This window comes from Crassostrea angulata, chromosome 1 (genome assembly GCF_025612915.1).
Source record: "Crassostrea angulata isolate pt1a10 chromosome 1, ASM2561291v2, whole genome shotgun sequence".
In the NCBI taxonomy this organism is placed as follows: domain Eukaryota; kingdom Metazoa; phylum Mollusca; class Bivalvia; order Ostreida; family Ostreidae; genus Magallana; species Magallana angulata.
Window position 1 is genome coordinate 47,475,160 of NC_069111.1, and position 64,649 is coordinate 47,539,808.

General features: G+C 32.1%; 2 protein-coding genes, 1 long non-coding RNA gene and 1 pseudogene across 3 annotated transcripts in view; 3 read left to right on the forward strand and 1 right to left on the reverse strand.

The window, feature by feature from the left end:
• Nucleotides 1–3,630: 3,630 nt before the first annotated feature.
• On the reverse strand, nt 3,631–5,173 carry LOC128158175 (uncharacterized; annotated as a pseudogene).
• Nucleotides 5,174–5,279: 106 nt separating this feature from the next.
• LOC128192815 (uncharacterized) lies at nt 5,280–30,336 on the forward strand. The gene is made up of 6 exons (XM_052865804.1): nt 5,280–5,329; nt 23,212–23,258; nt 25,641–25,986; nt 26,788–26,836; nt 29,821–29,866; nt 30,308–30,336. The coding sequence occupies exons 2-6, from the start codon at nt 23,234–23,236 to the stop codon at nt 30,334–30,336; spliced, it is 495 nt and encodes a 164-aa protein (XP_052721764.1). The 5' UTR covers nt 5,280–5,329; nt 23,212–23,233.
• On the forward strand, nt 27,047–29,262 carry LOC128158269 (uncharacterized). The gene is made up of 5 exons (XR_008239951.1): nt 27,047–27,501; nt 28,218–28,284; nt 28,447–28,584; nt 28,783–28,861; nt 29,119–29,262. It is a non-coding gene; the product is annotated as an uncharacterized LOC128158269 (long non-coding RNA).
• Nucleotides 30,337–54,598: 24,262 nt separating the features above from the next.
• The window catches only part of LOC128158026 (uncharacterized), a 15,810-nt gene continuing 5,759 nt past the window's right edge, over nt 54,599–64,649 (forward strand). The window contains 3 exon segments of the mRNA XM_052820733.1: nt 54,599–55,101; nt 56,384–62,946; nt 62,949–64,649. The exon segment at nt 62,949–64,649 is cut by the window's right edge and continues 3,296 nt beyond it. Of these exon segments, the coding sequence (XP_052676693.1) occupies nt 54,638–55,101; nt 56,384–62,946; nt 62,949–64,649 (8,728 nt within the window). The 5' untranslated portion in view covers nt 54,599–54,637.

Sequence of the window (64,649 nt, forward strand, 5' to 3'; positions counted from 1 at the left end):
TTGCATTTAAAACCAAAAATATCATAATTTTTGTACACATTGTACATAAATTTTAACTTTGCATGCAAGTTCAGTTTTGAGAATAAACGTCCAATGTGGTTAATTTAAACTATGTGTAATTTCTAATTTCTTGGAATGTATACGGAAAACCCAGTCACGTCAATAAAGGTTTTCTGATACCATAAGTCAGCTGATTGACCTTAAACATATGCCCCAGACTTCAGATCGTGTGGACCAGGACCCAATGTGGCAACGCACTTTGAAAAAAATACGCACTTTGAAAAAATATTTCAAAGTGCGTCAAATTTGGGACCAAATCAACGCACTTTGAAAAAAAATTTCAAAGTGCGTTAAATTCTGGACCAAGTTAACCCACTTTGAAATTTTTTTTCAAAGTGGGTTAGGATGGTACATCAAAAATTTTTAGTATCGACACTCGATCTTAACGCAGTTTGAAAAAAATGTTTAAATCACAAGTTCTGGAGTTGAATTTCTAGTTTGTTGATAGTATGATGATTTGTTAACACTGGTGAATCTTTGATTTACCGTATTTGAGAACGGGGTGGGGTTGGATTGGGGTGGGGTGGGGGTGGGGGTTATCCAAAGATACCGGTCAATCACCAGTGCATCATGCATTTACTTGATTACAGGAAGAAGGACCCCTACCCCTCATTTTTCCTTCCAAAACATATCATTTTCAGCAACTACAACGCTTTAAAGCGGAAAAAGAAATATGCTCTGTTGTAAATTAAGTACATGGAGTGATATTGAACAAACGAGCTGGCCAAACAATAATTTCTCCATTGGTATGTTAAAGAATCTAATATACGAGTTTTAACATTCTGATTTTGTTTTCTTATCAAATAAATCACTTCAAAATAAAAAGAAATTACATTAACAAACATTAAACTATTATAAACTTAAAATAAGCATTAGGATATGGGTTTTTTTTTCTCGCACTGATCTTCTAAAAGATCATATTGTTTTTGATAAACATAACTAATGTATCCTTTTATCATATTATGTTTGTTTACAAGCACATGCAGTAAGCCAGTTTAAATACGTTGTACATTGATCTCCATTTTCAATATATCAATATATACAAATCACATTCGTTCTTGTAAGCTCAGTATACCAAATAAGAAGTAAATTTGCTGCATACTCAAAATAGAAAAATGCAGTCGCTAAGCGATGAAGTTTATGTCATATTTGGATAGGCTAATTCAAATCTCCCGAATTGTTCTTTGTGTGTAAATTGTGGATATTGTCTTATGAGAAAAAAAATTCTCATCTACAAACTGTTTATCAAGTTAGCTGAGAATGCAACGGGTTCTTTTTCAAATTAAACTAAACAAGGTTAAAACAATCATTTATTGTATATAAAAGTATTAATTATTCTGACTAAACCCTGAACTATTTCTTTTTCAAAGTGCGTTGTAACAACCCAATCTATCTATTGACTGATATGATACTCAAGGGGCAATGTCTATCAAGAGTCCAACACTTTATGTTTGATCATAAACTGTTATCAAAAGCAACAATGTAATTGTATAGTTGTACCAATAAATCTACTGATAATTGGCGTAATACATGTATAGCTCTTGTTGCTGCAATTAATGACGTTATGTATTGCAATCTCAATTAACAAATTTATTGAATAAAACAGTTGACAACCTTATCTATTCATATGATTATATCAAAGTACTCTACGTATAACTGATTGAAATAGTCAATTTTCAATAAAAAGGAGTTTGCAAAAACATTATCTCGATGATAAAAATATTTTGTTCCATTTTCGAATTTATTCATAAACATTTGAAGGGATTAAATCAAATGAAACCAATAGACCACACAGCAATTATAGCCTCAGTGTATATGGTAAATGGGTTATTTATATATTTTACACTGATAGATGTTTCATGATATTTCATAAATTATATATATATATAAAAATTTATTTTTTGGTCCTGAAGAAGGGACTGGTTGTCCCGAAAATTTGACAATTTCTATTGTTCGTGTCGTTAGCCATTATTAGTGCTTTATATATATATATATATATATATATATATATATATATATATATATATATATATATATATATATATATATATATATATATATATATATATATATTCAGAGTGGTTTAGCACATTCTACTATTTTAACTTCATTGCGTCGTCAAAGTAAGACAACATTAAAAAAGGAACTGTTACTCGTCAAATTCTTTCAAAATTTGCGTTAAAAAATTATGTTTTGCGTACAAATGACATTAATTTGGATATATTATATAGTTTGTGTACAACTTGTACATAAATACTTATTTTTCAACGCTATTTCAGCTTTGAAAGTCTTCTTATCACTCCTCTTAATGATTTTGTCTTACAATATCCATAAATGTTGGACAGTGGACATTTGTTGTTAATTAGTAATCTAATTTTGAATCTGTTTAAGTTTTTGGTACTTTCGGTATGTTTTCTTGGTCTGTCTAGGGAAAACCCAGTGAGGTCAATATAGGTTTTCTGATATCATAAGTCAGCTGATTGACCTTTAACATATACCCCCAAACTTCAACTCCTGAGGACAAGGACCCAAATTATCTATCGACTGATATGATACACACAGGGCAATGTCTATTAAGTGTCCAACACTTTATATTTAACCATAAACTGTTATCAAAAGCAACAACGTAATTTTTAGTTGTATCAATAACTCTACTGATACTTGGTGGGATACATGTATAGCTCTTGTTGCTGCAATTAATGACGTTATGTATTGCATTATCCATTAATGAAGTTATTGAATAAAATAGTGGACAATCTCACTTTGAGTACGCCACATGCATTAAAGTGGCTGCAACATTCAAGAAATTATAATCTGTTCTTGTGGCAAACTCTATAGTATTCTTGATGATGAATAATTAGTAATATAATGTTTGAGTTGGTCGAATATTTACGTGCATACATAATTGCTACAATCATTCAAGAAATTAAAGGACTTGTGACGTAGCTATTAACTTGATGCGTCGTTCAAAATCAATAATCAACTATATATATGAGTATATTATACTGAATGACTATTACTGTATTTTCCGAAATTATGACAAAATTAGCTATTTATTCAATTCATATCCAGAACGCATTGAACCAAGACTTGAGATCTGCTATAAAAACTAAGAAACACATATGAGTGTTATTTTAGAATAGTAACATGCATTACAATTTGCTTCTTATATTAAGGAAATTAAAGAAATTGTTTCCTACCTAAACTAATGTGTCATTTATAATGTACCATAAAACGACACAAAGAAGACTATTTTTAGTTTAATTATTTTTATGCGCAAAGAGTATCAACATTTTTCACTCCTAAAGATGACTGTACAGTGTACTATCGTTTCGTTTTCTGGATGCTAAGGAAAAAAAACTTACATGACATTATTTTCAGAAACTCAACAACGTTTGCTGCTTATGCAGATAATAAGCGAACTAAGACACATTTACGAATCCAAAATTTGAATTAGTAACATGCATTTGAAATAGTTTCTTACATTCAAGATTTTGTCTCATAGCCAAACTAATGTGCCCTTCATAATGTACTGCAAAAAAACCAACAAGAAAAAATACTTTTTTTATTTATTAATTTACTTTAACTCACTAAAGCACAAAAAGTATTAACATATTATCTTTCTATTTCTGAAAATCGAGATAGCACACATAATTCTCATATGAAATCTTATATATCATCAATGTCCAAGTTTTGTGTTCTTTTTTATCAGAATTCATTTGCAGATTAAAAGCCTTCTTGGATAAGCCTTTGGACTGTTTGCTTAATTGGATCATAATTTTTTGCATTTCCATTTGATGTTTGTCCATTTTCGTATACAACCCACCCATTTCTTGAACGTGAAAGAGAACACATGACCACAGCAGAATATTCAGAGGCATGTGTGAACGTTGTACTGCACAAGTTGGCCTCTGGTGTTGACTTCTCATAAAAACTTAGACTTGGATTTGGATACCTGGAAATGGTTGCATTCCATGCACTAAGAAAAAAGAATAAGTTGGTGACTTAATTCTTTAGGAATGTCTTCAATCAACACATCAATGAGGTGATGCCCAATTCTTTTCCTGTCATCCATGCGATCACCCGAATGCTTCACTCCCCATTCTTTTTGCTTTATGCCTTTATGTTTATTTAACATGGCCAACATCAAAGGGTTCTTTTGAACAAAGTCAATCGTTCTTACACATGTTTCTCCTTCAAATATTAAGCATGAGGCATCAAGATAATCTCTTTTTTCAGTTTCCTCCAATTCTGGATCCAGATCCAGATCTGTATCATTCGGATATTGCCAATTCAAATCAAAAACTACTTTATCAATGGCCTGTGGAATTGCATAAAGCAGTTTAACAAGCTGTACTTTTGAATTTGGTTTTACAGAGAAGTCTTTTAAAGTAGCTGGCTTTGAATCAGGAAGTTTTGTCTAAAATATATGAAATAAAATATTTAATGTTTCGATTATTCAACAAATATTTATATTATAATGATGCATAGATTCCTAATAAATACATAAATGACTTAATATGCAACCTACTGTAAGTTCCTTTCCTGAATATAGAAGCCTTTGCTCATTGATTTCGAACTTTCTGCTGTATCTCCATTCAAAACTGTTATATGCAAAACATTTTGCTCACCAGGTTTAGTTTCAAAAACAGATACAACTGTTGACTTGTATTCTGCATACTGTTTGTCTCAGATAGCTTGAAACCATTCTTTTCTGCCTATTTGAATTAACTGTTCACAACTCAATGAAGGGCAATGACCATCTGATGAAGACAGAATGCACTGAAATGTATAACAGAAAATGCAGTATTTAGTGACATGCATAGGGAGCAAATGTATAATTGTTTTATATATTGCTGAGTTATTCTGTTAATTCTAGATCTCCCGTGCATTGCTGTATCGATAAAGTGGGACAATTTCAGCATGTATGTGTGTTGGTTGCAATATAAAATTTAACGAAAGGCTAAAGTAACTTTAACAGTGCTTAACCTATAACTTACCCGCAAACAAACAAGAGGTGGGTGTTGGCATTTTTCGCTCACTGTAACTGGTGGAAACTCTTTAGAGAGTTTATCACTGTTACACATTCGGCATCTCATGACTGCTTAATCTTTATTAGTCTGCCCTCTGTGATGTAAATAAACTTCTTAAAATACGAAGAAACGAAAGAGAAACAAACTTTTATGTCACGTGATACAGTCAGGACTAATCAGTTAGCAATATGACGAGGTCGAGGGAACATGGGTCCTGGCGAAGCTTTCTTTACCAGGTAAGGAACCTCCCGTCAACTAGAATATGTTTACATATCAGCTTTCCTACTTCGTCTACCTTTTTTGCGTAGTTATAAATGAATCAAACTTATTGGCAATTCTTAAATGTTTTAATATATTCAAATATTTGTATGTCAGCAATGCACATAGTCATATGATTTATAGAACGGCCTGTATTGTAGAAAAACTGATTTTGATTACCATGTATTGGTACTATTTTATTGTCTTCGACACAGTAAAACAGTGGGGCGTTTAAACGCGTACACGTCCAGCTCTACAACCGATCTATAACGAGATAATTAACTCGTAATGACGAGATCTTTTTCGTATTACGAGATAATTATCTAGTAATGACGAGATCTTTTCTTGTCATAACGATATAATAAGCTCGTAATAACGAGAGCTTTTCTCGTAATAACGAGATAATAAGCTCGTAATAACGAGATCTTTTCTCGTAATAACGAGATAGTTATCTTGTAATTACGATATCTTTTCTCGTAATAACGATATAACTAACTCGTAATAACAAGATTTTTTCTCTTTATTACGAGGTCTTTCCTCGTAATAACGAGATAATTAACTCGCTTTTACGAGATCTGTTCTCGTTATAACGAGATATTTATCTTGTATAACGAGATGTTTTCTCTTAATTACGAGATAAAAATATTTTTTATGTGGCTCTCTTCATCTTTCGTAGTTTTAAACAAACAACTAAAATAAAGCCAAAGAGATTCAATTTTATGAAATAAATACAATTAAAATATTTGGGAATTTTATGTAGAATCATCTTTATGTGTTGTATGCATCAGTTATTAAATAACAAGATCACCTTTTATAAATCCTTGCAATTGCACAACCCCACGGAAAATAGGTCGATCCAGCTAAAGTTGTTTCTGCAAAAACTGACTATATATTATAAGTATTAAGAGTTTATTTTATAACAACTTTGCTTCAATAATGCATTAAACATTTTCTTTTTTACAAATATTGACAACAATCTTTTGAAGCCTCTAACTCCCTAATAGTAGGGGCCAGCCCCTTTTTCTTTAGAACGAATGAAATGTGTCGGTAAGGCCCACAGCTTTTGAAATATATCTTATAACAAATTATTATCAGGTAGAGAACTAAGAATGAAAACACGTAAATTTTTTGCAATTCCAACTAATTTTCTAACTTTTGTTTCAACACCTTTACCACTCCTTTTATTGTCCCCCGACATAGAAATGCCGGGCGTCCGTCCGTTCGTCCGTGGGTCCGTGTGTCCGTCCGTAACACTTTTTTGTAAGCGCTCTCATGCCTACAAATTTTGACGGAGTTTCATTAAATTTATACCAAATGTTTATACTACTATTACCTTGGTCAAGTTCGAAAATCAGCATTGGTCAATACTTTTTGTTGGAGTTATGGGACATTGACCACAATAATGACTCTGTTTTATCCAAAAATTGACCTTGTACATGTAAGCGCTTTCATGCCTACAAATTTTGACGGATTTTCATTAAATTTTTACCAAATGTTTATATCACAAATACTTCGCGGTCAAGTTCGAAAATCAGCATTGGTCGATACTTTTTGTTGGAGTTATGGGACTTTGACCACGATAATGACTCTGTTTTATCAAAAAATTGACCTTGTAAGCGCTCTCATGCCTACAAATTTTGACGGAGTTTTATTAAATTTATACCAAATGTTTATACTACTAATACTTTGGTCACGTTCGAAATCAGCATTGGTCGATACTTTTTGTTGGAGTTATGGGACTTTGACCACAATAATGACTCCGTTTTATCCCAAAATTCACCTTGTAAGCGCTCTCATGCCTACAAATTTTGACGGATTTACATTAAAATGTATACCAAATGTTTATATCACTAATCCCTTGGTCAAGTTCCTAAATCAGCCTTGGTCGATACTAGTATACTGCTTGACCGGCGGGGGACCCAGGAATTCTATTCTTGTTTGCATTTCATTAACAAATGAAATGTGTCTTGCATCTTTTTCAATGTATCTGCTTCAAACCAGCCAATTTTTTACTCTGGGAGATAAAATGGCATATCGGTTACACAATGTTCAAAATTCTTATATTATTTTATTTCGTAATTTTCAAATTATTCCATTTATAAGGGTGATACTTAGAAGTTTTGTTGAGTGAATATTTACCGTTTTAAATCAAATTCACCTGCATTAACTGCTATTCATTTACATGAACTATTGGTTTTTTTTCAATTGAATACTATAGTAAACACGCGCTTTTAAGTGTAATACCATGGTTGATGAAAAAAAAACAAGATATATAAGTACAGGTTCACGTAAGAATCAGGCAAACAGTGATAAGTCATATATTTCATATTGAAATGATAAATGAGTGTTCTCAAAAAATGATAAAATTTTTAGTGAATCATGCATAATTGCGAAGCTGTGTTACTAAAAATAGATCCACTCTGTCACAGTCTTTAAACACAATGAAAACACTTTGGTATAAAATTTTAACAGGATTTTCAGAAATTCAATGTCAAATCATTTTATTCAAAATGTTGGTATGAAGTAAAGACAATGCCATCTTCTTTTTTCTCATGTTACAGAGGTAGTATCTCATTGGTTTCCATGGCAACCATGACCATAATTAGCCATACAGTCTTTAAAATTAGAGAAAAACGATCATTTCAGGTCTCTTTTTAAAAAAACAGCAAACATATCTGACGGTGTGTTATGAATAGATAAATAAAGGAGATTTAGAAATATTTTTTTACATTATAAAAAGTTTAGAAAAATTAACAGACAGTTTACATAATCTAAGCAATCATGTGGTATTCCTACACAAAATGTAAAAAAAAAACTTTATCATTTTTACATGTATTTAAGAGATATGATATAATTATATTTCATATTCTTAGTTCCATTTAAAAACAAGGATTAGACTTTGATTTCATTAATGTGAAAATGTTATTGTTTTAACCCATTACCTGTGTGATAATGTGATCTTACATCGTTATTGATCGGGATCGGAATACCAAATATTGTGTATCACATTTATTCCGAATTTTCTCGGAGTTCTAAAAGATACGTTCATAAAGTTATCAAAAGTTTAGTTTTCAACAACATCTAATGATGTAATACAAATCTTAAAACAACATATAAATATGTCTATCAAAAAGTAATAGAAGTAGCCTAGGTTAGCAAGTACGAAAGCCGAGAAGGATCATTCGAGATTCGAGATTCGAAATACGAGATTCGAAATACGAGATTCGAGATTCGATATTCGAGATTCAATATCTAAATTAACCAATCAAATCAAGGATCTGAAAATAAGTATCCTAGCGACATAAAACTGTTCTAAATGAAAATCATACGTACATGCTCTTATATACAAATAAATGCTATTTTCACTTCTCCCTACCTAACTAAATAATTATTTGTATTTACTTTTACACAGAATATCTAGGTAGACTAGTTATGATGCAGTGTGCTTCGCGGATCTAAGTGATTTTGTTTGCCCTGGTGCATTTTCACCTGATGCGTTTGAACCCTAAGGTATTTCATCACCAGTAATAGTTTAAAAACCCGGGTTTATTCACCCCTTTTGTGTAAAAATGCGGTTATGGTAGAGAACTTCATAAGCGTAGCTAATTTTTTCTGTAGGGGGTCCTAGGCCAATTTTAAAATTTTTTTCTAAGCTCCAATTTTCCCGAGGAGGGGGTCCAGATCCCCTGACCCCCTCCTTTCTAGATCCCTGCATGAAGATTAGTACATGTATCTAAATAATCTAAATATAAATAATCTGTCCTGTTTCACTAATAAATATAAGCATATCTTATCGTTTTTATGTATGCATACAGTGATACACGAGTACGTTGATTATAAACAAATCATTGAGGTATTATCAAATCATACGGAATTATTAATAAATTCATTTTTTTCCTTTTCCTCAGTAAGCAACTTATTATGAGTCTTACTTTTGGAATTGTTTTCAATATAGAAGGATACCTACTCTCTACAATTAAAGGTAGGGATGATAGGGTGCCAATTTGTTCACATTGCCGATTTCTTGTGCAGAGAACAGTAAAACCCTTTATTTGATTGTGCATGAATATTTCAAAATTAATTGTTGTACATATATTTTGTTATAATTCATTCATTGATATATCAACAAGAAAGAATAAAAGCATATGTTTCACAGCCAAGTTAAGTTTCTCTGTAGTTTCCTACCCCCCTACCCCCCACCGCACCAAAATTGACAATAATTACATATAAGTCATACAAATGTTTACTTTTTTTGTAAGTAAATCTCTAAAGATGTAAATAAGCACTGCAAACAAAGATGTGTGTATTTAATATACTACTGCATTACACTTAGCCAGATAAAATGTAATCAGGATGAAGCTACAAGGGGTGAGTGGTGCAATTTGTCGCCATACACACAGAACACCAAATAAAGAAACTGTGAGTGGTGTGTGGAATGCATAAAAGATGGCGGCAAATTATCTCAAATAATCAGTGCAAAAACCCACAAATAGGCTGTTATTTGTTACATATCCTGCAAAAACATTGATAAAAAATGTTATCGTCCCATAACATAGCCGATTAAGTTAATGTGTAAATATGGTCAACGTACATGTAATTCTAATATACAAGAAGGCGGACGTATCTGGCGGGGATCCAGAAAATTAAATTTCAAAAATGATCGGTTGAATTACATTAAATGCTTTGAAAATTGTTTTAAACTATCGCACGGGTCAAAATGCGTGATAGAAGCTATGTACAGTGTAATTGGAAACTTTCATTTTATATCAATATGTAGTATTACCTATTATAACAAATGAGAGTATAGCACAACTGCCACAAGCAATACATGTCCTTTACCGGCACCACCTCCCTCCCCATAAAAAAATGAAACAATTGTCGTTTTATTTGCTAAAATGTGTGTGGTTCAAGATTTTTCTAAAGGACATACCCGATTAGAATTGAAAAAAAGAAGAGTCGTACGTTTAAAACTAATTTTGTCAAAACTTTTAGATTCATTTGGTTATATTTTGGTCCATTTGGGTAAATATATGATCAGCGCAGCTCTAATTTATATATAATCAGGCCATAAATTCAAAATATTTTCAAAAATTAATAGCTTAAAATCCAGTGGATGAAAGAAAAGGAAAGCAAGTCGAACTCGATGAGTGCTAATACCTGTGTTGAATGAATGGTACAGTAGGATATGCGCAAAAAAGTCCCTTCTACTCTTTCCTGCCCTATAATTATTGGAATACTAGTATTAAATCCAATTATAAGAGTCAAATTAAAAATCAAGTACGGATATGTACCTGTTTATCAAAAGTAAAACTACTCATGATTTATCTACAGTGCATCGTTATGGAGCTACACAGAAAGTTTTATATTAAATTGCCAAGCCAAATAAAACAAACCTGGAAAACGAAGAGAAAACAAAGTGGGGACAGAATAACTGACAAATTAATTAGGACTATATAGCCCCCCCCCCCCTCTTGAAATGTATATACTGAAAACAGATTATTGGCGTATAACATCCGCACACAATTTAAAGAAAATTTCATGTTTTTTTTATCATTTTAGCTAGCTAATGTAAGACATCACAAATACCCCAAGCCCCCTCACGGAAAAGGAAATGCTAGGTGATGAGAGAGAGAGAGAGAGAGAGAGAGAGAGAGAGAGAGAGAGAGAGAGAGAGAGAGTCGATGTAAATCACAGGTGCACTAACACCGTTAGAATTAAAGCTTGCTAGTTGGTCTGCCCTACCCTAGCTACCTCCTCTCTTTTCTCGTTTTAGAGGCTTAATTATTGTCTATATATGCTTCTAACAAATCAAATAAATTTCAAATTCTAAATCAAACTGAATTTGACACTACAAAACTCTGTCTGTCTGTCTGTCTGTCTGTCTGTCTGTCTCTCTCTCTCTCTCTCTCTCTCTCTCTCTCTCTCTCTCTCTCTCTCTCTCTCTCTCTCTCTCTCTCTCATATCGACAATGGCATTGCCATACCCTACAATACACTATTCTACTCTGGATTTTTGTCTTTGAGGTTGTAAATCATTATATCTTCTATGGTTTAAAACTTTATCATAACCTATATTTTGACATGTCGATTATTTTTTTGAGTTTTGTTTCATAGCTAAAACATTTAGATTAAACAGATCTTTCTTCGCGAGCCGATTTTTACACAGTTGGGGCGAATACACTTCGGGTTAAAATTGTTCGGGGGGAAATACATACAGGGCAAACAAAACCACTTAGATTCGCAAAGCCAACAGTGTTATTTCTAATTTAATTGTTTATACTGTGTGGGGTTAATTCATCAATGTTAATTTAACCATTTTATAACCACTATATAAGAGCTATTAAGACATTTATTTGTAGGAAAGAGCATGTACGAATGATCTTTATTTAGAACAGTTTGATGTTGCTAGGATACAGGTTTCAGATCCATGATTTGATTGGTTAATTTAGATATTGAATCTCGAATTTCGAATCTCGAATCTCGTATTTCGAATCTCGTATTTCGAATCTCGAATCTCGAATGATCCTTCTCGGCTTTCGTAAGCAAGACTTACATTAACAAACAGGGAAAAGGAACAACTGACCTACCTTCTGTTTATCATGTTTATAGTGAGTAATGTGTATCACTATTAAAAACTTATATACAAAAATGTTTTTGTCTCGGTGGTCAATAACACCTGAATATGTACTTTTGAAGAATTCATATTATTTTTACGTTATTTGAAATGAGGTCAACTTGTAGAGGGTTGTTGACTTAAAAAAAATAACACAATTCTTTTTTTAACAAAGATGTCTGCAGATTTGTTAACCATGCACACCATATTAAACAATTAAATTGAATTTTTCATATTAGGAGCATAATTATGTTAAAAGTACTTTCATGTGGACCCGGCCTTAGCCCATCCTTTTAAAAAACATAATTGGGTCAATATGGTTCTCTTTATTACAGAAGATAGCTACCAGTTCTTTTCGCCGTGTTTTCTACATTATTTGGAGTTGCACGTGGGCTCGTCAGCGAATGTCTAAATATATGTGGTGTGATATCTAATACATGAAATGTTTGTCCAATCTCATCTGTATTAATCCTTAAATATCTTTATCGCGCTTTTTCAGTCATTTTGTTCCAACTTCGTTTTTCAGACTTTTTAGGTCACCTGATTCATTCAAGTGAGCAATTGGTCTTCATCCGTCGTCGTGCGTCGTCCTTCAACAACTCTACATTTTTAAATTGTTTTTAAAATCTTGACGACCAATTAATACCAATTTTGAGAGCAGATTTTTATCAACTCTCCTATGCAGTTACTCTGACAAACTGGAACTGAAACAGTGTTTATACCTTTTAGTAAGCACAATTACTTACCACTGACAAGACTTAGTACAATTGTACGATCAATATAGATATTTTTTGGTAGCCGTATGTATTCTTATGCCTGAGTTTAATATAGTCTCATTCATCTAGACGCTCTGCTGTCTCCGTAAATGTCCGACAAGCAGAGAGTCTGCTTGTCTGAGATTTACGGAGAAAGCTGAGCGTCTGTTTGAACCAGACTAAATTTCAATACCGGTATTGCTTAGAGCCATACAATTTTCCAGTAATATTAGGATTACTGATACATAGTTTGATGTAATAAATTCTATCTTTATATATTACACAACATAATTCATATGGGTTTTCTCGGAATTCTTGTCGGAAAAGCGCGAAAATGCATATTAGAAAAAAATGTGCGTAATTGAAATAAAGTTAAAAAAAACTACTTGCCATGCGAAATTACGTATCGTTAATTATAATAACAAACGCATGTAGTAATCGATAAAATCAACTCCTAGCAGTACTTTATTACTTTGATTGGTTTGTAGTATCTCTAGGATATAATTAATCTAAATTATGAAGTTTATGACCTTACTACTCCTGGAGTATTATGGGCGGGTTTTTGCAAAAATAGCCAAATTGTCTTTTCTCTATTCCCACTAAAACTAAATGCGTGGTGTTGATATCCATGAAGCCCTCTACCAGAATTGTGAAATTCATGACCCCAGGGTTAGGGGTTCAGACCCCAGGGCGGGGCTAAATATAATATAGTGAAAATGTATAAAATTGTAGAAAATCTTCAATTCTAATTTCACAGTAGTGAAATATAAACTTATTGCATTATTGTGAATTCATTAATTTAAGCTTTATCTGCAATGTCGCCACCTTCATATCCAGCATGAATCGCCGAAGAAAGCATTTCATTGTTAAAATGTAACAATATAAATCTTTAAATCCTTATATTATGAAAATAATAGTTACAAAACTTTAAATTGAATATTTACAATAAGCTGTCATTGCACAGCTAACAAAGTAGTGCAAAGCGTAAGGTGTGCGCCAATAGTGATGTTTCTAACAACAAAAAGATGAGACGGCTTAGTATAGTGCCCTTTCCCCATAGCCATTTTTTTTTAAGTTTACTAACAACGAAAAGAGGAGACGGCTTAGTATAGTGCCCTTTCCCCATAGCCACCCCCCCCCCCCCGGTAAAATGGCTATATAGCAGACCCCCCCCCCCCCGGAAAAATGGCTCTATAGTAGAGTTTTCCCGACCTGGCTATGTAGTGGTATTTCCCCCTTTTAAGCCAAGTCACCCTCGCGGAAAGCTTCATTATATACGTACATGTAGTAGATTTCCCCCATTTCTTTTATTCCGGTTTTGTTGTTGGCTGTCCATTCGTGGCAATATTTTACAATATTTGAAATGACATTGTTACTCATAATTAAGGTTTAAAAATGCTTAGCTCTTCTAAAGACTACTTCGCAAATCTTGACTAAATTTGGTTTGTATATTCTGAAAAATAACAACTCGATGAGAAACTGCAGAAATTTTGGCTTTGAAAGATGGGATTTCAAGAGAAACAAATTCTATGATTATTAAGTAAATGGAATGGATTTTTACAACCAGAATTAAGATTGTTTCTTTGCTGGAAATACGAATGGTTATTCAAAGTTATGAGTAGAAAGATTTTAATAACATCCCTTACTTTACTTTATTCTGTGATTATTCACATTCAATTGCGCTAACTTACTATTTTTGAATGACATAAACTTGTTACTGTATGTCTTTTTCAAGTTAGAAAGAGGGGGAATCTTAGGTTCTATTATTTGATTAGATAAGAATATCATCTTTAATTTGTTATAAAGTTGGGCATCTTGTGATTTTTTTTTTGGGGGGGGGGGGGTGGAAACTTGTGCGCGAGTAATGCATGCATGCAATTTTCTCTTCTTCCTCTTGTATAGACTGAATTTATCCTATTTTTTTTCTGATGAAAAAAGAATCCTTTAAAGATGTCTTAAACCTGTAAAAATATACAAAAATCTGTACAACACTTATATTTAATATTAAAGGAAATAATACGTATCATACGTCTATTTGTACACTATACTGTACGTGTACTGTGTAAATGGAATGCCAGTTGTACGAACTTAGGAAACATACATGTAATTTGATCGAAAAAGAGAAAGTACTAGGCCTACTTGGTTATCGTAAACACAGAGAAAACATCTATGTACACAATCAAGTCATAAGCGAAACCGGTATTTTTGTGATACTTTCATTTAAATTCCAGAGCAGAAAAACGCCATGAATGAAACAAAAAAAAAACCGGACTGAAACACGGACGACAGATTAGTAAATCTTTTAGGTTTTTATACAAAACAGAAACCCATTCTTTTTTTTTTAAAGAATGGTATTGCACACCAAAAGCATCAGACATGACTGATTTTATTAAGCAACGCAATGTTTACAATTTCAACCACGTGTAGAGTGGTTGAACATGAACGATAACTCTATTCTAAATATCATCGTTTAATTTAAATAATCGCTAGCTGATGAAATAAGACATATATCTTAATAGTTTTTCATGCTTTATCATAAATTAAAGTAGGATATGATATGAAAAACGACCAGTACTTATGTATTTTGAGAATATAATCCGAACACTCATACTTCCGCTCGAAATTTCACAGGAACTGAAAAAATTTACCTATTTTGAGATATTTAGGAAGTCTCGTAAACTTTCATTCGAGCACCTCTGGATTTAATTGCATACATAGCCACGATGAAGAAAACATTCCGAACACATTCGCAGGGGGTATATTTATTGATTTTAAAGTTATCATTTTTTAACATCTCTCGTATTAAGATGGATTGCTACATCGTTACAACATGTCTGATATCCGTTTGAAATACAATTTTGTTCCGAATTGATAACATTCTGGCGTGGTACAAAATACCTATACACAGTGTAATTGAACTCAAATAACAAGAAATTTTGAGATAAGAATGAAATCAGCAAAACGCTTCGAAAATATATAAATTTTGTTCAAGTATCAAGCTTTCAACTAACTTTTATTATCAGCTGTTCTGTACGGAGAACGTGAAATTAGATGATATAATGTTTGAGCGTTTTCCCGCTATCGGCAATACATTTTTGTCATGTCATCTGCAGCACACGATCATACATATGTGGCGGATGATAAAGGTAAGCAGATATAATACTTCGCTACTACTACTCAAACTAGTTGACGAATATAAAACTATAGTTCGATCTCTTGAATTGATTCTAACTGTCCAACATGTAAAGCATTTGCAGTATTAGACTTGCATTGGAGATTAATCGAAAATTAAGGGATATGATTGTATGGCATTTAGGTGGTATGAGACACCTTCATGTTGTGAAGTATTATTTGTCGAAATAAACAATAAAATCAAGTATAATGTCATAAATATAGTCTTTCTTGTCATCTCACAGCGTGGCGCAGTGAGTTAGAGTGTTCACTACGGATGTGTAAGTTATGAGTTCGAATCTCGCAGGGGATTTTAAAATTCTTACTTTCCCCAAAATATTTAAAACGTATTTTTGCTTAAATTATGTAAAATTTAAAAATTCTTAACTGGTGAAAGTATTTTAATTATAATGTACTTTAATCCACATTAATATCGACAGATGTCCCATACCATCTTAGACCAATGTATTATAATTAAAAAAGTTATAGGTAGCAATAGCAGTGGTAGATTTGCAAGCCAAATGCGGGAACGAGAATTTTGAGGAAGAGCATGTTTATTATTAACATACGTGCATTTGTATCACTGAGGACAACTAACGTATGTATTAAGGTATCTCACTCCTCCGGTTTTAATTTCATTGCGCAGATGTTCATTACATTTTAAATTAATAAGATTTTATCAATTTAATCCTCACATAACGATCATCATTTTGTAATTATACAACGTTCATGATTAAAATCCATTTGATTTAAATAAACAAACAAGTTTTTTGGGGAACTATTTTCTCGTGCGAAAGGTTTTTTAGACGAAAATGACAGAAACAAGCAATTTTATGAAATTTCAATACACTTTTCTTTTTATTATATCTTATTCATTATACAAATTTTTTTTTTTACATTTAATAGGTTTTTAACATTTTCAATAGGTCCTGTATGACTTTTACAAAACTAAATATTGAGAGAATGATAGACGTTTATACGAAAGCCGAGAAGGATCATTCTACGAAAGCCGAGAAGGATCATTCGAGATTCGAGATTCAAAATACGAGATTCGAAATACGAGATTCAAGATTCGAAATTCGAGGTTCAATATCTAAATTAACCAATCAAATCATGGATCTGAAACCTGTATCCTAGCAACATCAAACCGTTCTAAATAAAGATCATCCGTACATGCTCTTTCCTACAAATAAATGCTATGTTCACTTCTCCCTACCTAACTAAATGATTATTTGTATTTTACTTTTACACAAAATATCTAAGTAGACTAGTAATAATGCAGTGTGCTTCGCGGATCTAAGTGATTTTGTTTGCCCTGGTGCATTTCCATCTGATGCGTTTGAACCCTGGGGTATATCACCACCAGTAATAGTTTATACTTTTGTGTAAAAATGCGGTTATGGTAGAGAACTTCATAAGCGTAGCTAATTTTTTCTGTTTTTTCTGCCAATTTTAAAAAATTTTACTATGTAAATTTAATAAGCTCCAATTTTCCCGAGGAGGGGGTCCAGATCCCCTGACCCCCTCCTTTCTAGATCCCCGCATGAAGATTAGTACATGTATCTAAATAATCTAAATATAAATAATCTGTCCTGTTTCACTAATAAATATAAGCATTACTTATCGTTTTTATGTATGCATACAGTGATACACTAGTACTATGATTATAAACAAATCATTGAGATATTATCACATCATACGGAATTATCAATAAATACAATTTTTTTCCTTTTCCTCAGTAAACAACTTATTATGAGTCTTACTTTTGGAATTGTTTTCAATATAGAAGGATACCTACTCTCTTCAATTAAAGGTAGGGATGATAGGGTGCCAATTTGTTCACATTGCCGATTTCTTGTGCAGAGAACAGTAAAACTTTTTAGAAATTTGATTGTGCATGAATATTTCAAAATTAATTGTTGTACATGTTTTTTGTTATAATTCATTCATTAATATATCAACAAGAAAGAATAAAAGCATATGTTTCACAGCCAAGTTAAGTTTCTCTGTAGTTTCCTACCCCCCCCCCCCCCCCCCCCCCGCACCAAAATTGACAATAATTACATATAAGTCATATAAATGTTTACTTTTTTTGTAAGTAAAGATCTAAAGATGTAAATAAGCACTGCAAACAAAGATGTGTGTATTTAATATACTACTACATTACACTTAGCCAGATAAAATGTAGTCAGGATGAAGCTACAAGGAGTGAGTGATGCAAATTTACCAATTTGTCGCCATACACACAGAACACCAAATAAAGAAACTGTGAGTGGTGTGTGGAATGCATAAAAGATGGCGGCAAATTATCTCAAATAATCAGTGCAAAAACCCACAAATAGGCTGTTATTTGTTACATATCCTTATCATTATCATTGATGAAAAATGTTATCGTCCCATAACATAGCCGATTAAGTTAATGTGTACATATTGTCAACGTACATGTAATTCTAATATACAAGAAGGCGGACGTATCAGGCGGGGATCCAGAAAATTAAATTTCAAAAATGATCGGTTGAATTACATTAAATGCGTTGAAAATTGTTTTAAACTATCGCACGGGTCAAAATGCATGATAGAAGCTATGTACAGTGTAATTGGAAACTTTCATTTTATATCAATATGTAGTATTACCTATTATAACAAATGAGAGTATAGCACAACTGCCACAAGCAATACATGTCCTTTACCGGCACCGCCTCCCTCCCCATAAAAAAATGAAACAATTGTCGTTTTATTTGCTAAAATGTGTGTGGTTCAAGATTTTTCTAAAGGACATACCCGATTAGAATTGAAAAAGAGTCGTACGTTTAAAACTACATGTGTAATTTTGTCAAATTTTTAGATTCATTTGGTTATATTTTGGTCCATTTGGGTAAATAGATGCACCAGCGCAGCTCTAATATATATATAATCAGGCCATAAATTCAAAATATTAATAGCTTTAAATCCAGTGGATGAAAAAAAGGAAAGCAAGTCGAACTCGATGAGTGCTAATACCTGTGTTGAATGAATGGTACAGTAGGATATGCGCAAAAAAGTCCCGTCTACTCTTTCCTACCCTATATTTATTGGAATATTAAATCCGATTATAAGAGTCAAAGTAAAAATCAAGTACGGATATGTACCTGTTTATCAAAAGTAAAACTACTCATGATTTATCTACAGTGCATCGTTATGGAGCTACACAAAAAGTTTTATATTAATTTGCCGAGCCAAATAAAACAACTCGGAAAACGAAGAGTAAACAAAGTGGGGACAGAATAACTGGCAAACTAATTAGGACTATATAGCCCCCCCCCCTCTTGAAATGTATAAACAGATTATTGGAGTACAACATCCGCACACAATTTAAAGAACATTTCATATTTTTTTTTATCATTTTCGCTAGCTAATGTAAGACATCACAAATACCCCAAACCCCCTCACGGAAAAGGAAATGCTATGTGATGAGAGAGAGAGAGAGAGAGAGAGAGAGAGAGAGAGAGAGAGAGAGAGAGAGAGTCGATGTAAAATTAAAGCTTGCTAGTTGGTCTGCCCTACCCTAGCTACCTCCTCTCTTTTCTCCTTTTAGAGGCTTAATTATTGTCTATATATGCTTGTAACAAATCAAATTAATTTCAAATTCTAAATCAAAACTGAATTTGACACTACAAAACTCTGTGTGTGTGTGTGTGTGTGTGTGTGTGTGTGTGTGTGTGTGTGTGTGTGTGTGTGTGTGTGTGTGTGTGTGTGTGTGTGTGTCTCTCTCTCTCTCTCTCTCTCTCATCGACAATGGCACTGATACCCTACAATACACTATTCCTATCTGGATTGTTGTCGTTGAGGTTGTAAATCAAGATATATATTATATGGTTTAAAACTTTATGATAACCTATAATTTGACATGTCGATTATTTCATTGAATTTCGTTTCATAGCTATAAAACCACACTCACTTTTTATTATTCAGATTAAACAGATCTTTCTTCGCGAGCCGATTTTTACACAGTTGGGGCGAATACACAACGGGTTAAAATGGTTCGGGGGGAGGATACATACAGGACAAACAAAATCACATAGATTTGCAAAGCCCACAGTGTTATCACTAATTTAATTGTTTATCCTGTGTGGGGTCAATTTATCAATGTTAATTTAACCATTTTATAACCACAATATAAGAGCTATTAAGACATTTATTTGTAGGAAAGAGCATGTACGAATGATCTTTATTTAGAACAGTTTGATGTTGCTAGGATACAGGTTTCAGATCCATGATTTGATTGGTTAATTTAGATATTGAATCTCGAATTTCGAATCTCGAATCTCGTATTTCGAATCTCGTATTTTGAATCTCGAATCTCGAATGATCCTTCTCGGCTTTCGTACGTTTAGCATAAATTCATGCAAATATGAAGAAAATGTCTGAATTTGTTTAAGCCAATTTTTTGCGAAAATTTTACCTTTGAAACCACATCTCTAAAATTTGACATCACTGACCCCAATGTTTTATTATGTCAAAATGATATTGAATACATACATGTATCTACGCAAACTGGATAAATCTTATAAAATTCTTGATATTTGAAATGTTCTTTTTTTCAGATCAAATTGTAACTATTACAAAAATTGTCGATTTTAAGTGCAAAAAGGTCACACAAAAATTTATGCATCTTCGTACAAATTTTTTTAATCCCTCTATTCAGTGTGAACATTGTGCATAATTAAAAAAAGACATTTCAAGGGAAATGTTCGCTTGATCAAAAATACTGACAACAAATCCTAATCAGGCCGAAATCAAATTTTAGGTGCAAAAAGGTCAAATGAAATTGGCCATAACTCAGAAGGATGAACACGGACCTCCAATTATCTTTGTATTTTTCAAGTATGTTTTTTCTACAGATTTCAATGATATACTTCTCAAGAAATTCTTGATACAAGAACATTTACGAGTGGGATACCTTGATATGCGTAGTGTTGTTGTTTATATTTGTTTTTAGAATAAAAAGTAAAAGGCAATTTGACTACTAAAATTTTGTTTTAAAGTGTTGAATATATATGATGCATTCATCAAAAATATAAATGACTGCCGTCATGAGAAAAGGGCCCTTATCTTTTGACGTCACAATGCTAAGAAAACGACGTCAAAGTAGCAGCATTGTAAACGCATTTTTTTAAATTTTCTGTTTGTATTTTTTTTCTGCGTCGTCGTTTTTTTTAATAACTAGAGCCTAACCTTGTTTTAATACCCCTTTAATATTTTTTTTAGTCAAATATTATATGTTGATTTAGAAAATTAACATTTAATAAATAAAATATACACATGCAACATCAATATCTACATATTTTGAACGCGTAATATTGCACACAAGTTGATGCAGAGATATCATAAAAATGCTGCTTTTGCATCCGCTATGAAACTTATACACTACATTTTCCATTCTGTTGTGTGGTGAAAATATGCTCTAATTTGGAAATCACTTCTTTTTTATGAATCATCAAACCAAAGGCCCGTCTCGCATACACTTACTCATTGCAAATAATTGAATGCGAGACTTGTTATGATGATGATGATTTATAAAGTATTCTGAGTAAAATCGTACAACTTTAGTTTGCATATGCAATACATGTATGATTTATTAAAGTAAAAAAACAAACAAACAAACAAAAAACTACACCGCTTACTCGTTGTTGATAAGAGGGGATAAAGGCCGAGACATACCGAATCGATGCAGAGCAGGGTTTTTTTTTCAAATCTAACAGTTATCTGCGCAGTAATTACTGTGAAACAATACAAGTCGAATATTTCAAATCATAAGTTTGGAAGTTCACCGCACGGGAGACGATTCCACACTTTTTAATTAGTTGGAAGGAACACGAGTGAAGCGGCTATTTCTCAATTATAGTGCTACTGCCGACATACAAAATAAATTCTTGCATATTCCATTCATAAAGAATTTGCGATCAAATTTTGAAATTATTTAACGAATTAGAACGCATGTAACTAACGGATTCGAAGAGTGTGAGAAATATTTTCGAAGCGTAAAAATCTACTCTGATATATCGATTTGATTTCGTGGAAAAAAGTGTAACTGGACTGTTTGCAGAACTTTAACTATATCTGGATAATCAAAAAGTTTTATTATCTTTTTAAAAATTGTAAGAAATCTAGAATTTCAGAAAATTATTAATTAATTCTACTTTAAACGATTAAAGACGATGAAAGGAAGTATAGAAGAAAAAAAAATTAATGCAAAACAAAATTTGACGTTCGTGACGTTTTCCACGAGCTACGTCAAAGTCGTGTTAACACCTCTTACTGAAATCGTCATAAAATGCTTAAAACACATATGATCTTGGATATCTTTATATATTTAGGTTCAGAAAGAGTTGGCTAATCGGAATTGTCAAAAAAGTGAGTTTGTGAACTTTTGACCTTAAGGGCCCTTTTCTCGTGACGGCAGTCAAATTGTCTGGTTCAAACATTAATATAAGACTACTTACCTCATACCTACATATTTAACATAGACGTACATGTAACTACGTGTATTCTTATTTAATCTTTCTTTGTGATTTTTATTAATAAAAAAATTGTTACCAAGATATTTGAGACCATGTAATATAAAGAAAGACACAGGATCTTTCATACCAAACTTTTTTGCAATAATTCAGTATATCTTTTGATTTTTCAACTTCATTCAATTTCTGTTTCTTCATCTCATTAACCCACGAATATTTTTTATATTTTCAGATTTTTGTGGAATTCTGACAAGCAGTTTGCCTTAAAACATTTTTTTTGTTTCATATTTATGTTGATTCCAGTAAAATCATACAAACTTCATTTATGTTTACTTTGTTTTTCTTTTCAAAACTTTTTAACAGTTAACTTTAATAAAAATTCTAAAGCAGAAATGTTTGAAAATTTAAAAAATAAGGGGTTATCTGGAACAAGACTGACATTTTTAAAATTGTTGAATACTGGGGCTACTATTAGAAACAAATGCATGCAAAAAAAGTCTCCTACACTTATTTTGTGTATAGATCCACCTTTTTAATTTAAGTAGTGCTACACTGGTGTATCTATTTAACCAAATGGACCCAAAATGAACCAAAATCAGACATTTTTTAAAAGACTCAGTTTTCATTAATAATCTGGTTTTGCCTATTCAAAAATACTTATTTTCTTTAGACATATTTAACATATAAAACAACAATTGCTTTAAAATTAGGTAAAGATGGGAAGGCATGTAATGCTAACACATGTACTGCTTATCAATACTCTCTGAATGCTTAAGCTTGGAAAAAAGAAATGCAGGATTTACAATGGATGTTTTTTTTTAATAGATGTTGTTGATGATTTGAGGTGATGATGACAGAATATACTACTTTTGGTAGGTAAAACATTTATAATTATTGAACAGTTGTGATTTGTTTAAATAAAATTTTGTTGTTCCAAATTTAGTTATTAATTTATCAGTCCTTTGCAAAAGTCTAGAATCACCTTGTCTGTTTTATTATACATGTATTGTTCATATATAAAAAATTTAGTATAATACAATTTACATTTGTCTTTATTTTTATACATGTATATGTTTTTATTTAATGTTGAGTCTGAATTTTTTTAACGGGGACCACACAACCAGTAGAGGGTTTTCAAAATTTATACTATATATGAATATAATGTATAACGAACACAATATTTAAACTATTGTTCCAGCAAACTACAATGCTTTAATTTATGAAGTAATAAGCGCTACTATGTACAAAGTTCAACATAATTTATAACGAAATAAGGATATGTTTTTAAGCTACTAATATGCAAATTAATAATCTGTTATTCGGTCACCTTTTTAATAATACGATTTGCGGCTTATAACCATAAAGTTGTAGAACAAATCGAAGTTTACCTAAAAGACTAAGTTATTGAATGTAATAAAAAGAATTTCTTATGCGAGACCAATGCTCATGGATAGAAACAAAGAACTCGTCGGATACGATCAATCATATACCATTGCAAACCATGAGATATCGTATTACATTTGTATAGATAACTTTTTCGTTTCCTGCAATTTTCTCTAGGTAAAAAGAGATGATATTATAACTCATTTTAATAATTCAATATAACGCGTCATCTGACTGATCTGTTGAAAGTCACGTGACAGGACGAAGAAGTGTTAAGTCTTTCTGAGAATAAATATCAGATCCCACCCCTGCGGAAATCTCGTGAAAATTTATGCCCAGAGTATTTAAAAACGAAGCTAAGCATACGATGCAATCAAAGCCATTATTTGAATCCCAGATTTAATCAAATTCTTTTTTTGTTAAAAAAAAATAAACTTTCTATAGGCCTACTCTGTCCCTAGTTTTTGCTTCCACCACTTTTTGCTCGATATTTCAATAATAGTGAATACATATGTACCTTTGTGCTCAAACTACATTCATCCACTAATATGAAAAATGTCCAGATTATCTGTTTTGAAACGCCCCCTCTACCGCTTCAGGTTTCAATACACATCCAAAAATTGAAAGTCTACGGATATTTTGCCTTGCATCCGCCATTAATAAGCCCGGATGATAATGTTAAAAAATTGCGCGATGTATTCCGAGTGTATTCCGAATGGAGAAAAGATGTAAACATTTCCCTTTACAAATCTCCGTAAGAAAATTGTTTTCGTTTCTGTGAAATTTTATGAGTGAAAAGGGATTATTGTTCAATGAAGATATCTTGGATATATTCCCTTTCATCGATTTCAATTGTATTTCTTTTACAGGTATGTGTATTTTTATAAAAAATTATCAAAAATTTATAGAAGCAATAACTTGGGACAGACTATATATATAATTCGAATGATTTTGAAATGAGAATTTACAAAAAAAAACCTAATATTAGAATTAAACGTTTGTAATATGTATTCATATGTTGTTTGGTAAAACGAACAATTTATCGCATGGATGTTTGTGAGATATGATCATAACATTCCAGCAGAAAAATCACATATCCACTGAGCGTAAACGCTCCAGTTTAATTTTCATCCTCACATGATGTTGCCTTTTCAGTCATAGACGCGAAAGAGTGATTATCATGATGGTACACGTAGATGTAGTGGGCGAGCGCTTTCACAGAAAGGGAAAGAAAATGAAAGCGACAATATAATGTTTATAAGTTGCTCCGATAGAGATAGTGTTGGCGTTGTACTATATACTTCATTTTCAATCCTAATTTCATTATCTTCACATCAATTTTTTACATGCTCCCAAAAAAGTGGGGGGGGGGGGCAACTCCATGATAATTCAATTTTTTATATGTAAATTTTAAAAAATTAGTTGCTGCGAGAAAAAGTTGGGGGGGGGGGGGGCGGCCCCCCTGCCCCCCCCCCCTAATGCTACGTGCCTGCGTTTGTCACAAGGTTTTCTTGCACGTAGTTTACAATTAAGTCATTCAGTAATCAAAACGTTACCTGTGTCACTACATAATTGCAGAAGTAAAACTTTACTAACATATGAAGTAAGATGTATTCAATATACTATGAAAATCTTTGAGCTATACATGATTTGGTGACGTTACCAACCAACCTCCATATTACAGTGAATTTTTTATGCCTGGTATTTATTTCTTGAAAGTTTGTCAAACAATAAATTTTCTTTGAATGATTCTTATTATGATTCATTCTTATGACTGAGATAGATACACACAACCATGGAATTTAAAATTATTTATTTTTAATTATCATTGAACATAAATATGAAAAGACTATTTTTTTTCACCTTGGCAGATTATGTCTGGAGAGTTGTATTGAAAGTTGACAGTAAAGACCAAAGAACACAAACTTGTCTTCAGTACACACTGACAGAAAACGACAAAACCCGTTTCCTTGGCGCATTGGTGGGCGAGAGTAATCCACGATGCCTTAAGCAATTTCTTTTGAAATCAAAAAACCCAGCAGCGGCCAACCTCAAATTACACAATGCAGAATTTATGCCAGATGGTCGTTTTATGCTCACCGTAGAGACAAAGACAAGAAATATTGCATTGTTACAGCAATATGATGTTGAGACGTGTGTTTACAAATGTCTTAAGGAGAACAATTGTTGGGATCTATTGTTGTGCACAGAGACAGGGTATGAATAACTATGATATCTATTTAAATATGATATAAAATGAAACATGTAAATGTCTTCATGTCATTTAAATATCAAAGTTTGATGGTTTAATGGTTAAACAAACCATTATGATAGATCATCTAATTTTTTCGAAAATATGATTGGATAGAATTTGGGATAAAATTTAGTACATATGTTTCAATTATTTGATCTCAAAGACGAGGAGTAATACAGTAAATCTATAAAAAAAACCCACACCTGCACAAGTTATGAATGATTTTACTCCTTAAAAAACTGAATATTATATGTTATCAGCTTGCACCTATCGATTAATATTAAGTATTTATTTCTGGACAAACATCAAACTTGGTAAATAGGTACATGTAGATAGTCTACATTGATTTTAAATTTATGAGGTCAAATAGCAAGAGTCAAACTATTCTTGAAATTGGTTAAGACTAGAATAAACATGGTGTCAGCAAATTTTACATAAAATAGTATATTTAAGAAAATGTCAATTTTAATTTGGGACGTAATGTAAAGGTAGAGTAGTTTTAATCTAAACTTTTGTTACAGTTACAGTTGAATTTACTAAATGCTTTACTGCCAATGAAGAGATTCTTACTTATTTTTTTAAAGTTCAAAATAACTATAATAACATTTTATTGTGTACATAAATGTATTGCATCTTTTAAACTAGGAAGAATGTTCGTATTGTTTTAAATTGTATTAAATTATTAAATTGTTTTGATAAATGACCGAAGTCATTATCTATAAACTGCTATTGCTTTTATTAAATAATCTTTGGTTTATTTGCAGTGTAATATTATATCCAGAGGAATTGCTGAAAGAGTACAAAGAGTTGAAGGTATAGTTTAGCAGCATTTAATTTTTTGCATTTACGTCAACTAAATCTTAGATCTATAAATCTGACTGCACGACCCAATGAGTATTATTGTCAGGATATGAAACTGTCACCCCTAAAAATGTACAAAATGTTAGTATTAGAGGTTTCTTCTACTTTCTTATCAATTTACACAGGTAAAATTGCAACATATGTTTCGAGTAACATATGTTGAACATACGTTAAACATATGAATTTTTCACAGTATGTTGAACATATGTTTGAAATATATTGTTAACATATGTTTGAAAAATACGTTAAACATATTACAGACTCAAAACATATGTTGAACATATATTTGTGGTAATCATATGTTCAACGTATGTTTAACATATTTTGAACATATGTTTGTTTAAAACATATGATCAGCATATGTTTTCAATTTGCGTTATGTTGATTAAACATGTTTGTTGGCTTAAATTTTTACATATGTACTAATGAATACGTGTATAAACAAATTATATAATCAACATTAGCCATGCAATTTTTTCATATGAAGTGTTTCGTTAACAAATCCGGATTTAAGCCTGAATCGGTTTTAAATTTAGTGTTCAGAAACACACGTCATATTTTACGTCACGGAGGCAGAAGATCAATCTGCAGGATGGATTTTAACTTGTACTTATAAGGTAAAAATGCGTTTTCATTTACCTATTTAAAAATTATATAGTGGCAATGAGTCAATCTACGGGCTGTAGTTGTGTTCTTCTAGAAAATTCGGATTGAAAAACCATACTGTATAAAATAATGTAATGTCAACAACCGACGGTCATCATTGTTGTTAAACTTTTTAAAAACCAGCTCTATAATTGAACCTCTAAGGCTGTTGAAATTGTTTTAAAAATACAGTGAATAAATCATACAGTAATTACCATGTTTACGAATGAGAGAATGTAGAACATCTCAGAAAAGTTTAGGTCTGTAAATTTCTTCACACAAAGCTACAACTCAACAGCTTACTGTCTATAGTTTATTAAGACCTTACAAGTTTAATAGTAAACAAGCATAAAAATGTAGATTTGAAAAATATATTAAGATCAGACGCATGATTTAAAATCTTGGAAAGTGAAAGTAGCCCCCCGAACTAGAGCAAAGCTCATTGCAAAGCAACGAGTATGTCATATTGCTGTTTTAAATCAGTTATTAATGAAAAAAGTCTTTACAATCCCACAGGGAAATTCCTAATGAATTATTTTGTGTCAACACAAATTGTACAATTATATATATATCTTTTCATTGAAATATTTATATCAATTCAATTCATTTTTCTTTTTAAAAAATCTTTATCAATATTTATAGTGTAATTTTTATTACATGCTAATTGCAAAAAGTGTTTTTATTTAAGGAATGCAGTGACTAGTGGACACATCACAGATGTCATCAAATAACACAGTGTCAGAAATTATGAAGAAGTAAGTACATAATTATAAAAATGTCTTACATTTCTTCAAAACTGCAGCATGATGTATATTTTTTTAAACTTGTAATATTATTGTAGTAAAGTTAATTAGGTTCAATGAATATCAAATACTAGTAATGAGTAACACTGTTTGACATAGTATTATAATTTGTAGCAAATGGATGTAGTAGTGCAGAGGTTTTTAAGATTTCTTGGATGCAGTCTGAAGACGATGAAGTGATGAAAGATCCAGGATCCAGATATTCGTCCTGAGCTCAAAGATATCTGCACAACATTTGCTATACAAGTTATGGTAATTAAATTTAAACATGGCTCTGACTGTATGATTGATTCTAATTATAAAATGTTCTTAGTTCTAATGATTTTTTGCAAGATTTTAAAATCTCACTTTGTAAAAATAACACAAATATATTAATGGTTTTCCACTTCTTAATTTGAAAATTTTTCAAAGGTCTGATGGTGGTTACTTGCATTTGTATTAATATTTTAGACAGAAGTTTAGACTTGACTTGTGAAATGATAAACAGCACATCGAAAAAGAAGTTGGATAAAAAGTGGGATTAATGCAGGTATATAGTTATTAATTTCTCTCTCTCTCTCTCTCTCTCTCTCTCTCTCTCTCTCTCTCTCTCTCCCCAGAACTTACAATGATGTAAGTATTCAACAAAATTTACTTAAGGAATAGAATGAAAAAACTTAACTCATGTTGTATTTGCAACTTGATCTTGATACTCTTCAAACTTTTATTTTAATAATGGAACAACTGAGGCAATTATAAACTTATAAACCATCTTAAAAAATGTTACATTCTCTGTTTCTTTTTCAGAAACTATTAAAGCTGCAGTGAGTGAGAACCATTCACAGGAGAATAACAAACTTGTCTATATGATATTTGCAAAAATAAAAATGATATGTATATTTATCTCTGGTTTTTTTTCCATCAGATAGCTGGAGCTGCAAAATTAATGCAATTTTTAAAAGACCCAGTGTTATAAAAACAGGATAATCAGTTGAAGAGGGAAATTCAGAAAGAGAATTTGTACCAACAATGAATTATAAAATAAAAAAAAATATTTAAAGGCATATTTTCAAATATGCATAAGACATATGTGATACATGTTGTGTAAATAATCCAAAAGGATAAAGAAAATGAGTAAACACAAAAATGAAATTAACATATGTTCAACATATGTCTAACATATATTTATAAACATATGGTAATCATATGGTTATCAAAAACATATGTTTAATATATGTTTAACATATGATGAACAATGTTTATGAACATATGTTTAACATATGGTGCTCGTTTTTTATGGCGAACATATGTTTCAGAACATATGTTCAACATATGTTAAACATATGTTGAACATATGTTGCAATTTAACCTGTGTACACCCATGGGTTATTAATCATTGAATTAACGTTAACTGGTAAAATGTGTGTTATTGGTTTAAAAAAATAACCAAATGATGCAACCCTTTGTTTTTAACAAGCATCAACAGTTCTTTGATTTAATTATTTCCAGGTTGACACCAAACACTATTGTAAACCTGACAAGGTGAAGGTTAGGGGTATGTATAATAACTTTTAAATTTGTAATTGTAACATCAGTAGAATTTGCTTTTTCATACTTTTTACTGTGTTGGCCGTTTGATAATTCGAGTGTAATTAGTCTAGTCTAGGTATTTAATTCGAACTCTTCAATATCCCGGTAAACTTTTAACATTGCTCTCTATTAATTCTTATTATCGAAAACATGACCTATTGAACCCGTTAAAAACTTTTTTTCTCTTCTGAAGGTTTGTATTAAGAAATATCTTGGCAAATGTAAAGATGTGTTATCAACATTTATTTTCAAATACGTGAATCAAGAATAACATGTTTCTTTTGGAGGGCTGTATTTGCACCATAAATGTAACCTGAGAATAGGTTGACTAAAATAAGTAAGCCAAATATTTCGTATCTCATCGAAATTTGAAAAGAAAATTCCTCAGTTTTAATTTTTTTTACAGAGTTACAGAAATCTTATGGTTACGCATAATTTACTTTTTTAATTTCCGAGTACCACCATATCAGTGTTCGATTTCTATTGCTTTTCGCTACACACTCCTATATCAGGCCGAGAGCTTATATTTACAAAATTATTTAATTCCCGTGGCTTAATCATAAGGCATGAACATGTATATCGTTATTATCATGTGAGTGCATTTATGTTATTCATACTTTTTTCTGTTTATCCTCTAATCTATCATTCTTTCATTCTATATACTAGTACCCTACATGTTAAATGACCGCAGTACATATCTATACATGTTATTGAATTATGATATGAATTTTAGATTTTGTCTGGGATGTTAATTTAAAAAAAAAGAATGGAGCTCTGATGATTATTCCCAAAACTGAGATTCCAATATTCAGAGACATTTTAATAGAAGGATTAAAATATCATGCAAATCAATGCAAAAATAAAGCATTTGAACTGTATGAAATTAGTTTTGAGGAAACAAAAGACGGTGCCAAGTTGATTGTAACTCTTAACCCTCTGGTTGATGACGAAAATATTTTGCAAACAACAATAGACACAATTGAAGAGTGGATCAGCTCTTCCTTTAAGAAGAATGGCCATGAAAATGTTACTATTTTCTATGATGAAGATAGGTAAGACTTAATTTTTTAAACTCTTTTGTAATTATTATCAAAGCATTGAATGATAATTATGTTGTGGAGAAAAAACTATTGAAAAACATTGGTTAGCTAGTTATACATTTTTTATGCCATAAAACAGTTGCAATGGCGACGAAACAATACTTTTAGAAAATTGATGTTTTTATCTAGTTTAATTTTAGCCTAATTTTTGTTTATCGTCAGGCCAACTATATACAAAAATAAGAAATTACGATTTTTAAACTGATACTGAATTAATTTTCTAGAACCGACGTACGCGCAATCATTCATACCCGAAGTGGTTAGCACCTGTGTACTCATTTGATAAATGATTCGATAACATGAAACAGTTTTTAAAAAAATAAGAAGAACAGCAAAATAATACGGTTATCAATTTACTAAATACAGTAATTTATCTAAAATGAATGTAAATGAAATATTTACAGCCTTTATAATTCAAAACATTATTGATAAGCACCAGAGGAAAAAAAAACCAGGGGTTCTGAAACGGTTCATCATTTAGAATTGTTTGAATGCAGGCTTAGCTAACCAATGTTCACTCTTAGAGGAGGGGATCTTATCTGAACACAAACTGAATTGCGGGTGACCACATTTCATTCCGGTGTAATGAAGAATAATGACCCACGTAGAATAATGATCGGGGTCATTTTTCGACGTAGAATAATGACCCCCGGTCATTATTCTACGTAGAAAAATGACCCCTTTGCCTGAAAAATAAGTGTCATTTTCATAAAAATGAGCACACTCCACATGAAGAAAAGTGACCCCTGTAGAATAATGACTCCCTTGTAGATTAAAGTTTTTTCAGTTTATTTTTTTATTATTTGTGAAATAGTCTGTACACTATTGTAACTTTACTGCTGCAGTTTACAGAAAGTGACAGAAATTATAATTCATATTTAAATAAACTTAAAGTGAAAAAGGGGTATATCTTAGAAAATAAAAAACCTTCCGTTATAACAAGACATTGACGTATTGCATCGGGGTATGGTTGTCATCTTAAAGGGGCATGGTCACGATTTTAGTCAAAACTTATTTTTCCGATTTTAATGTTCACAATGCTTCAGTAAGGCATTTTTAATAGGCAACCAAAATCTGAGTGTCATTCGTTGAGTTATAAGCAAGTTACAGAGCTTGCCATTCTTTGCTATGTAAACGAAGCCATTGTTTACATTTTGAATGTTGAAGTGAAAATTCCAATTTTAGACCTAATGAAGTGTTAAACGTAAGGAACTGTTTATTTATGCTTAAAATGAATAAGAAGATAGACAAATCAGCTTGAAAAAGATTTTTACTGGTATATTGAACCTATATAAACGACAACAGGGCACGAACCTTGTAATCATGACTGAGAATTGTGAGCCCTGTATCTTGCCTATAACTTTACAACTGACCCTCAAATTCCATTTGATCAGTAGAAATGCTTTCCTTAAGCATTGTAAATAATGAACACAGAAAAATAAAATTTGACCAAAATCGTGACCATGCCCCTTTAACAATTACATTTACATATATGGATAGGGCCACTTAGACCTTAGGGCGAAGATGCGAAGTTGCAAAGGCGATTGTGTGAAGGCGAAGGAGTAAAAGTGCGAAGATGCGACGACGAAGCGCGAAGATGTGATGCCTTTAAAGTGCGAAGGTGCGAAGGCGAAGGAGCGATACTAGCTACTATCGCTCCTTCCCAAATTCGCAGTTTGGCCTCCGCATCTTCGCACTTTCGCCTTCGCCTTTTTTGATTGCATTCAGCAAGTCTCGGTCGATTACATAGAATTTAATGCAGGCACCGTACTTGCCAAGGTTTTCTGATTAATCCAGGCTATTATTGGTACGCATGCGCTAGGCAATCGCGCTTAATATGAATGTTTATAAATATTTTGATGTGTACATGTGACATATATGTTTACCAGCACTGGCTATGCCTAATTATTATATAGTCCACATAAAATTTAATGTACACCATAATGTATACATATGCACTTCCAGACTCGTGTCACTTACCAGCTGTCTGTTTACCGTGGACCAAACACAGTAACATTCTAATTTCATTATGCGACACTCCTTGCTCATGCATGGATCTAGAGGGGGAGAGGGGGTCCGCCCCCCGGAAAATTTAATATTAATAATTTCACGCAGTAAAAGGGGAGAGGGGGTCCTGACCCTTTCCCCCTGGATAATTTAATTTTATTCATTTTATAAAAATAACATTTCCAAAATATGCCTCTGAACCCTAAAACGATAGAGAGCTCCGCAATTATAAAACATAGGTAATCACAGATTACAAAGCTCACCAAGACGAGGCATCACCTTTATGAGGCATAAACTTAATGAGACCACATTTATCATATTATATGAAAACCATCCTTTATAATCTTGGATATTCATGGATTCTTCGCCTCGCCGTCTATGAGATTGATCAACCCAATATTTTCCGTAGTAAGTCAGTAACTAACCTAATAAGTAATAATATAGTATGATATTATATTGTATGATATTGTATCATGTTTGATAAATAATATGATATTGTATTATATGATACAATATAATTTGATACAATATTGTATCATATCGAATGGTACAATGTCATGGGATAAAATAAAATATTATATAATATCATATCAAATGATACAATATCATGGGATAAAATAAAATATTATAAAATACAATTATATTATATATATTGTATCATATGATACAATAATATATTTAACAACATCAAAAAATACAATTTCATGTGATATGATAACATATCATATAAACCAATATCATATTATACAATATCGTATGATACAATATTTTATAATATTACAATATCATATATACAATTTCATTTGATATAATTCTATATTACAGAAACCAATATCATATTACTGAATACTGTAAGATACAATATCATAGAATATGCAATATTATATCATAGGATGCAATATTATATATTGCAATATCATATGTAATAGTATCATGTGATTAAATAATTAATTAATAATACAATATAATATTATACAATATTATGTCATAATATATAATACTATACATAACAATATCATGATACAAAATCATATCATAAAATATAAAAAAAATAATACAATATTATTTCGTATCATATAACGTTTTTCAATATAACATATGGTATTATATTTTCTCCTATTAAACAATAGTGTTTCATATCATACAATACTATATCATAGGAATCATGTTATATCATTTAACAACAACCTCATCTATCTATCAAGCAGGTTTGAGTGAGGTAGGAGATTTCTATAGCATCCTTGATAATGGAGATCATGCTCTGCATCTGAAGCAACCTCTGCCTTTCATTTATAATTTAGTTAAATCAACTATGCAAGCTATCATCTATAAAACATGTGACCTGTTCCAAAAAACTAAACTTCATCAAGCATCATAAACCTATGGTTCAGATTCAGCATTCAAGCCTGGCAGGTGCATCAGTATCATACATGTAAGACCATATATCCATGCAAATTTGGTGAAGTTAGGACCAGTAATAACTACGATATCATCATCAGAGGACACCGGCAATCAAAACCTTTACCTCCTCCAGCAAACTAAGATTGACAATTCATTCACCAATGAATATTGCTTAATATATTATTAAAACAATTATTCTTTCATGATTATTGTTCGTAAATTATCACACAATACCCTCATTGTGTATGAATCTTTCTTTATTTGTGTCATTTCGTGTGCTTGCTACGGATTTGAAAAACTATATACAGCGATTTACTTACGGGATAACCTATTTCTTTTCATGTTTACAGGGGGGTCATTTTTCTATGGGGGTCATTTTTCTTCATGTTTAACATGAAGAAAAATAACCCCTGGGTCTTTTTTCTTCAGAAAAATCCAATAATTCTTCAGCTAGGGGGGTCATTATTCTACGTTGGAAAATGACCCCTAGTCATTATTCTACGGGGGTCATTATTCTTCATTACACCGGCAGACTATGAATTTATTTAATGATTAAATCTGCATGTCGCCAAGTACTTAAATATTCTAAAATTATCTTAACTATTTGCATGATATTTTTTTTTTTTGCTTAAGGAATACGTTTACTCAGGGTCACGGAAATTCCACTCATAGGAACAAAGAAAAACTACCAAGTGTACATTGTAGTCATACCAAGTAACTAGTTTAATGACCAATTTTTCAACGTATTATCATTAATGTTGTTGTACTATCAAATGGGTACAACATGCAAAAAAAAATGGGTAAAGTTCAGAAAATTGATATAGAATTTCAGATTGGAATAATTTTAAACAATATTGCTTAAACTTAAGTCATTGACAGTACTAGTATTTGAAAGTAAAAAATGACTGTCAAAGTTCTATAACATGAGAAAGATCGATCTTTATTATCAACTGTTCCTTTTTTTAACTCTGAGTAAAAACATCCTTAATAACAATAAACTGATGAGGAAAAGAATTGAAAAAAGAATAAAATTCAGAAAATAAAATCAATAGCAGGGATCAACGACGTAAAATGTTCAAATGGCATAAAATGATTTAAAAAGTTAGAACCATTTTTTCTTGACTTTTAAAAAGTGTGTACTACATACATGTATGCCGAACTATGTCGACAGAAATCATAAGAGTATGTTAAATTATGACCTTCGGCATACAAATATCTGCCTAACTGCGTAGGAACAAACCTCTTTTAAGAGATTTCCTCCACTGATAAAATTATTATTATTGCACTCCAAATTAAATAAACAATCTAATGTTTATCATTTTTACACAAAACAAAGTTAAAGATATGCAACTTGAAAACAATGATACTATATTACAATGTATATTTGACTTGGGTCAGCTGTACTAAAATACATACTGTGGAATCATTAACATTCGTGGGGGCCAATTTTAGTGGATTGCTTCAAATTCACAGGTTCGTGGGGATGTAATTTCATACACACAAAAGGAATTATGACAGTATAACTCTAATTCATTAATTCATGGAGGATGGTTATGCGTGGACGAAAGGTACCCACGAATTCCACGAAAATGGAGCTGCCGCGAAATCTAATGATTCCACAGTAGAAATAATAAAAGTATCAAGAGTGAGAAAAAGTCATTTGAAGAAAAAACATGGAAGACAGTCTACCTCGTATATCTTTGTAATAAAATACAGAAGTCTCTAGATTATTTTACATCACACGCTGTCATAAAGTATGAAAATATAAGGTCTCGCAGAATATTTGTTATAAATTAATTTATCAGGATTTGTGATATTGTTTTGCGTACTAAGATAAAATGGAATTTATTTTGTCCTACAAAAAAGCAAAGTCTTTCACATAGTGGAGTACGTTCCTATTTTGCCAGTTCAACTGGCAGGTGGTAATTGTGGTTTCGGGTTTTCCCCCTAAATTTCAGAGTTAAAAATTCCAAATACGTTTCGTTTTCAAAATGAAAGGGCCACAGAGGGGGGGGGGTGGAGACGGACAGATTTTAACTTCTGCAAAAGCATTCCCATGTACTGTAGATTCAAGTTTGTTCAATCGTGATCCCCTTGGTAGGGTGGGATTAGCCCTTTAGGAGTACATAAAGAAAAATATTTTAGAATCTTCTTCTCAAAAATGCTTTAACTTGTTTGTAAGCATCCCCAGAAAGTAATGATTCAAGTTTGATCAAATCATGATCCCTGTTGGTTTGGTGGGCCCACAGTGTGGGTGGGAGTGGGGTATCGAATATCCACATAAGAATATATCGAGAATGTGTTTTTTTCTTACAAATCCATTGTGATATGTCTATATAAAAACGTCCTGTTACAAAATGGGTTATATGTTTAACATAGAAATATCAGGGGGGAAAATTGAGAACTCTTTTATACAAGCAAACGACTCCATAAAGCTCAAGTGTGCGATGTGGACCATGGGCCTCATGTTATGAAAATAAAATAGTACGGCAAGAGTTTGGTTTATTTGGGCCATGGTAAGATTTTTTGGCTATTACAGTATCAAATAACTTTCCATATTAAAACAGAAAGTTAAAAACTTTTGCCTTTTTACACCAGCAGAATCAGTCTCTTTTTAAAGTTAGAAAAATTCAAATGAAATAAAAATAATTTTTTATGGGCTTACAAAATGTGTGATGGGAATGTTTTGGAACGGGAATCGTTTGGTTTTGTCTCACCCGAATGTTTTGGTTAATTCAAAACGCATGTTATGCATCGATGTAAACAAAACAAATGTCAGAAATAATAGTAAACTTAACGTACACAGTTTAATTTAGATTTGCTAGAACATTATTCATATTTAGACTCTATTTAAAGCGATTTCAAAGTCATAATAGATTCATCTCCGCCTTGACGTCAGGGCGAATTTTAATAGGAGGCGAAATAACGCGATACCCTTTTTGCTTTGTTAAAAAAATTGTGCACATCATGCATTTTGCATAGGCGTCGGACCCGGGGGGGGGGGGCTAGGGGGTCTTAGCCCCCCACTTTTTTTGCAAAGCTATACCTAACCATTAGGCACATAGTATGAGAGAGGGTTCAGCCCCCCCCCCCACTTTTTCTCGCATGAAAGATTATTGTCCCTAAAGTTACCTTGACAGATTGAGAAGTTGGATTCAGAAGCATACTAGCCCCCCCCCCCCCTCCCCCCGGAATCGGAATTTCATGATTTAAAAATTTGGTAGGTAAATATTTTTATTTGGAAGTATAGGTATACTCCCCCCCCCCCCCCCCGGATTAGGAATGTCATGATTTGGGAAAAAAAATTTTGGTAGGTAATATTTTTTATTTGGAATTATAGGTAGTATACTACAATTCCATAGGATCTCCGTATTGGTGCAAAATTAATTTTGTTCATGCGGGGCTGACTTCGTTCTGAAAAGATCGTTTTCATATTTAACTTTGTTGAGATAAAATGTTTTTTTTTAAATCCAGGTTGAACAAACTAACAGTATATAAATCAAAACTAGATAAAACACATCACCATGTTTACCAGTCGTCTTTTTCAGCAGCCATGACTGTTCTCGCGTGATTTTCTGGGATTTACACTGGGAGTTTTGATGGGCTTGATAACGTGAAAGTCAGTATAAATGAGCGATCTAACTTCGTTTTATCATTAAATCATCATTTAAGGAAAGTGTATATACACTGTAATGGAAAATTCATATTTACCGCATTAATTATGTTTAAAAAAGTGGAATTCCTATACTCAGTTAAAGATCCGCTCCTGAATTCTCATTGGCTGTCCCAAAATTAAATTGATCAATGTCAGTAAACATGGCGGACAAAGGACTACCGGTATGTGCAGTATTGTCAAATATCTGCCCCCAATTTTAACTATATTGTTTTACAATGAAATCTTTAAAAATCATTGTACAGTGCACGCCTATCACTTTAATCTTGATTTTACTTATCATTGCGTATTCGCTTTGTATCTATGACGTCACCCAAATGACCCTATTCCCGCAAATTTGCAAACAAATGAAAATATTCTCATTATTGCTTTTATTTGCATTCGGAAATATAGAGCGCAGGTCTGCTTAAGTACGATTTTAACATATGTTTTTCTTCAGATAATTATACACATTATACTAAACCAAAGTACTGATTACTGAAAAGCTCTGACCCAGCTTCTGTATGCATAATACACACACACACACACACACACACATATATATATATATATATATATGTATGTATATATATATATATGTATGTATATATATATATATATATATATATATATATATATATATATATATATATATATATATATATATATATATATAATGTGTAACATTTAAGCTTCTGTATTTCCTAATCACTGCGTGGCAGTCCCTGCAATGATGTAAGTAAGCCCCCTACATTAAATCCACAATACCCCGTACATTAGATTCACAATAGCCCGTGCAGTTATGTGCATTAACCCCTGAAACTGGTTTCATAACTAGTTTAAGGTCAAGATCTAGTAAATGATTCCAAAGTGTCTTTTCGGTGCTAGAACCATTATGACGTCATAATTGATTTTGGTGAATTTTTTCGCGTATTTTACGGCTTTAAAGGAATTATGTAGAAAATAACACAATATTTTGACATTCTATATTTAATCACGGGAAAAGTAATCCCGGTACCTATATTCAATTTGACATCATTTTAAAGAGGAGGTCAAGAGCTTGTTTAATGCCGTTTTTGGAGAGACTGCAGGCAATCAACATATATTTCATTAGTCAAAAATGGACAAAAATCCGAGATTTGTTACTTATACCCTTCATATTTCATAGAAAATGGTTGTTTAAAACATGATTTTTCATTGTGTTTACCAAAAATTTAAGCCCCGGTACACCCTATGAAACAAAGATATTGTTATGAAGCATCCTTGAAAGAATTTATATCTTGAATTTCAAAAACCTGTATGCACCTTTCATTTACTAGATCTTGACCTTAAATGTATACTTCTGCTCATAGGGGGCGGTTATTCGATGCACCGGAAGTAGAAGTCTAACGACAATAAAGCACAGAGCTATGCTTAGCGCGTAAAAATGATACTTAAGCAAGCATGCGCTCGATGTTTCCCAGTCGAAAACCATCGGAAAACACCCACATTTTGCTACAAAACATCAATTTATCAAAATAAGGCATTCTTCATGACGTCATTCTACATTATGACGTCAGTGTGGTTATAACCTTTTACACATTTATTTTTAACATGATTTTAACTATCTTTCACCTTATTTTTTAAGCTCGTTTTAAAACTTTAATTTTGGGGGCAAAAAATGCATAATACCGCACATAGTCCTTTAACTTGCGTTGTTGAACACGAAAAAAAAATGATATATGTACAATACTTGATATTTTGGATTTAATTTATGCCATAAACAACTACAATGTTTGAGTTCAAGTAAGAAATGCAAATGTAATTGTCGTTTATATACTATTTGAACCGAAATCGTTGCGGGAGTGAATCACTCACGCACTTGCACCGATCTTATGGAGTTGTAGTCCCCCCCCCCCCAAAAAAAAAAAGAAAATCGGAAGAGGGCTACATTATTGCAGCAAATTATCCACATACTTAGCATAACCATCGTTGAAAGGCGTAAACAAAGTTTGATATAAAATCGATATATCGGACCAAGCAGCTTTAAAACTTTATATACGCGCAGTAAGAGCAATATACGTACATGCATGAATAAAAAATAATGTAACTATACTGTTTATAAATTATATTATGTTGCCTGTAAAAGAATCTTTTCAGACGTTGCTCATCGACGCCTTGAACAAGGACATTTTTTGTCACTCATTAGTCTTAGCTAGATACATCTCTGATAAAAATACTTTGTTTGTTCAAGCATGTGCTCAATGTTTATCCAAATAACCAAAGGTTCAAGTGAGCTATTCTGATCACCTGTTGTCAGTCCGTCCGTCTTTTACATTCTAACCATACAGCAATGAATATGAACAGAAAACGGGAATTAGAAAATCATTTAAACCACCTATATGATAAAACAGCACAAGGGCGCACATTCGTTCGAGAGCAAATTGAGTTAGTGATGGTGGAAAAAATACTTAATATTTTCTTAGTTTAGAAAAGAAGCACCAAACACAAAATGTTATCCACGAAGTTTTAAGCAAAAAAATCTTCTCACCGAAGATGACGATATTCTTGGTGCAATGTGTGACAATTATGAAAACCTGTATAGTTCAAAATTAGTATCAAATAAAGACATCGACTTATATTTGAAAAATTGTAAAGTTAATACACTATCTGAATCTGATAAAAATAAGTGTGATTCATTTCCGTCAATGAATGATTGTAAAGAGACCGTTATGAATTTAAGATCAAATAAATCCCCGGGCATCGATGGTATACATATCCAATGAATTTTATCAATATTTCTGGCATCAATTATCAATTAACTCCTCTCTAATTCCACCGCTGTTAGTCAATTTTCCGTGATTTTTATTTTATTTGAGACCAGTTTTATGTCAAAAACGTTTGTTAATATTATATGCACATCGCTTTACTTAAATGTACTGTTAATGTTTCTCAATTTTCCCACATTTCTCACATTCTGTGTGTTTCTTTATATTACTACTGTTTGTAATTACGTTTTTCCGGATAAAAATCTTTTCTTCCATGTCTTGTTTCTGTCCATTATTTGATTTTTTAACCGTTAGGACTACTATTGTTTTGTTAAGGTATATGGTATGGAATTCTGAACAATTTTGAATCATGTTAAACTAGCTAAATATGTATTGTTAGATAACAATGAAAGTGAAATAAACCAAGTTCACATCACTGAAAACATATTCGCAAGTCCGCAATTTTAATTTGTCACGTTAGATGTTTTTAAAGACTTGTCTGCCCTTGATAATTTTGTCAAAATATATGCAATAAATGATCAATTTTAATAAGAAGATTGTTTAGGGATGTATTCACCAAGAGATTTGATTGAATTTCAGATAACTTTTTACAATATCTTAATAACATAAATGCTGCTAAATGTTAAATTTGAGGTGCTATTACTATGGAATCATCAGCGCTCGTAACTTTTGTGGGTAACCCTTGCCCCACGAATTTACAAATTATCCTGATTACACTACCAACGAAATTACGTCCCCACGAACCAAGAAAATTTTGGTTACCGGCGAACATTGACCCCCACGAATAAAAATAATTTCACAGAAGTTGGACAATAATCAAATTTTTGTAAATTTCTTTCGTGGAGTATTTTTTTTTTTGATAACATCTTCAAAATGCTACCATGATCATAAAAATCGAACCATTCATTTATCTGTTACAAAATGTCCTTATACATCGAATACCTTAAGTATGCAAAATGAAATCGCACGTAATTGATTTTAAATTTATTTATTTTATGTCGAGGAGTGTCAGTTTATCTATCTATATATAATTTTTAATTTTTTTTTGCAGTGCTGATGAAAGAGAAGTTGAAACAAATAACGTATGTAATAATTCTCACTAAGCTGAGGATTCAACTCATCTTTTCTTTAAGGATTACGTTTACTCAGGGGCGAAAAAAAATCCACTAATAGGAACGAAAAACTACTTATTCTACATTGTAGCCCCACTATTGTGGTACTATTTTTCACTTTCAAATAACTAGGTCAATGACCTACTTTCTCTGCTAGTGAGATCTAAATGTTTTTTGAAAAAATTGTCAAAATTGTCCACCATTTTCAAGGTTTTCTTTATTTTGTAATTATTAGAAATAATAAAACAATTTGCAGGTTGGGAAATTATAAAATACGAATAGCTTTTCTAATTTTATATTTGACTGAATCATAAGGATTCAGTCAAATCTCATATCAAAGCTCATATTTTAAGTTTAATTTAGTCCGAATTTCCTCTATCAATTTCCAAAATTGTACCCATTTTTGATCGAGTTTCACAAAAAACTGACTATTAGGAGCTCCAAACCATTCATTGCCTTAAACTGTTTTTGTTGTCTGTATTATGTTGACATTAACATTATATAAGGTCAATGATAAAAATTTCGAGATATATTATCTTGAATCGATTTCATGTATTTTAAAGATTTTTCCAATTGCGTGCCAGCCAATGATATAAATTTATAGACGAGTAAATACAACCATAAAATATGTAAAATGATATGAAAAAACATATAGAACATAACTTTTGCAATTACATTGCAACAGAAAGTTTTAAGAGAAAAAAAGAAAATGAAAAAATTATTCCGATTTTCCTCTGTTTTAATATTAATCTACCTTTGTCGGAGCATATCTTCCTCATATAAACAAAATCATGGATATCAATATCGATATTTGTTAATAACGTTGTTATTTTGTGTTTTTAAAACAACTTTGGACTTCAGATGTTGAACTTTGTAAAAATATTTTTTGAAATCTCAAACCCTGAGTTAACGTAATCCTTAAACAAATGTTGCCGTTGTCGGTAATGTTTTCCAATTTTGTAATCTTTAGAACCACAGGGCTATATCCAACCAAACTTGGCAGAAAGCATTATTAAGTAAAAGGGTTGTAAGTTTATCTAAGTGATTGGCCATGTTTTTTAAGGGGTCCAAGAATTGCCTGTTAAGGTTTAATGACACACCTGGAACAAGTCACTCAAATTAACAGTCAATTATTTGATTATGAAATACATATGATGATAAATAAACTGTACGTATGTCAAATAAGCGAAAAATTTGCAGTTTGGATATAAAAAATGAACACTAAGGCTGCAGAATATATTTTTATCGAATTAATCTAGAGGGCTGTTATTACGTTTTCAAAAAGTGTTTCTTTGATTTTTATATCGAATTTAAGATATGGATAATAATTATGTATGCAAATGTTTAATTTATTAAACCTTTAAATTGGCTCGTTTTCAGCTTTGTCCCGAATTTTTTTTTTCATTTTAGTGTGACATATCACATTTGGTTTATGATTCTTGCATTTGCAGCGAGGCTCAGAAGTGGGTGTAAATCTGGACAATTCTCAAACCTCATATCCATTGTCTTCTTCAAATAAAGAATTAGGACTGCCTTCCACGTTTTCATCAAATAGCGAAGCAACCTTTGTTGCAGCAGCTAGAGTATCAGCAATCACAGATGAGAAAAATCCAACAAAAGCTTCGTCACACCTTACTTCACATGAAGATAGAGATAGAATGAGTGACGGTCAACCACCGCATGGTACCAAAAAATCAGGCGTAACAGGCGGCGTGTCTTCTATTATAACACATGATGAAATTGGAACACAGCCTTCTAAAGGCACAGATGTGGACAATCCTGAAGGGCTTAAACAGCAAGATTTGAAAAATCAATATTTCACTATAGGTAAAAACCAATGTGTAAGCCACCATTATATATATATATATATATATATATATATATATATATATATATATATATATATATATATATATATATATATATATATATATATATATTTCTTGGAACGAGTTAACAAATACAAAGATTTCTGGCTATGAATTAACAAAAACTTAATTACGGGCCGCCAGAAGGCGGTCCGTTATTTGATATACATTTAGATATTGTAACTGTGTTTCTGCGGGATAGTTTTTTTTAATATAATTAATATTATACTTATTTTTTATTGAATTTAAAGTAAATTTGCATATAGAAATATGTTTTTTCCATAAAAAATATTACACATGTTTTGTTCTACTTGTAAATGTATAGTATGTCATAGACAGTCGTGTAAGGTGCGTTTTTATCGAGACAATCATCTTCTCGGAAAATTTCGGAGTTTTTCGTTCTTTTCAAAACAATGTATCAAGATCGGTATACGGGACATGCTTAAGACCTGAAATACTAAAGATCTAAATGACATGAAATTTTATATAAATGATATGTTTGATTATGAAATATCAATTATTAATGCAAAATATGAAGGACCTGAAAATTTGAGCTGAAATTGGAGCTGACTTTTGAGAAAATCATGCAATCAAATAAGCATGATTACTAGTATTCAATTACATGAGGTTCTCAAAAGTATTTTAATGAACAAGGTCGGCTAAAATGTTCATGTCTTTCATATTTTTGCATAAATTATTGATATTTCATGAAACATATCATTTCATCAAACATATCATTTACATGTATATAGAATTTCATGTCATTCAGGTCTTTAGTATTTCATAGACTTTCATTAACTTCATACACTGCAGTGTAGATAAGATTTATTATTCCATTTAGGAAAAAGGAAAAAATTATCCGGCTTAATTTTTACACTTAAAATTGTGCAGTTTCTACCAGATGAGTATATGATCTTACACGTACCTTTAAAATAATCCATTTCTATTTTATTATGAAATCATAAAAACTAATGCAATTAGTTTAATTCAAAACAATGCAACAAAAAATAAAAATGATTTGAAATACATAATCTCCAAGAGAATAATGATGAGTTGAACTTTGTATTAGAATACATACAAGTTAATGTGTTCTCCTATACGTTATACTATAACAATGGTCATACAATTACCGTTAAAAAACAAACTCGATTCATAATAATAATAGTAAAATGTTAAACTTCAAAACGTGTTGCTGAAAATATATTAAAATTTACCATAAAAATTAGTAAACCAACTCGTTATTTTCTTCTCTTTAGTGTGTTTTTATGCAAACAATCAATGATGATTCATACAACAATTATACTTTTTGCGGCCCATTTGACGCTTGCGTCGATATATACTTTCTTGTCGATATTAAGAACAACTTAGCAAATACAAATCCTAACGTGTTTAAGTAAGATTTAACAATTATCCAATTATTTTAGGTACCAGTTAATTTAACTTTGAACATAACACTATTTTCTTAACCAAGAATGTGGAATCAAAATTTCCGGAAAAATTAATTTTAAATCCTTATATCTCTCTAATGCATCGTCCGATTTTAAAACGAATTTCAGTTTTAAAGTTAGCTTAATAAGCTCTTTTTGCTCTATAAATAATAACAAATTGTCGCTAAAAAGTTATTTTAAAAAGAGTTTGTAGCCATTCCGGCCCCTAATTTGAGGAGCCAGCCGCATTTTTTATATCAAATGAAAGGTCTTGCAGATAAAACATATTTTGTTGAACAAGTGCTCACGAATTGTTTACCTTCTCGAGATATCTGAACAACTGTACTTTAGGGGCCGACCTTTAAACCCCTTACCGGGGCCACCAACAAGAAATGTTTAGGGATCATATTGTTAAAAACATTGTTTTGCGCAACTTTTCTTTTACAATGCCTTTCAAAATATTTGTCCTTTTCTAGAAATTATTGATCAGAGTTTTTGACTTCTAGCCACTTAAAACCCCTTATTATGTAACATATGACTTAGGTAAGGTACTATATACATTACAAACTGTACAATAAACATTTTTGCTTCAATAATTATTAACAAATTATTTTTAGTAAATAGTTAATGTAAAAAGACTTTAGAGCCATCTTGGTCCCTACTTTGAGATGCCAGTCCTTTTTTCGTGATATCAAATAATAGGTCTCGTAAATATAAACAATAAGTGTTCCGGAATTGTTGACTGTTCTAAAGATATCTTAACAGATGTGTTTTAGGGGCTGACCCTTAAACTCCTTACTGGGGCCACCAACAGATTTTAGGTAGCATATTGTTGAGAACATTATTCCAAGCATTTTTTGTTCTACAATGCTTTTCAAAATATTCTACTTTTCTAGATATAAATGGTGAACGTTTTGAACTTCTGGCTCCTTGAACCCCCTAATTACGTAAATATGATTTACGTATGGTACTGTATAGATAAATAGCTGTACAATGAACACTTTTGCTTCTATAATTGATAACAAATTATTGTTCAGTAAAGAGTTATTGCAAAAAGACTTTAGAGCCCTTTTGGCCCATAATTTGAGGGGCCAGTCCCTATTTTTTAATATCAAATGAAAGCGCAAGTAAATGTGAACAACTTTTGCATTACATGTTTTAGCAAATTATTTACATGTTAAAAAATATTTTACAAAACGAGTTAAAATTTGGCCAAATATTTTGGTGCTAATTTTCGACCTTGGGCGAGCTTTGGCACCTTGCGCATTTTCCACAATGTCAAATGCAGATGATCATCTACTGGCATCCATCTACATATTCCTAAAAGTTTTCTCGTTTTCATTACCATTACTTTCGGAAGATTACGTGGACAAAATGGTCCTTAAAAATTCACAAAATCTTAAAAATCTCAAACCGCAAGTGTTGTTATCGGCTCAAAATTTTATAATAGCAAGCACGTTTAATGCTCTATCGGTCCTGTTGGAAACGGAATACCCTAAAAACGTAAACGGTAAGCGATCGTTGAATGAACTGTAATTGAATTATTTTAATGCTAATGTGAACAGTTAGGGCGAGCGTTATGTTAAGGGAGAGTGCTTAAACTTCAGTCACAGTGAACGAACGTTGAACACAGTCACGAAGAACACGCATAACTGAACGGACAGCAAGTGTTAAATTCTATAAAATATAACGGTTCAGGAACTGTAACATCTGGATATCTTTATAATTAACAACTCACTGTGACACAGATGCAGTTTTCATTTTCTTTAATTGTTTTGTTCTTATTGACAGAATGGACATTGCTATACAATAAAAAATATAAGCTGATATCTGAAGAAGAAACCAAATGTAAAGCTGCACTTCAACATGATTTAAATAACTTGTTAAAAGAAGAGACAATGCAAGATGTACGTTATGATTGTATCACTGTGACAGAGACATCTTTGGAGATCAGATTTGCTGTGAATGATTTATCCCAAAGTCCAAATATGGATGTTTTAAGTACCATTGTCAAAAGATGCTTCGATAAGCATAGACTTAGCAATTTAACAGTTAAAAATGGAAAAAATATTTCAAGGTAAGATGAACAATATTCATCACATAAAGCATATCTTTAAATTCATTATGACTCATAAATATGGATGCATAGTCTTAATTGCAATAAGAAATTTTGTGTTACATGCAAGATACACAAACCAATAAACACTTACCACAATGGATATCAAACAAATGCATCGTAAAATGTAATCTTAAAACTGTCACAAATTCGGTTTACTTTTTTTCAGAATTCCAATGCAAGCTGCTAGAGAGGTTTGTAAGATTTATGAATTTGTTAGGCTTATAATGCATGACTGTATGTACAAGATAGTGCCAACGTCAAAGATTTGGGATGAAAAATTAATATACGATATACTGTAAAACGAGAAAATATGGCGCACTACAAATTTTAGCGCTTTTGGCGCAACTGCCTCTGAGCGCTAAAATTAATAGTGCGCCAACGATTTTCCATATGTATTAAATTTCTTCAAGTTGCAAAACAATAACGTCAGTCCATTTTAAGGCTATATAGAAGTGTTCATTTAAATATCAGATGCTGTCGGTTCTGTTTGTTTAAACAATTACACAGGTAAACGGTATGGGTTATCGGGTATAAGTGCCTAAACATGGATTAATTAATTCAGTTTTAATTGCTTTTTTAATATCTCTCAATAGCACCTTGAAAATTGGGCTTCTCCCCATGCCACTTCCATTTAGCGCCTCGAGGTGAAAATGTGATTAAGCGTGGCGATCGTTAACGCTGACAATACATGATTGATCATAATTTCTTTGATCTCTGATTAGTGGATATAAAGATAACAAGACGATACCTATTTTTTGTGTTTTTTAATGTAAAATTACTGTGAAAAAGATTTTCTCATAGTGATCGAAAGTCATGGTAAATGTAGCATTCGATTTCACTTTTAGTTTCGGGACTCTTCTAGTGTTATCCAAGTCGACACGTTAAATTCAAAGTCCGATAACTCAAATTTGTTTACCAACAAAAATTACACATCATCGCCAATAAATGAACTTTTCATATCTATCTACTGACGATTTACACAAAAGTAAGTGTATTGTTCGCAACGACAGTTTACCGTGCATGCGAGATAGAAATCAAAGTCATTGTGTTTACGTGCTTGAGTGAACACAGAACTAAATTTAGGGCGTGATCGTTTATCAAACAACAACATTTTTTTGTATTCTTTTTAAAAGAAAAGATGTAAGCGCTAAAATAAAATTGCGCTAATGTACTGGCACTTGCGTTTGCGCTAAAATACGTATCCGCCAAATTTTCTCGTTTTACAGCATGCGTTCAATTATTTGTTGGGGTTTCTTCAATTTAATGCCAATTTTTACCAAAAGGATCACTTGTATATAACACAAGAAATGACCTATAGGGCCGGTATTGGTTTCAGTCTTTTCATAAACCATATCGATTTCCGTTTCACTTTTTGATTTTAGGCATTACAAAGTAAACTGTTGGGTTCTTGTTCTCATAATGTAATGATTGAAAAAAAGGTTTTACACTCGTCAGAGCAATACGAGTTATGGACGCTTTTTTTACTTAATTATATTTGAATTTAATTTCAGTTTACTTTCTATATTACGATACACGTACTTAAGGCCATATAAAATTAATGTTTAGATTCTCACCCCGCCAGCCCCTCTAAAAAAGGGTTACCCCTATGAACTTTTGAAAAGAAAAAATGTGTGGAAAAAAATATCGGGAAAAAAATCGGGTTCGGTGTACAAAAAATTCAAAGAGTTTTAATGGCTGCCTAAACATGTGGATTACCATTTGATTCCATTCAGGTTTGTTATCATATAAAGGATACAAATGTATTCATGCATTAACAGTTCATTTGAAATAAAATGGAATTAAAAGATTAAATGTGGGTTTACTCATATTTGCATTAACAATTTAATAGAATAGAGCTGTTTCTATACCATGAACGGTGAAAAAGGTGTTTTAAAAACAAATAACTAGATGATTACCCGCGCAAGCGCGGGAATTTACTCTCAACAAATAATTGACATAATGCAATAATATTGAATCATCTTTTTTTCCGTATAATTGTGTCTGAATTTTTCTCTATATAGTTTTTAACCTATTCTTTAAAATTGAAATAAAAAATAACGCACTGCACAGCTGGATACCTAGAAAAGGGATGAAAAATTGAAACTGAATTAGATGATATATACATTAACATGGCCTTAATTCTTTTTTGTTTGCAGCTGAGTGGAAAATGATAACAATGATTTTTTTTAACCAGTGAGTGGGTATTTAGGACGTCATATGTCTAAATTTTGTTATTTAGGTCAAATTTCATCAATATTTTTATCCCTGTCCAAAATGTGAAGCTCAGATATAAGACTGTTTTGAAAAAAATATTGGGGAGGGTAATTTTTTAATACCAAGTTCTCATTTTCAAAGTATCTCGCTCTACACTTTCCGACATTGTGTAATTTATTGAAACCGCGTTCCTGGGCACCACGTTCTGGAAAATGAATTCTTTCGATCAAAACTAAAATCGCATCAATTTTTTCCATTTTATTTATACTTATTTGTATTAACTAAAGATGTCCCATCTAAGATATGAATATCTACCCGCGATGTCCGTCCTTCACTTTTCTCCAAGACTTTAATTAGTCAAACCGCGTTCTTGATTCCCCCGTTTTGGAAAGTTCCATTCTTTCTCTAGAGGTGGCGCTTTGCTAGCTTTTATCCATTAAATCTAAAATCGCTCACTCAAGAAACGAATTGCCTTATTTCATTTATTCAACCTTTGTCAAATCTTAACTTCCATGTGTAATTCAGGTAAGTGTCTAATTAATATATTCACTGTTTACGTAATCATTTGATATTATTTCATTGCAAGCATAATTTTTTATGCAAACTACCCCTGACTTTGATCCGCCAAAGCGTGTCCACCCTTTACTCTCAATTTTGCTATTTTTGGCTTGTTTATCGTAAATGTAAGTAGGTTTTTGATTAATTTCACAATAATAAGTTATCAGTTAAAATTCCAATAAACCTGACGGACATCATCTAACATGTATTGAAATACCAAAGGTGTTAGCAAGTACTCTGGTGCAAGGATTTTGTAGTTTATTTGCAAAATGCCTTAATTTATAAGTATAGATAAATAAAATCCGCCCACCTGCTCGATATATTTTGGAAATCACGATGAGAATCTAGATTAAAGACGTTTATTTACAATCAGGGACATATTACATGTATTACTTATTAGGTTAGTTACTGACTCACTACGGAAATATATTGGGTTGATCAATCTTATAGATGGCGAGGCGAAGCCGAGCCTTCTATGAGATTGATTAACCCAATATATTTCCGTAGTGAGTCAGTAACTAATCTAATAAGTGTTTTGTTTTCTCGAGGAATATCAAGCGACATATTTATTCACAAATAGCGATGATCTGCGCAAAGCCATGAACAAGATGCCTAACTCTCGTCCAATTTAACTCATTTAATCTCTTGAAAATTTTCAATCTCACCTTACATATACTCTTTAAAAATCCTTGCTTCACCCATGTTTACTTACTTTTGTTGCTATTCAATTTTAAATGTTTTCTCCCTTTCCTCTGCAGAGATTTGAGCAAATTTCGACGCTGCCATTTTGTTCTGCTCCAGACAAAACAACGTGACGTCAATATTCTAAGGGCAACTACTCTAATTTAAAAAAATTTCAAAAGGCAACTACTCCAAATACTGTAAGAACTTACGGCATGCAGGTTATGTATTAAATACTATGAAATGTCGAAATGTGTAAGCGAAACGTCGACCAATGACGGCCATATTGCCTAATATTATTTCTCACAGAACAAATATAGAGATATATGAGGCAATCACGTGCTATGTTTAAACCAATGAAAATGTGACATTTCAGTCCAAGGGAAAACAATAGCAACTATCGAAATTCTCACGAGACACGATTTCAAAGGTCGTTTTATGCATCAATTTTCTTTTTTCCTATTGAAAAACATTAACACAATATCCTTTAAAAATATGGAATGTGTTATCATATCTTCATTCCCCTAACGGATCATAATTACGATGATTAAATTCTCACATATGCCTGTCCATAATGAAGTTTAAATCGGGTATAATTTTTTAAGTGGCACTAGCTCTACGAGTAACACAGTGAATGATTCTTGTTCTCAAACAAAGCCTGCTTACACTAAAGTATAATTACGGTTGATGACTTTCAGATCAGTACATACTTTTTCATTTATATCTTCAATTTAAAGAGCAAACGTGCATTAAATGAAGAAAATTAGAGTAAAATACAAAATACACAATCCTGTATTTAAAAACCCCAAAAGATGTTTATAGAAACCGATAATTAAAAAAAAAGTGGAATCCAACCAGGATACAAAAATATCTTTAGATATGTAGTAAGTGACAGCGGTGAAACCAACTGCGCTATTTAAACCGTACAAGTGTAACACGTATATATAAATCACTATAATACAAATAAGTTTAAAAAAGTTTTGTAGGTGTTTTGCAAATTTCGATCTCTGGATGCCCCTAAAATCCTATCTTGATTTATTCCTTTAATCTAAACCTATCATAATAAGTTTTTTAAGGCAGACCTGCCTTGAATAATTTCAAGGCTAAAATCCATGCCAAAATTCATGCAGAAATAGACTGTTTTACTGCAAAAATGATGTTAAGCCAACTTTGAAGGTTAATCAAAGAATTACAAGAGCAATACGCTACGTTCTAAATGAAAAATTCAAAAATATTTACAGTAAAAAATGTCAAAGTGATTTTTCCGGGAAATTGATTTCCCCTATATAGGTCAATTCTTTTGTTATATACAAGTGATTCTTAGAAAGAAAAATGTTTGTGTTGTCTCTATGATTTCCTAACAACCCTCGTGTGAGATTATTAAAGCTTTATCTGCCGTTTTGACGCTATTTTTGCGATGCAAGAAAATTGACCCAGTATGATAAGCTATATAAAAGAAAACATTGGGTCAATTGCGACAAATTGTCCAATGGTATATATTGAGTACAAAGGATATTAATACAAGGAGAAATGGATACTCTATAAACATTTCACGTTTAGCGAATGTGTGCGAGAAAAATAGTCAAAGAGAAAACATTGATAAAGGGGCGTGACAGCAAGAGTGTTTACTAAGTCGTTTAAAAATATATTATGTTGATGACAACATGTATCTTCATTATGAATGAATTAATTTTACCATTAAACCCTTTCAAGAAAAGGAGCCTTAAAGTCATTTTTTATAAATTCTCTAATTTTAGCTTACTAAGCTGAAAGCTCAAAGCTCAAGTGAGCTTTTCTGAGCACTTTTTGTGTCTGGCGTCTGTCTGTGCGCTAACTCTTATAGCGTGCTACGCAGTCTTTAGTCCGATTTTAAACATGAAATATAGATATGTTTCATAATTGCACTGATTTTTAGATTTGATTTGAAATTAATTTTAATTTTATTGTTCTTGAAAATACAAACATTTCTTTAATTTGATAACGCGTACGTAAAATGGAAGATGTAACTTTAAGAAAATTAGAAATCTGTAAAAACTTATCTTGTATTATACAGGATGTTAAAGTCTAGGGTAAAGTTGACATGAGTTAATAGCTTCAATTCTTCTACTGTCTAACAAATTGATGGTATTTTTAGGTATTTCCCAGCAGTTGTGTTAAAAGATGAGAGAAATATGATGAATGTTAGTGTGCTTTATTAACAGTATATAGCATTTTTTTGTGTGAACAGATCTTTATGATCTGTCAACTTTTCTTATAGAGGTGCAGTTCTGCTTATTATGTCAACACAGAGTAAAAATACATAAACTTGACGGCTTAATAGTTGAAATACACCCGAATGGTAGTACAATTTTTAAAAATGCTGACTATATTGCAAGATAAGTCTACTAGTTCTAAAACAGGGTTTACTGACTTTTTTAATTGCGTCAATCATTTTTGCGATATAAAAAGTTTGTTATAGCGAACAATATCGGATATAACTTCTGCGTGTTGAATATTTTGTGATGTAAAATTGACAGGAAAAAAGCGAAAATTAGATCATCGCAAAAATTACCGGATATACGGTATTATGTAGCTTTTACTAAGGGGAGCGCTATATCAATTATGGGTTTATGTTACAAATTAAGAATTTATGTTAAATTTTCTCAATTTACAGGGTACTGAAATAACGTTCAGCTTATATGTTTCCGAAGGTTTGGCCGAAGAAATAACATCGATCGAGCTATCTTTATTGTCCAAAATGACATATTCGTCCGAGATGATAAGAAAAGGCACAATGTGGAAGACATTAATTGTCTTTCCAGAGCCAAAGGGTGAAATTTTGTACAACTACAAACTACAAATCAAAAAATCAGTTTTACGTTATTTTAGCAAGGTTGATGAAGTAGTGGATCGGAAACAAAGAAGCATTTGTTGGGGCAAAATTCAAAGAGATATACTTGCCCTTACTAGTGAACCATTTAAAGACAAAGACAAAGTCATGGGTATTGCTGCACATATTCAAGACATTCTTCAAGAGCCCGCATATAAAATTCAAACTTCATTTCTCGAGATTGACAGTCTCAACTCAAGAAACTCACTTAAATGTTCTCACTGGAATGGTGCATTTATAAATATCTTGAATGCACAAATCACCGAACAAATGTGTTTTCTTCTTTTACATTGCACTCAAAGAAAGTATGTTACCAGTGAATTATTCAAGAATACGAATACTGCAACAAAGATCTGGGCAAAGGTTCAACATATTGACCAAGATTCAAAACATGTTTGTATCAAGTTTGTTGAAGAAATATTTCAGATTTATAAAGCTACCAGTACAACAAAATGTTCACCTTTGCATTTTACAAATGATACAAAGTCTATACTGGATATACCAGCATTACACAAAGTTCTGCTTTCGATAGCTTCTTTTCCTGTTCATAATTGCAGCGAATCCAAATCATGCCTACAAAGAGCTTTAACATTTATTTTAAATCAAGATGGAGAAAGCAAAATGCTGCATGATTTGGTTTGTCTGATATTTGATTGTATACCAGAAAGAGAAGTTTTAGAAGGGTTTGTGATTTTAAAAGAATTCAGTACTCCAGCAGAAAAGAAAGAACTCTCAGAAAATACACAAAAGCACGTCTTAGCAAATATTGAAAAGATAATGACAAGAAAAGTCAAATCTTCAGACTTAAGGGCAATAAGTGATATCATCTCAAAAGCAGAGGGTGATTCAAGGATCGCATTGCTTTCCCACTGTGAAATGGAAATAGTGTCTCAAATTAAAATCTCAGAGAATTTTCGATTCAATATTTGGAAGGATCTAGAGGACCTCTGTAAAGAGAATATGTTGTTTCAATCGATTGACCAACAAATACTGCTACTAGATGAAGTGTTGAAAATGCCTTCATTTAAAATACCAAGAAATTTCATCAAATTCGTTTTGACGAATTTCCACAATATATGGTGTGAGAGTGCAAAAGAAACATTGGAAAATGCTTATGAAGTATTACTTAGAACAGTGCATGGTACATCTTTAGAAGCAAAGTTGATATCATATTTTGAAGAATATGATTCTTTGCCTAAAAATTGTTTCTTTCAAACTAACAGGGAGCATTTCGAAAAAAGATTTCGGTCGCATGTTTTAGAATATCTTAACAGTAGTATTCTCAAAATACATGCAGATGTAGAAAATCTTCAAATTGCAACAATTGACTTATACTGTCATTTATTAAAAGCTCAATTGAAGAATCAGATGTTCCTGACAAAATTTGACTTTTTTGAAAAATACTGGAAAAGCCTAGATACAAGGTAATATATATATATATATATATATATATATATATATATATATATATATATATATATATATATATATATACCACTTGTAAGAATATTTCCGAAGAAAGGTGTTTATGTAATTTATCTATAACTAATGGGTTATTAAATTAAAGGGGAAGGAAAGTCAAAAACATAATTTATTTATTTTAATAAAGTGGTGTAAATTATCACATGTGGTCATCCTGTTTTGAAAATAAAATACGTAATAAAGCTTTAATAAACGTTTGAAGTTGGAGAAATCGTATTTACTGAAGGCTGACATGATGTAGAACTCTTTTGTATTAAAAACCAAAAAAATAACTATTTTAACGTCACACCATCTATTCCGGTTTGGTTTACATAAACAAATGAATGTACAAAGTGTTCTGAATATAATTAACGCTGGTTTATGCCTTTCTGTTACTCAAATAATCGACTAAACAAAATTTATAATGTTTGAGTTCACACGTCAATCTAAAGAATAAATACATGTTTCATTGTATACATAAATATATGCATTTTCATAAGTAAATGACAGCTGTTAATCTGCTATCATTCAATGTTGAAAACGACTTCGATTAATCTTTTTTATTCCAAGTCAAGTTCTTCGCTAACTGAATAAATGTTATAATTGTAATCGGGATGTTTAAATTCATTCTTTAAAGTCGGAATTACCATGTCGAAATAACGACGGCAGATACTATGATACTTGGCATCTGTTAACAATTTCCAAATTTACGCGCAGATTTCTCCGACACTAACCTCCGCTTTTAGATTTCAACGAACATGCTCCATTTGACGTTTGTTTGTAGTTTGCAAAGGTAAAAGAACGGTCTCAAATCAATATTGTTTCTAATTTTCCAGAACATGTCATTTAGAGCGAATATCATGATGTTATGTTGATAAGACAAACCGGGATAGATGGTGTGACGTCATAGATTAAAGTTCAATGGCAGCCCCCATGGCGGCGGGAAATTTAAATTAAGCGGTCGATTTTCTTGATTTATTCATTGTTCCGGGGTTTTTAATGAAAATAAATACGATTTACAATTATAGTAGATGATAATTAATTGATTTATTGTACAACATATATTTAGTTTCCTTCCCCTTTAATATTATCTGATAAAATGCGACCATACATGTAGAAAAATCATTTTAGTGAGTTTGAATGTGATTGCATGGACCAATTATTGACCACTTTATTTTGTTTAAAATATGATTATACATATAATTTTTTAATTCACTAACAAAATATATTTCATTCTGTTTTCAGAGGGATAGAAGAGGTGTTCATTTTATCACTAGAAAATTGTAAAGTTGATCCAACTTCATCAGAGGAGGAGTTAATTGATCATGCAATCAAACATGTCAGGTTTTGGACATACATACTGGGAGCAAAAGGAAAACAAACAACTAAATTAGTAAAACATCCGATGTATTTATTGATGAAACGTCTGTACGCAGAGATGTTTACAAATCTTCAAAATGATCGATATGACTATTTATTTCTGCAGAAGTTAAAAGGAGATAGCGAAAATAAATTAGTTGATGTTTTTGTATTAGTAGTTGAGGGTTCAAAATCTCACATTCAGGATTCATTTAAAAAGGCGTTGAATTTTGATGATAGGGCATGCAGAGATTTAGAGCTTATCACTTACGTCTGTGCAGAGGTTTCTGCAAGGTTACCTCTGATCTACCATGAGGTTCTAGATGACAATACACAGTATTTAAGAAATATCAAAGACAACATAAGAGCGGGAAAGTTGAAGTTCCGTGAATTTAATGATCTCGGTATATTTAAAAGCGGTGATATGAAATCTGAGAAAAATCTTCTGGAAAGTTGCAAAGATATTGAACAATTTTTGCCCATCGATTCATTCTGGAGAAACAGTGAAGTTTTCTTTCATCATCAAATGAGTGATGTTTTGGAAGAGGAAAAACAAAAATTTCATGAATTAGCAAGTGAAAAACAAACACAACTTTTGTTAGGATTTCTTTCTACATTTTGCATTTTTAATTTTAAAGAGAGAATGAGAAGGTTATTGAATGACGATGTACCAATACCACAGCTGTTTCAATTGTTTTTTAAAAAAGATTTGACGGCTAACCATTTGTCTTTGACACTTGATCAAATTGCAAAGCTTATTGGATATGCAGAATTTCCGTATGAAAGAACGAAGGCAATCATACGATGCTTAGATTTAAATAGGAATTCCGAAAAAATTGCTGCCTTGAGAAAATTTTATTCTGTTATCTGTTTGGAAATTGACAGCAAGTTCCAGGACCAAATTCAAGATTTTGAAGAAATACAGACCAATTATGCAGAATCAAGATGGTCAATGCTTGAGGCATGTTCTTTCATTATGGATATGGAATCATCTGTACTAAACTTTAGTGCAGATGTGATGGCTGTAATGATTGAGTACTCAATTTCAGAAAATCTAATATCATTCCTGAGAGATATCATAGAGGAAGACATAAGAAATCTTATGGATGCTGTTGAGGGAGAATACTTTGATCAATACTTGCCATTAGTTTCACATCTAGTCGAAGTGAAAGAACTTTTACTTCCAGTTTTAAAGTTACCAAAAGGAACAGATATCACAGTTTATACATCAAAAATTGAGAATAGTCTACAGAAAACAGAAATCCAAAAGGCAGCAGTGAAAATTGCTCAGTGCTCGAAAGAATTAGACAGTCTAAAGAACTTTTATAAAGCCTTTGCAAACAAAACTGAAAAAACAAAAGACAGAATTGAAAATATACTCGACAAGGGGAAGTTTCATTTCAAACTGAGTGAAAAAGAATGCACAGTAGAAATATTGTGTATAGATAATACGATGTATACTGCATCTGATTTAAGCGATTTAAGAAGTAGAGCGCTTCTTATTCAAAGCAGGTTTGACAAGAAACTTATATTACCATCTGCTTCGTCTACTATGACTAAAACCTTGAGTTTCTTTTTGGAAAAAGTTGATGCCGCTACAGAAATTTTGGAAACCTATCAGCGACTAAAAATGCTTGGACATCCTTTGTTTGAAATTGTTGACTCAAATATTGAAATGAGTGATCTGGAATGGGAAAAAGCACATCTTTGCAAAATATGTGATGAGTGGGGAAACGATTTGGATGAATATCGAAAAAAAAATTCCTGTCTGAAATACATTAAGTCTGAACAACTTCAACTTTTGTTTGAATATACAAAAAGCTTTGCACAAATTCGTGATGCTGAAAACCAAACAAGAAAAAGAGCTGATATTAAATCAGTTTTGTGGTATCTTCATCCAGATTTGGAGTTTTCTATGATAGATGAGGGATGCATATCTGGTGATGATTCTCCACGACAGAATTTAGATATGGTTGCACATTGTCTTGAAGATAATTTCATGAATCTAAAGCCCAGAGGACAAGTTTGTCCAATAACCATTAAAGCTGATTCTTCAAATGTAAAGTTTTCAAAGAACTTGAATTTCATGTGTGTGGATAAAGACAGTGGAGTGGGGCCTAATTTGATTTTGGGCTGGTTCCTAATGAAATGCAATACATTACCACTTCCAAGCCAAGTTGTTGTTTGTAATGAGAATACATCGTGGGATGAGCTGTATTTGTTGTTGTTAAGAAGTAGAGAACGACCTAATGCAGCTGACAATTGCTTTTGCATTGCATTTCTGGAATTACTGTCTGTTGAAAACCAAGGAATGCTGATACATGAGATAGAAAAATTTGATTGGAATAATTCCTCACTGAGTTTGATATACAGAGGCCGGCAGACAGATTCAATTCCTACTTTATTTAAAGACTGTGAAATGTTTATGCAGCCATTTGATAGAAAACAGATGGAAAGCCTTCTGCAGACCATGTTTCCAAAGGTCATTGTGTTTACATCAGATTCGCCTGGCTTAGGTAAAACAGAACAAATACGCGATTTAGCGGCATCATTTGAGAAAGGTGTTAAAAGTCTTCACATCAGTGGTGCTAACAGAAAATTGCAATTAATTCAGCGTCTTAAGGAACTCGATTTGAAACCATACGAGTTACTTCATATTGAAATAGGACTTGCTGAAAGGCCAGAAGAACTGGATATTTTCTTATTTGAACTTGTAATATTAAGATATGTGTCCTTCTCCTCGCTGTCATATGTACTGCCACAAACCTTTATTGCCCTTGAAATCACGAATTGTCCTAGCCAAATGATGGTAAATAGTATGCCATTTTCAATTTGCTTTTTAAGGAAACATTTGAAATGGGAAAACTATGAAAATTATAAATGTCAACAAGTTCCAAACAGCCCAGTTCAAGTTGCGTGCGCATACCTCAGTAGACTTGAAACGGGAGATATAAATGCTGATATTGATTTATCAAAAACTGAATTGCAAAATGAAAATAAATGTCAAATTCTTTTGCGAAAATATTTTCCTTCATTTGATGGAATTAATTTCACAATAGTAGACGCTTTTGTGTCAGTTCTTGGCAACCAATTGAAAAAGTTTTCAGCAAGCACTTATTTCAAAAATACAAATTTGACTTTGATGATTGGTGAGGACAATACGTCTGCTGTAAGAAAAATAGTCCTCGAATCACTTATTCAGTTCTCAAAAGAGTTTGCATCAAAATCAATTGCATCATGTCGGGATTTACAACACAAGCCTTTTGAAAACTTCAACACGCCACTAGTTGATCTAAAAAAGGCTGTAATGAATCTTGCAAGACGGACTGAAGAAATGATAAGATGGGAAAATAGCAACCACTTGATTGTCGTATTCCATAGTCAGGACACCCAGACCGTATCTGCTGTGTACAGATGTCTTAAAAATGTTCCTCACAATATCGAAGAAATGTTTGAAAGCCAAATCCAAAAGGATTTGCCAGATTATGCAACCATGGAATCTGAAAAGCTTTTAGAAGTTATTGTTAAAATAACGCGTACCAAACAGAAACAACTGTCAAAAGAACACTTGGCAACATTGGCCCTGGGTTATGCATATACCCCAGATAACATGTTAAAAATGATGATGATTGCATTAAGGCTTCAGTCTAACATTCCAGTAGTTGTAATGGGTGAAACAGGATGCGGAAAAACATCACTTATTAGACGGCTCGCAGACATCTGTGAAGTGCACCTAAAAGTTTTGAGCGTCCATGCTGGTATTAGAGAAACAGACATTTTGGATATTGTTCTCTCTGCAAACAATATTGCTGAGAGTAATAGAAGTGAAGAAGTTTGGTTGTTTTTTGATGAACTAAACACAAGTGAACATGTTGGGCTCATATCTCATATTGTATGTCATAGAGAATTACATGGGGATGTATTTTCTCCTAATCTATCATTCATTGCTGCTTGTAACCCGTATCGACTGCGAGAATCTAATAGATACACGAAGGGACTTAAGGGCAAGCTCTCAGAAGATGCATTATCATTGCTTGCATATAGAGTACATCCTTTGCCCGAAATGATGCTTGATTTTGTTTGGGACTATGGGTCACTTCCATTTAAAGAAGAGAAAGCGTACATTCAAAGAATGGTTGATACAAAAACCTTTCAGCCAAAAAAAGATGTACTACTGATACAGTTACTGGCAGCATCTCAACAATTTGTAAGAGAAAAAGAAGGTTCTTCTTGCACTGTAAGTTTAAGAGATGTCTATCGGTGTATCAGTCTGATCAAGTGGTTTAAAGATCAATTCATTCCCCAACAGCATCCAGACATGAAAGAAACTGAAGTTATTCTTAGATCATTCATCATGGGACTTACAATCTGTTATTTATGTCGTTTCTCAAATTCTAATGACCGGTTGGCTTATCGGGAGAGATTATCCGCTGTATTTTCATCAAATTTTATCGACACTTATACCGAAAAAAAAATAGCGCAATATATAAGAGAAGAACACAACGCTATTCTTGACAGAATGGATATTCCAAAAGGAACAGCAAGAAACACAGCTTTGCAAGAGAATATCTTTGTAATGCTTGTATGCATTTTGAACAAACTACCTCTTTTCATAGTCGGAAAACCGGGTTGCAGTAAATCATTGTCCATGCAGCTTATCAGAAACAATATGAGAGGGAAAGATTCCAAAGATCAGTTCTTTCAAAATTATCCAAGACTATTCTATTCTTCCTTCCAAGGATCAGAGTCATCAACTTCCGAGGGAATCATCAAAGTGTTTGAACGTGCAAACAAATTTGAGAAACAAGAGAGTGATGTTCTGTCTCTTGTTATTCTTGATGGAATCGGCTTAGCAGAAATATCAAGGTTCAACCCTTTAAAAGTTCTGCATTCCTTGTTAGAACCTGAAGGAAGAGATATACCAGAAGTAGCAGTTGTTGGAATTTCAAACTGGTCTCTTGATTCAGCAAAAATGAACAGAGCAATTCATTTGTCAAGGCCAGATATGGATGAAGAAGAGCTTTTTATTACTGGAAAGTCTATAATGGAATCTGTAGCTGGTCACATAAGTCTAGATTCAATTCTCAAAGACATTGCAAAAGCATATTCGGACTATGTTGATCAGCAACCAATTAAGAATTTCCACGGATTACGAGATTATTACTCGTTTGTTAAATATATCTCCAGAAAGTTTGAAAACATGAACCATGCAGTGAATGAAAAACAATTACTTTTGAAAGGCATGTTGCGTAATTTTGGAGGACAGCAGATGAACAATGACACAATGCGAAGAACATTTTTTCATACAATGTCATTACAAAATTTACCAATCTGTGAAACAAAGGAACTCATCAAAGAGAACATAACGGATAGTGAAGCGAGGCATTTGATGTTAATTCTTGATGGGGACTCAGCTCTTGGAAGTATTGAAAATATTATCGAAAATATTGGTAAGGACTTTACAACCATATTAGGTAGTAGGTTTCCGGATGACGAAGATGACGAATATAATTACCGAGTCCTAAACAGAATAATTCTATGCATGGAACAGCCACAGGTTCTTATTTTAAAAGATTTGGATGACATATACGGCAGTCTTTATGACATGTTGAATCAGAATTACACTATTGTGCAAGGAAAAAAACATTGTCGAGTTGCACTTGGACCCTTTAGCAATCCAACATGCGAAGTGAATGATGACTTTAAATGCATAGTAGTCATTGATGAGTCCAACATTACAAATACAGACCCTCCATTCTTGAACAGATTTGAAAAACAACAGTACCTTTTAAGAGATATCTTAAAACCAAATAATGTAAGATTAGCCGAGTACGTTGAATGCTTTGTCAATGACTTGTCATTATACAGGGAATCAAATATTCTTTTTAGTGCACAAGATTCATTTCCTATTGCAGGAAAAGAAATGTTTACCTCGCTTGTCACTCTTGTAGAACAGAAACTTGCTAGTTTGTACGGAAAATCAACGTCAACGACTGAAGTCATGTACTATTGTATTTTAGAACTTCTGTGGATATTGAAACCAGATTGCATTTTCAGAGCAAACATATCTGACGCTTGGACAAAATCTAGAAACTCGGTAAAGTTTCTAATTGCTATGTACATGACCTTACCCATTCACAATGGATTAGGTTATTACTTACAAGAGGTATGTGATGGAGAAGAACTTTTTCATGGAGATGTAAACAGGAAACAGGAAAGTCTTTGTAGACTAGTACCGTTTGAACTGAAGGAACTAAGGGACACGTATTTAAGTGAAACAGAAGATGATGATTCAATTTTCGATGATTTACAGGAATATTATGAGGAAAATTCATCCTACAGTTGTGAGACGTCCGAAAATGAATGGCATGCCCCATTTGAAATGGAAGAAAACCTTGATTTCTCTGATAATTCTTCTGATATTTATTTAGAAAATGTTGTTCATGAAAAAGTCTACGAAAAACAGATGGTTATGGAGCAAAGTTGGTCGTCTTCACCTTCTCGACAATTTATTGTAAAATTCAGGATGCATTAGCTAATATAGACTATTCGCTTCACAAACTTTCCGAATACAAAACAGAGAAGAATTTTTCAAAAGGCATTGAACAATTTTTTGAATCAAGTAAAAGAAAATGGTTTGTGCTTCAGTGCGACATGAAATCCGATTATCATCACATTTTGCTGGCAAAATCGATTGTAGAGAACAGCAGAAAAAGGTTAACAAATAATGATAAGACAAAACATGTGTGTTTTGTGATTCATATCACGAGGAATACCAATCCTTTTCATATGTTCAACAAGATTAATTTTTCTTCAGGGTGGACACTAGCCACATTAGATGCTATCGAAAAACCGATTTTTGTCTTGCCAGATCTATACAACAAGCCTGCTCTTGATGTCCTTAGAGCCAATGAACAAGAATTCGCGGATTTAATTGTTAAAGAATTACCTTGGGCATCTGCCAAAATTCAATACCAAGGTACTTCAGACAACATTACTGATGTTCAAACACTTAAAAAATCTGAGTGTGCACTGGAATTTGTTTCGGAACAAATTCAAGCTTGGATTAAAAGGCACAGTGATATAGAAGATAACATGGACTGGCAACATAAAGCAGCTTGTGACAAACATCTTCTAGAAACCTCGGCAACACTAATTGGAACTCTGGAAAGTCATTTGTCAAGTTTAATTCAAAAACCCCTAGGACGAATTCTGTATTCTATTGAAAGTGCGGGACTCATGTCATGTCTTCTTTCTTTTGATGACTTGAAACCAGAATTAAAAGATGTTTTCCGCAAAGGATGTGAATGTCTAGACTTATACAATGTCGATGCAGTACCACCCCCAGCTGGTCCAGGATGCTATCTTATCAATCTCACACACAACCAAATGAAGGTTCCCTTTTCAAAACTTATATTTGAAAACTTGGAAAATTACAAAGCTGAAGTTCTTGGAGACGTTCGAAGAACAAATATCATTCCTGGGCATTTTCAAGTTGCGGATGATGAGGAATTAAAGGAGACAATGCTAGCAATTGTTCGTGCGTACTCGTATTTGATAAAGAAAGAAACTCATCTTTTTGATGATCTTACATTTGATCATATAGTAGAAGATTTGAGAAACGATTTTTGTCAGTTTGCAACATCTTCTGTAAAATGCCGCCTTACAGGAGAAGAAAAAGCTAATCTGATGAAATGGATACTTAACCGTCTTACAGGAAACAATGTAATTTATGACGTCGGTACTTTTTTAATGACTCTTCATTTGTGGACTTGGACATATTTTCAAAATATAATTGGTATTTTCCATTTGGTAGATTCATGGAAAACTCGTGATAAGTGTAACGATGCTTTATCCAATCTTCTATATCGATCAGAGAATGAAAAAACATTGTTAGAGAGTCTGCAAACTTTTGTTGACTCTATTTGTGAAGACATTTTGTCACAGTGTGTAGAATTGAAAAGAAGTGAGATAATAGAATGGCAAGAAGGGGTCTTCAAGTTCATGACTATCATAGGTGAAATAGGTATAACGTCACACAAAACAGAAACTCTGAAATTTTTTAATGATTTTGTATCGGTGGTATTTATACCAACAAAATGCGATTCCTCTCATCTGAATCAGTTTGCGATATGTGTTTCAAGTTGTAATT

What these genes read in the sequence shown, in the direction of transcription:
- LOC128192815 (XM_052865804.1), top strand. Translation starts at nt 23,234, where the DNA reads ATGATGACAGAATATACTACTTTTG. An exon ending in GACAGAATATACTACTTTTG is followed by an intron (nt 23,259 to 25,640) that starts GTAGGTAAAACA and finishes TCACCTTGGCAG; the next exon opens with ATTATGTCTGGAGAGTTGTA. An exon ending in TGACAAGGTGAAGGTTAGGG is followed by an intron (nt 29,867 to 30,307) that starts GTATGTATAATA and finishes TTTTTTTTACAG; the next exon opens with AGTTACAGAAATCTTATGGT.